Raw genomic sequence first — 72,089 nt, 5'->3', positions numbered from 1 at the left:
ATCACCCACTCTCCCCCTCTACCACACCACCCACTCTCCCCCTCTACACACCACCCACTCTCCACCTCTACACCACCCACTCTCCCCCTCTACACCACCCACTCTCCCCCTCTACACACCACCCACTCTCCACCTCTACACTCCACCCACTCTCCACCTCTACACCACCCACTCTCCACCTCTACACACCACCCACTCTCCACCTCTACACACCACCCACTCTCCACCTCTACACCACCCCCACTCTCCACCTCTACACCACCCACTCTCCCCTCTACACACCACCCACTCTCCACCTCTACACACCACCCACTCTCCCGCTCTACACACACCACCCACTCCCCTCTACACACCACCCACTCTCCACCTCTACACCACCCACTCTTCACCACTACACACCACCCACTCTCCACTCTACACCACCCACTCTCCCCCTCCACACACCAACCACTCTCCCCCTCTACACACCACCCACTCCCCTCTACACACCACCCACTCTCCCCCTCTACACACCACCCACTCTCCACCTCTACACTCCACCCACTCTCCACCTCTACACCACCCACTCTCTCCCCTCTACACACCACCCACTCTCCCCCCTCTACACACCACCCACTCTCCCCCTCTACACACCACCCACTCTCCACCTCTACACTCCACCCACTCTCCACCTCTACACCACCCACTCTCCACCTCTACACACCACCCACCTCTCCACCTCTACACACCACCCACTCTCCCCCTCTACACACCACCCACTCTCCACCTCTACACCACCCACTCTCCACCTCTACACCACCCACTCTCCCCCTCTACACACCACCCACTCTCCACCTCTACACCACCCACTCTCCACCTCTACACCACCCACTCTCCCCCTCTACACACCACCCACTCTCCACCTCTACACTCCACCCACTCTCCACCTCTACACCACCCACTCTCCACCTCTACACACCACCCACTCTCCACCTCTACACACCACCCACTCTCCCCCTCTACACACCACCCACTCTCCACCTCTACACCACCCACTCTCCACCTCTACACCACCCACTCTCCCCTCTACACACCACCCACTCTCCACCTCTACACACCACCACTCTCCCCTCTACACACCACCCACTCTCCCCTCTACACACCACCCACTCTCCCCCTCTACACACCACCACACTCGTCCCGCTCTACACACCACCCACTCCCCTCTACACACCACCCACTCTCCACCTCTACACCACCCACTCTCCCCTCTACACACCACCCCACTCCTCCCCCTCTACACACCACCCACCACTCTCCCCCTCTACACACCACCCACTCTCCACCTCTACACTCCACCCACTCTCCACCTCTACACCACCCACTCTCCACCTCTACACACCAGACACACACACACCCACTCTCCACCTCTACACACCACCCACTCTCCCCCTCTACACACCACCCACTCTCCACCTCTACATCACCCACTCTCCCCCTCTACACACCACCCACTCTCCCCCTCTACACACCACCCACTCTCCACCTCTACACCACCCACTCTCCCCCTCTACACCACCCAGCTCTCCCCCTCTACACACCACCCACCTCTCCACCTCTACACTCCACCCACTCTCCACCTCTACACCACCCACTCTCCACCTCTACACACCACCCACTCTCCACCTCTACACACCACCCACTCTCCACCTCTACACCACCCACTCTCCACCTCTACACCACCCACTCTCCCCTCTACACACCACCCACTCTCCACCTCTACACACCACCCACTCTCCCGCTCTACACACCACCCACTCCCCTCTACACACCACCCACTCTCCACCTCTACACCACCCACTCTTCACCACTACACACCACCCACTCTCCACTTCTACACCACCCACTCTCCCCCTCCACACACCAACCACTCTCCCCCTCTACACACCACCCACTCCCCTCTACACACCACCCACTCTCCACCTCTACACACCACCCACTCTCCACCTCTACACAACCACCCACTCCCCTCTACAAATTACCCACTCTCCACCTCTACACACCACCCACTCTCCACCTCTACACACCACCCACTCTCCACCTCTACACCCACCCCACCTCTCCACCTCTACACACCACCCACTCTCCCCTCTACACACCACCCACTCTCCACCTCTACACACCACCCACTCTCCACCTCTACACATCACCCCACTCTCCACCTCTACACACCACCCACTCTCCACCTCTACACACCACCCACTCTCCACCTCTACACACCACCCACTCTCCACCTCTACACCACCCATTCTCCACCTCTACACACCACCCACTTCCCATCACTCTGAGTTTGACCCTATAGGGCTGTATGAAGTGGGACGTGGGTCCTTGAGACTCCAGGCTAAGGGGCTTCCCACAATCCTCCATCAAGCCTCCATCCTATTAAGAGGAGTCGTAGTGTTCAGAGGAGTGTGGTTGTGAAGGTGGAGATCCTAGCAGTGCTGAGTCACAGATGGAGGTGGAGGAGGTTCTACACCCACACTGTTCCAGGAACAGGACACACCACTCCAAACACCCCAGACACATCTCCACCTCCCACAGCCCAGAGTCCAGCTGAGCCCAAGCAGACACCCCTGCTCCAGCCTCTATGGGTCGGCGCCCCCCCAGGGACCAGCAGGTTCCCTGCATGTCAGCCAGGACCCTCCCTTGTCTGTTTGTCTGTCCCTGTCGGTGTGTGTCCCTGTCACCATCTTAGTGTCTGTCCATGTCCCTGTCTGTGTCCCTGACATCATGTTTGTGTCAGTACCTGAGTTTTCCTTGGTGTTGTTGTCTCCACATCACTGTGTTTGTCTTTCTGTGTCACTGTGTCTGTCCTTGTTGTTGTGTGTGTCGCCCCCTGTTGTCCTGGTGAGGGTGTTGTAGTTGTGGCACGTCCAGGCATGAAAATCTGTCACCTTTTCGGCGAAATTCGCCGTTTTGAAGTCGAAAAGGGTGACCTACGTGAATCGTGTAGATCCGAGGAGTTTTTTTTTTGTGGGGGGGGGGGGGGTCGGGGGTCGGGAGTTTATATGTATATATTTTAATTATCATATTGACTTAATCAGGCCCGTTGACAGTCTTGCTGGGGCCCGGGACAAGAAAGTTTCATGTGCCCCCCCCCCCCACCCCCCCCGGCTTACGTCATTTGAATTTTCTCTGTAGCAGACAATCCTTGTGTTAGGTTATATAGTATATAATACAAGCCACACATCAGCTGTTTCTGACAGCTGACTGGGTTTATACTTGACGTGTCACGAGCGGCGCGAGGGTCCGCGCGGCGAAAATGAAGTAATCGAACCTGCGCGAGGGTCTCGATTCTTCGCGAGGTCGTGCACCTCTCGAATTTTGTAACTTCGCGCGCGCCGCGCTTCAGCGCAATGAACAAAGTCACGTTTGCACGGGTTCATACACCTTTATAAGGTGGAATTCAAGCACTTGTACGTCACTTTAAATGTCCATTTCAATATTTCCCTGAACGCTAAACATAATTAAGTTAAAGTATTTATACATATACTTTATTTTATAAATAATTTGCTTTTTATTTACATTATTTAATGGTTGTTTATTTTCAAAACGCCCAATCTTAACGTCTTCACGTTCTCTCATTTTTCGTCCTGGAATTACATTTGTTGTGAAACGAAGTAGTACTTTAGCCTAAATTCCAGCACTTTTCAAATACATTAAAATTCGACTTTCTTTTCTGCGCTCCAGATTTCTGTATTTACTTTAACTATCCACCACTGTATTTCCCGCTGTTGGACGGGTACCAGCCAGCTACGGTCGATGCTGGATCAAACCATTTTTCAGTGGGAGGCGGGGGTGTATGCACTTAATGGAAAATATGCAGATAGGTAAAAAAAACATATATTTTAGCCATTGAGCTTATGTTGAGTACAAAAATTTATATTAATGAAAGATTTCAAGATTATTTAAAATTATAGACTTTAAATAAAAAATAAATTGCTGGGCTCTTTGATGGGCCCCCCTGGCCCTGGGGCCCGGGACAACAGACCCGGTTGTCCCCCCCTGTCGACGGGGCTGGACTTAATAAGCAAACAGAGCACTTCCGAAATCGGCAATTCCAGCAGTTTCCGCCCAGAACCTTCATGGAGGCCAAATAGCGTTCAATCATACGAACGTTCATGTTATTCATTTACTGCTAAGCAGGACGAGAAGTAGGACCTAGTGCTACACCGCGGACAAGTCAGAAGAGCGTACATTTACCACTACATTTACCAGATTGTACATTTCCCAGTGGATTTAATTGGGTTATTAATGGTTTCAATCGTTTGCATATTTGCGGTAAAACAAAGTTACTGCCGTTCGCTACAGCGTTGAACACTGTCAGAAAAAGCCACAAGCTCTTGTGATAAATAGGTAGATGGGCATACTAAGTTCGCGTCAACCCCGTGTAGTTAACGGCGACATAAAATGAGAAACAAGATTTTTTTTCTAGTGTGTCTGTAGTTGTAACTGGTGAATCCAGGGACGTGTGAGGATAACATTCGCGCCAGGGCTGAAAAGGTTGAAGATGAAGTTGTAAACGCTTGTCGTTTGAGTCTACCCTGTGCTTTAGCCCATGTTAGAAAATAAAAACACGTGAACCGTGGTATTTTTACACTCATTTTCGCCGTATTTATTGGTTCATTAAGACGTAATGGTTTTGACTAAGCCATCCGGAATGGCAAAAACAGCTTCTCGCATTTACGGATCTGGCTCGTATATTGAATCCACTGACAAGACAGTCAAAACATTTTTTTAATGGATTTTACTATATTTTACGGAGCCCGTAAGGTGACATCATGTAAAAAATAATAACGCGTGGCCACGACTTATTAACGCGTGGGAACGAGATACTAATGTCGCCTTTCACACGCGGCAACAAAGTTTATTTTTCCCAGGGATGTTCGCGAACTGACTGCCCAATGAAGGTAAACCTGGCTTTATATAAAGTAATACTTAATTATCTTGTTCGCACGCGTTAATTATCTCGTTTGCACGCGTTAGTAAGTCGTGGCCACGCGTTATTATATTTTTTACATGATGTCACCTTACGGGCTCCGTAATATTTGGCATCACCTGTCGCTGTATCCCCGTACACCAGCAGCCACCCCCCCCCCCCCCCCCCCCCCCCCCCCGTCGCCGTATCCCCATGACGTCACATGTTAATGCCCCCCACGTCAACGCCCCGTCGCCGTATCCCCATGACGTCACATGCCCCGCCCCCCGGTCTTCTCACCTTTTTAACCCCTGACCCATTTTCATGCCTGCACGTCGGTGGACTCCTCCCTGGAGGATCTGCTCCTGGGGGGTCTGGACACTGTGGTCCTCGTCCTCTGGTCCCGTCCTTCAGTCTGGGGACAGTCCACTGGTGTTAGTCACTCTGGGAGTAGCGCCATTTAGTGGGGGAACTGTAACGGTATCCACCCACTAATGAGGACACACACACTTCAGTACACACACACTAATAATACACACATGCAGTGTGACACTCAGTGTAACAGTAACACTGCACTAGTTAAGTGTCACATGTGATACTCAAATAATGAATACAAGATATGTAGAAATATATTAATGAATAAAAGACACAATTTCAAGTGTCAAAACAACAAGCACACAAGTACTGCAGGGGTGTGTGGTGAACACACAACATCACCATCACTTCCCTCTTATCAACCTACTGCAGCATTTCACTCAGAGTAAAGGGCCTGCAGTCTGTAGATGTGACCTCATCACATAAACACATGAAGAACATGATGATTCATTCTGTTCTCTCTCCTCAGACCCTGTTACTCTGGACCCCAACACTGCACATCCAAAACTCCACCTGTCTGATGATCTCACTACTGTAGAAGAGAGACCACAGAAATCACTGCTTCCTGATAATCCAGAGAGATTTGATGAATATGAGTGTGTCCTGGGCTCTGAGGGCTTTAACTCAGGGACACACTGCTGGGATGTTGATGTTGGAGACAGTGAACACTGGGAACTGGGTGTAATTAGAGAGTCTGAATGGAGAAGGGGAGGGGGGGTCTGGGATTCAGTGCGGTGTCTGGGCTACTATAAAACCACTGGTAAATACTGGACATGCTGCCCAGGACAGACAGATCACCTCTTCACACCTACAGAGAAAGTGCAGAGGGTCAGAGTTCAGCTGGACTGGGACAGGGGGAAAGTGACATTCACTGATCTTCTAACCAGTTCACACCTGCACACTATAACACACACTTTTACTGACACCGTTTTCCCTTTATTCTGTAATAGGAGAGGAACTGTTATGAGGATCTTACCAGCAAAGATATCAGTAACTGTGGAACAGCAAAGTTAACGTTGCCTTGAATTAATCTGCATACATGTAATAATGAACATTATATTTATAAATATATATTTTGACTATATCTTAGAAAATTCAATACATGTTTTTCCTCAAAATATTAGAATCATGACTTTGATTATTAACTATTGACTTAGAAAGTATAATTTTTTAATTTCTCTTTGTCATTACATTTTTATAACCTGAATCATCAGAAAGTTTGAGTCCACTGAATGTGAATGTATTACATGTGAGAAATATGGATCTGATGTCCTGACTGGAATCTCTTACCATAATGATGCCATAATAAATAATATTCAGCAGTCCAAGTGTATAAGGGTGATGATCATTCTGCTGTATTGTCCCTGATTAAGTGTTTGATCTGTGTTTTCCTGATCTCTGTCACGTTACAGCCCCTGACCCCTCCCCTTTGGGCGTGTATTTATGTCGTCTACGTCTAGTCGTCTGCGTCTGTGGATCTTCGTGGATGTGGATGTGTCGGAATGTGTTCATTCGTCTCACCTGTGGCTCGTCTCGTGATCACTCTGGGCTTATGTGGTTTGTCTATTTAATGTGCGTTCGCGCAGTGTCCCGTGCTCGTCTTTGTCTAAGTCATACACGATAATGTGTCTATAGTTGTGTGTGCGCTATCCGCGCTAAAACTTATATGTTAATAAACGTGGCGTTCATCAAGCAAGGATTCTGTGCCTCGTCCTTCACCCTCCACCGAGCATCACAGAAAGACGAGCCGACCAATCGAATGCCAGGATACACGACCCGTGCCAAGAAGGGAAAGAGGTCCAGCAGGCACCACCATGCCTCTTCCCCTGCACAGCACCGTGAAGCCCCAGTGACCAGCGAGGAGATGCAGCAGGACCCGTTGTGCGCGCACCAGCTGCGTCAGGCTCGGGACACCAAGGTGGCTTCGATGGCGAAGCCGCGGTGAGGATGTGGAAGGAGCGACACGGCTCTCCCACTAGAGACTGCTCGCCTCTGGCGCTTGGCTCCCTAGAGCTCTGCTCAGCAGAGAAGACCCCCGAGAGCGAGTACGAGGGAGTAGAGTTGGAGGAGTACTCTGAAAAAGGAGGAAAGCCCTCCTCCGTCCGTATACTCGGTCCCCACCGGGTATTATGGTGAGGGCGAGGAAGAAGAACGCCCTCCTCCGTCCGAGTACTCGGACGGTGAGCCGTACACGGAGGACGAGAACGGTGAGCCGTGCACAGAGGAGGAAGACAGTGACCCGTGAACGGAGGAGGAGGACTTGAGTCCGCCCCCCTCGGAGTTCTCCGGGGAAACCGTGAGGGGGAAGAGAGGGTGCAAGGAGGAAGTCTGTCCCTATCCCTCTGAGGGGAGCACTATGGACTGGTCCTGTGGCGAAACCCCGGTGGAGACAATGATCTGGTGTTCAGGCGATGAAGAAGAGGAAATGGAGGAAGAGACCACCACTCAGGAGGCCAGATCAGGGGAGCGATCACCAGGGGGAGGTGGAGTTTCATGCTGGGGTCCTTGGCGAGGGGCCGTCCTGCGTCGCGCCCCACGGGGGCTGCCAGAAAGACTGGTCGCGTGCCCGTTGAGAGGGCTTTATGATTTACTCCTGGTACCATGTGTAACGACGGTGGTAGGGACGCACACACACCGCGTTAGAGAGAGCGAGGGAGAGGTGGAACCAAGTGCCACAAAAACAAAACAGAACTAAAAGGAGTGCCTGAATAACCGCGGACTACTCAACGCGTAAAAGAAACAAAGTGGAAACAAGGACGTCAGGGGAAGTAGCTGACTAATAGCAAAAAGGCTATATAAACAAAAACCCTTCCCAAACAAACGGCAATGGGATAGGAATGTAACAGGTTGAGGAAAACTTGAGGGAGGTCAGTAGCGACGCAGGAGAGAACTCGAAAAAGACAGAGAATATAGATACGAGAGAGAGATGACGAGATACCTAAAGAGGCACACGCTGTAACAGAGAAAGAGAGAGGCTGAGAGCGTAACGGCATAACCAAAACGAATCAGCAATGATCTGTCTCCAAACGCTTCCTTATGAAGCCATGGCAACAGGTGAGACAGATCATTGCTGATTGCGCTGCTGGAGTCTAGGACTGGCTCGGGTGCCCCTAGCGGACGTAGATGGCACGGCATCCGAGCCAGCCCTGACAGAGCCCCCCCCTCTAGGCCCGAGACCCCGCGGGCCCAGAGCGACAGCCCTGTCACGACGGAAGTCACGAATGAGAGAGCGGTCGACAACCCGAGAGGCGGGGACCCAGGACCGTTCCTCGGGCCCGTAACCCGCCCAGTCAACTAGGTACTGGTCCCGACCACGAACACGGCGGTGATCCAACAACCGAGAAACGGTGCACACCGGACCGCCGTCAACCACGCGGGGAGGCGGCGGGGCCGGAGCGCGGGGCATGTGACACAAAACAGGGCGGAGACGCGAGACGTGGAACACCGGATGGACCCTCATGGAAGGAGGGAGCAACAGCCGGTAAGAGACGGGATTGATCCGCCTGTCCACCTTGAAGGGACCCAGGAACCGAGGGGCCAGCTTCTTGGTTCCACCACGGACCGGCAGATCCTTGGCGGAAAGCCAGACCCGCTGCCCGGGGCGGAAAGACAAAGCCGGAAGACGGTGCTTGTCTGCGTGGCGACGGTAACCGGCTGAGGCAGACAGAAGGGCCCTACGGGCCTTACTCCACGCCAACCGGCACCGCCGCACCAAGGCACGGGCACCCGGAACCGCCGCCTCGTCCTCCTGGTCAGCAAACATAGGAGGGGCATAGCCATAGAGACACTCAAAAGGCGACATCCCGAGGGCAGAGTGCCATAGGGTGTTGTGGGCGTACTCGGCCCAGAGGAGCTGGTCAGCCCAGGAGGAGGGGTTGGAGGACGCCAGGCACCTGAGAGTTTGCTCCAGGTCCTGATTGGTCCTCTCGGTCTGACCGTTGGTTTGGGGATGGAAACCCGAGGACAGACTGGCCTTGGCGTTAAGCAGACCCAGAAAAGCCCCCCAAAACCGGCTAGTGAATTGCGGCCCACGATCAGAAACCACGTCGACGGGGAACCCAAAATGCCTGACAATATGGTGCAGGAAGAGCGAGGCGGTCTCTTTGGCAGACGGGAGCTTGGGGAGGGCTACGAACCTAGCTACCTTGGAGAACCTGTCCACGATGACTAATATGGTAGTATTGCCACGTGAGGGTGGCAACCCCGTAACGAAGTCCAAAGAGGCGTGAGTCCAGGGCCTGGATGGAATAGGCAGGGGGCGAAGAAGACCCGAGGGCTTGGAGTGGGTCGTTTTATTCTGAACGCACGTGACACAGGTCGACACGAAGTCGCTAACGTCCTTATCAATCCCCGGCCACCAAAACCGTCTACGGATAAGTTCCGCCGTACGACGAGACCCAGGGTGCGCAGCAAAGGGCGAGTTGTGACCCCAGTCCATGACCTTCTTTCGCAGGTTAGGGTGGACAAAGAGACGACCCGATGGCTCACCACCTGGGCCAGGGTCGGCCGCTAACGCCCGTTTAACGGCGGTCTCGACCTCCCATTGAATGGGCGCAACAATTTTGGAGATGGGAATGACCGTACCGGGCTCGGTGGAGTCGGGGGGTGTCTCCCATTGACGAGAGAGAGCATCGGGCTTAACGTTTTTAGTCCCTGGGCGATAGGAGAGGGTGAACTCGAAGCGCCCAAAGAAAAGTGACCACCTGGCCTGACGGGGATTGAGCCTTTTGGCTTGCTGGAGGTAGGCCAAGTTCTTGTGGTCGGTCCATACAAGAAACGGGTGTTTGGCCCCCTCCAGCCAATGCCGCCATTCTTCCAGGGCTAGCTTTACAGCCAAGAGTTCCTTATCACCCACATCGTAATTACGCTCGGCCGGAGACATACGATGTGAGTAATAAGCACAAGGGTGGAGCTTAAGCGGCGTACCTGTTCTCTGGGACAGGACGGCCCCAACCCCGTAGTCAGACGCATCGACTTCCACCACAAACGGTAGGTCGGGGTTAGGCATGCACAGCACAGGTGCCGAGGTAAACCGCTCCTTGAGTTTATCAAAAGCCTCCTGGGCCGCAGGAGACCAGACAAAGGGACCTGGGGTTTTCTTAGTAAGCGCAATGAGGGGACCAGCCAGAGTGCTGTAGTTCTTTATAAAGCGACGGTAGAAATTAGCGAACCCCAAGAACCGTTGGACCAAACGAAGTGACGTGAGAGTGGGCCATTCAGCGACCGCTCGGACTTTAGCAGGGTCCATGGCAAGAGCGTTTTGGGCTATTCTGTAGCCCAGAAAGGCTACTTCCTGGACGTGGAAAAGGGATTTTTCCAATTTAACGAACAGGTGGTTCTCCAACAGAAGTTGGAGAACCCTCCTGACGTGTTTGACGTGCTCCGACCGCGAACGGCTATAAATGAGGATGTCGTCAAGGTACACGAAGGCGTACCGGTCGAGAGCCTCACGCAAAACCTCATTGATAAGTCTCTGGAAGACAGCCGGAGCGTTCATCAGACCAAACGGCATCACAAGGTACTCGTAGTGACCCGATGGTGTGATGAAGGCCGTCTTCCACTCATCCCCCTCTCTGACCCTCACTAGATTGTAGGCACTCCGAAGGTCTAGTTTAGAGAAGATGGTGGCTTGTTGGAGTGCCTCAAAGGCCGTTGACATAAGCGGCAGGGGGTGACGGTCTTTGACTGTGATCTTATTGAGACCCCTGTAATCAATGCACGGCCTCAACCCACCATCTTTCTTGCCGACAAAGAAAAAACCAGCACCGGCTGGAGACGTGGAGGGCCGTATGAACCCAGCGGCCAACGCCTCCTGGATGTACGTCTCCATGGCTCTTCGCTCGGGGGCGGCCAAAGAGAAGAGACGACCCCTAGGAGGACTAGACCCGGGAAGTAGGTCAATGGCGATGTCGTAAGACCTGTGAGGCGGAAGAACACTGGCCTTCTTTTTGCTGAACACCGCCTGGAGGTTGTGGTAATCAGCAGGTACGGAGGACAGGTCAACGGTCTCGGCCGACTTTTCAGCAGACGAAGCACGGAGGTTCTTACGACATGTGTGTTTGCACATAGCACCCCAAGACCCGATACTGCGCGAGAGCCAGTCTATGTCAGGGTTGTGTCGTTGGAGCCATGGAAACCCTAGTATGAGCGGCATGTGTGGGGCGCTGATGACGTATAGGGTGACTAACTCAAAGTGCTCCCCGACGTGCATCTCCAGCGGTATAGTTTGGTGGTCGATACCGCCGGAGGTGAGGGCGCGGCCGTCCACCGCGGCGACAGCGAGGGGTTTGTCAAGGCGAACCAGAGGGATTTGTAGTTCCTGAGCTAAAGAGCTGTCGATAAAACTAGCCGCGGCACCAGAATCAACAAAAGCCATAAGGCGCTTTTCCTGTGATTTATGCCACGATAACGAAACGTGGATGGACAGACCGGTAGTGGGAGGACTTGTATTACGACCCGCCAGAGCCTTCCCGTCTACTGGTGGGTCGTGTCTTTTCCCTGCAGCTCGGGGCATTTGGTACGTTGGTGTCCCCCGCCCCCGCAGTACAGACACCGCCCCTCCTGTAAACGCGCCTGTCTTTCCTGCCGTGACAGGCGTGTATGACCGAGCTGCATGGGTTGCGGCTCACTACTGGGATTAAAGGTTTCATCGGGCTGCACGACGTCAGACATACGGGGTGTTTCGCGATGGTAATGCTTCTTGGTGTTTTTGCGCTCGCGTTGGCGGTTATCGAGCCGTACCGTCAGGCTGATCAGTGTTTCTAGATCAGACGGAGGGTCACGGAGAGCTAGTTCGTCCTTCAACTCCTCCGTTAGCCCTTCCTGAAACACGGACATGAGGGAGCCCGAACCCCAACCGCTTTCAGCCGCCAACGTGCGAAACTCTATGGAGTACTCTGCTACGGACCGCTTTCCCTGCTTGAGACGCAGAAGCCGCTGACCGACAACCCCGCCCGACGAGGGATGGTAGAAGGCTCCTTTCATGGCACGGGAGAAGCTATCGTAAGTAGCACATACTTCGCTCTGTTTTTCCCATACGGGGGTTGCCCAAGCCAGGGCTTTATCAGTGAGTAGGGCTATTACGTATGCTATCTTCGCGCGCTCGGTAGGGAAGCGTAGTGGTTGTTGTTCGAACACAAGCGAACACTGTAGTAAAAAACCCCTACACCCTTCGGGATCTCCTGAATAGCGAGCCGGGGCGGGGAGAGCAGGCTCGAGGTGCCGCGGAGCTGCTGCGGGTTCGGCTGGGCTTGCGGGAGGCGGATCCCGATGAGCGGGAGACGGGTTACTTAAAGCCTGTAGGGCAGTGGTCACGTTGTTGAGCTGATCCATGATCTGGCGGAGGACCTGGTCATGGCTGCCTAACAACTGACCCTGCTGGGAGAGGGCTGCCCTTAGTTCTGCTGCTTCGTTAGGAGCGGCTGGTTCCATGTTAAAGGCTGATTCGTTCTGTAACGACGGTGGTAGGGACGCACACACACCGCGTTAGAGAGAGCGAGGGAGAGGTGGAACCAAGTGCCACAAAAACAAAACAGAACTAAAAGGAGTGCCTGAATAACCGCGGACTACTCAACGCGTAAAAGAAACAAAGTGGAAACAAGGACGTCAGGGGAAGTAGCTGACTAATAGCAAAAAGGCTATATAAACAAAAACCCTTCCCAAACAAACGGCAATGGGATAGGAATGTAACAGGTTGAGGAAAACTTGAGGGAGGTCAGTAGCGACGCAGGAGAGAACTCGAAAAAGACAGAGAATATAGATACGAGAGAGAGATGACGAGATACCTAAAGAGGCACACGCTGTAACAGAGAAAGAGAGAGGCTGAGAGCGTAACGGCATAACCAAAACGAATCAGCAATGATCTGTCTCCAAACGCTTCCTTATGAAGCCATGGCAACAGGTGAGACAGATCATTGCTGATTGCGCTGCTGGAGTCTAGGACTGGCTCGGGTGCCCCTAGCGGACGTAGATGGCACGGCATCCGAGCCAGCCCTGACACCATGTAACGTTATTGTATTCGTTCTTAATACAATAGATAGACACTTTAAGAAACTTGTCTTGTTTTATTTCCCACTCGCTCAACGTGTGTTCTTCCTACTCCCTCTATTCATGTTCTGCTTAACTATCGTTATCTCACTAGTGACATCTAGTGTTACAATTAAATTACATCATTAACTGAATATCATTATAGTGGGGTCAGTGTGATCCCAGTGTGTCCTCATGTCCAGCACACTTTAACCCTCAGTCTGTCAGGCAGAGGACTTTGTTTCTCCTCTTTCTATGCTCCCTCTCTTCTTTCTTTTTCTTTCTTTCTCATTCCTCTCAAGCTGAACATTACTGTTTTTCTCAGCACATTTTTCTCTGATTCCTTCAGCTTTTCGTCCTTCTGTCTCTTCTTTTTTGTCTTCATCCTTTTCTCCCTTTTTATTTGACGTTGTTCCTCCTTGAACTCTTCCACCATTTCTGTATTCATGCTCCCATACAGGTCCTCTTCTCTCTTGCTCTCACTTTTTTTCTTCTCTCACTTTCTCTCCTTTCTCTCCTTCTCTCACTTTCTGTCCATCTCCTCTCCATCTGTAGCTTCTTTTCACATTCAGGTCTTTTCTTTTGTTTTCTGACCTTCCTTGGATGGATTTACATGTGGCCTTCTCTCTACTGAACACATCATCTTAAAGTTTTCATACTTTGTCTATTTTTCCTTAATATTTTCCTTCAATCCATCAATCATTGTTTCTTTTTCTTTCTCACCACGCATCTCCAAATATATTTGATGCCAATCATCTTCGTGTTTCTTCTGATTTTTTTTCTTGTTCTGTTTGATCCTCTCTATGCCTCCATCTCTCTCACTCTCTACATCTCTCTCTCTCTCCATCTCTCAGTCTATACATCTCCTTCAGTGTGTTCCTTCAGTGTAATCTCTCTGGTCATCACATCCTCCATCTCTCTCTTCTCTTCTTTTTCTTGCATTATGAATCTCTCCAAATAGGTCACTCTGTCCTTTATTTTCTGGAGATCTCGTTCCATTTCATTCTTCTCCCAGGTCAGGTCCACCTTTCTCTCTTCCTCTGTTCTCCTAAGTGAGAGTGATTATTCTCTTTCTGTTGTGGAGTGTATCTTCCTCTCAGTGTGACACTGCAGACGTCTCCATCACTCTTTTTAGTGAGGGCTCCTTCACTTGACCGTTCCATTCTTCTCCACTGCAAAGCTCTGCTATCATTGTTTGCAAATGGTGTAATATCATTACAATGGTGTCTAAGGACCTCCTGGTGTTTTCAAATCCTTCCTCTCTTCTCAGTACTGCACTGTTGAGCTGTAACAAACATGCACTAGTGTTAGTGTTAAGATCTGGTGTTTCTGTTCCTGATCTACTGAGGATTGGCCCCTCTTGGGTTCTGTCAAGAAGTAATGTCAGTGTGACAGAAATTATTGATTAGATCATGTTTAGTTATTATAAGAGATCATTATGAACTTTATGATTTAGTACATGTCATTTGATTAGACAATAATGGAGTGTTTCAGTGTAATGATGTACTTGTGTTTAGTTCATATTATGCATGTGTGCTATACTGTGACCCAGGTCAAGGAGAGTGCAGAGGGTAAGAGCACTCTGGTAACTGGTTGTCACTAGTCACTAGTTAGCTTTCTCTGCGTTCAACTGATACATCAGTTGCTTCCGCTAACTCTAGGGAAGTCCATATTAGGAGATACACACGTGAGACAAAGTAGCCTGCTGGGCGCCCGTGTTTTGGAACATGCTGTGCTAAAGATAACCTGCTTGTTAGAACTGCTGAATTGTGTTTAAGATTGTATATAAGCAGGGGGACTGCCCCCTTGTTCTCAGAGTTATCGTGCTTGAATGAGACTCCCATGTCTGTCTCTGTCTTGTGTTTGTCTTTGTCCATTCTATATATTTATATATTTTAATAAATTAACCATTTTAACCACGTCTGAGTCCTCATCTATTTTCAGAAAAGTTCACATTCTTTGCAATGAAGAAATGCTTTCGCTAACACATGCTGATACTGTTGATAATGACAGAATGCTTTGCAATGAAGCAAGTTCGGCAAAGTCAAGGCGGGGACTGACGGTCGGAGGGGTTCGACTGGTGACGATCGGGAAGGGTCTGGTAAGACAAACTGTTCCCATGCTTTTCAATGAAGAAATGCTTTCACCGACACATGATGATACTGTTGATAATGATAGAATGCTTTGCAATGAAGAAATGCTTTGCCTATGTACATAGATGTCACACAGATAAAGTGATTAAACCTGGTACTGAGTTTCTGAAAAAAATATATGTTCAAATCTCCACTCTTCCGGTTCACCAGATCCCCTAATCGTTTTCGCAGGGAAAATAGGGGTCCTGGTAGGTGAAGTAAAGCATGGTGTCCTGTATCCCTGCTCTCCCCTCCTGGGGAAGTGTCAACACCCCCCACAGGATGAGCAGGAGTATAGGGGTGCATGGTGGGTGATCGTTGACCTTTCTTGACAGTTGTTGTGCTTGGAGTGCGTGCACGCCCGATCTGCACTCCTCCCACTCACCTGAGGCACCCTGAACACCCTCCTTTCACCCTATAGGAGCTGGGGTGCAACCTACTCCATGCACTCTGCCTCTGTGCTCACCAGCTCCTCCTTCTTTAACCCTTCACGACCACCCAGTCCCCTGGTTTCAGGTTGTGCTGCAGACTTTCCCGTGGCTTAGGCAAGGCCTCTTACACCAACCTGTGAATTTGTGACAAGACAAAAGACAGATTTGCACAATAATTCAGCATGCATTTGGCAGCCTGCCAAATTTTTTAAATCAACAACTTTGATTGGTCCAGTGTCAGGAGTCTTGACTTTTAACAATATATGTATTCATGGCAACGTGTGTTTAATGTCATTTCATTAAACACAAAAAATATTAATGTTTTGAAATGAGATCTGATTCATCTTTTGACCTACTGAGTTTAGTCATTCTTCAATCACCACTTTATTTATTTGGCTGAGGTTACCGTGATTGAAACTCTTCCTCCACTCTCTGCTCTCCTGGTTTCTGCCCTTCTTACACACTGTGATCATTCTGTGAACAGTTACTCCAGGAACCAGTGTCAGGTGTCTTAGCTTTTTATGACATATTCATGATAACATGCGTTTATTGTAATTTCACATCTTTAAATTAAAAATATTAAGATTTTGAAATGAGACCTGATTAATATTTTGACCTACTGAGTTTAGTCATTTTTGTATGACCATTGAACACATCCTAACAGTGATCTGTTCTACAACTGCAGTACTCTACACTTTGCCAAGACAGAGTCAGCTGAGGGTCGCCTGATTCACTTAGTAGTAATGAACTGTCGCCATCTGGTGGAGAAATCATGTATGTTTTGCAGCTTATTAGCTCTTAAACAGAAGCTCCTCCTCCGTGTACACACCTGCCTGTTTGAGGAAGTAAATCTGGGAATTACACAGATTATTTTATTAATTATGCATTCAGGTGAGTTATAAATATTATGAGAACCTCTTAACTCTGTTGTTTACTTCTTTCTGTCTTATTTCTGAAAGGAGTCTAAACTCCCTCAGCTGGATAAAGGACTACAGTGACTGATTCTCTCCTGTGCTACTGTGTTTATTACAGAAGATCTAAAAGTGAAAGTGAAGTTTGTACAGAAGGAGACATTACAGAGAAACAGCACAGCAGCTGTTAGAGGAAATGGCTGCTACAAACAGAAGAGTTTTCATGTCAGAAGAAGAGTTTTCATGTCCTGTGTGCTATGACATCTTCAGGGATCCTGTTATACTGTCATGTAGCCACAGTGTGTGTAAAACCTGTCTGCAGCAGTTCTGGGAAACCAAGGGGTCTCAACAATGTCCAGTTTGTAGGAAAAGATCTTCAAGATACAAACCTCCCTGTAATCTTGTCCTAAAGAACCTGTGTGAGGCTTTTCTAGCTAGCAGGAGTCAGAGATCTTCAGTAGGGTCTGAGGTTCTCTGCAGTCTGCACAATGAGAAACTCAAAGTCTTCTGTCTGGAGGACCAGAAGCCTGTGTGTGTGGTGTGTCAGATTTCAAAGGCCCATAAAACTCACGACTGCTGTCCAGTAGAGGAAGCTGTGTGTGACTTTAAGGTATGAAATGTACACTTCCTATTTAATTGTTTTTAAATGTTTTTCCAGTGTTCACAATTATCTTGAAATTCTAGATAAAATTTCTCAGATGATGAGATTTGACAACTAAATCAGACCTTCATTCACATTGAAAAATAATAGAATTAAAACATTGATTATACAACCGGCTACAATATATCAAACATCTCCATTTGACGGTAAAAGGTTACAGTGCAACCATTTGTGTATTATTTTAATAAAAAACACCTCTATAAAATATAAAAATGTGTACGAAATAATAAAGAATAAACATCCTAACACTATGCTGCATTTTCACTAACCCGGTGACCATTTTTTACATTTCTTAAATAGTTCACTTTAAAACTAGATATCTCAAGTTGTACATATGGGAAAATTATCATTTATGGCTCAAACTGAAGTAGACAGTTGGGGGAACATATTGATACACTTCAAAATCATATTCACATAATTTGGTTTATTTTAGAGCCTCTATTACAGATGCCAATATGCCAGGAATGTCAAAATTGCTGACTTGAACTTGAACATGACTGGCATGTATATTCACATAGTTATTCCAATCTGTTATCAGAAATTACAATAAATTTCGCTAGGGTCTTTTCTAACAACACAGAAAAAATGGAGCAAATCCATGCAAACATTGCAAAGTTATTCCACTTTGTCCAAGGTGTGTCCAGTTCAACATTCCAATGTCCAACTATGTCAAGTATGAGACACACCCGGTACACACCCATAGCCAACTATGCTAACATTCTAACTAATTCCATACACGAAACCGAGGAGCTACGACAAACAACAACGAAGCACATATTACAGAAAGACCAGAAAATTACAACGAAGAAATTCCATGTCCAATTATAAACGTTACGTTATTTATGTCCAATATAGTCCGACAGGCTAAGCTAAGCTTACGTCGCCAACTCCGGTAGCATCCGACACGATACCGAGTACTCCAGCACTCAAAAGCTCCAATACTGTCTATAATCTAATGTTTAGTATTAGAATATATATTTTGTACAAAATCGCTTATGAAAAATTATCAATTTTTACTCAAGAGTACGTAGAATCCCGTCGTAGCGGCTGTACGGTCTCACTTCCGGGTTGGCAAAAATTCCGAAAATTGCTCATATATTCCATAAAAAGTAAACCTTTTATTTTCTGTGATGTTCAAAAGTATCCACGATCAGAATAAAAACGAACAAAATAATCCACGGCTGCTTCAGTTTCGCCGAACAGTGTGTTCTGGTGGAGCTTAGCTTAGGTTAGCAAAGGTTAGCTTATGTTGCTATGCTAGCGGACCCACATTGGAAATGAACCGCGACTTTGCGAAGCGTCGTTTAAAATAAATCATCTACCAATCATGGCAAACGAGGGCTGGTTAGCTTCAGAAGGAAGTAAACTATTGGTTAGAACAGCTTTCAATCACTTCTAAGGCGCCGGATTGTCTCAGTAGGCTGATTAGGAAGCCCACTTCCCCCTCCCCTTCGCACCTCGCCGGGGGAGAGGTTGTAAAACCTGTCATTCAAAGTCACTACCCCCCTTCTGACCAATAAAAAACACTCAAATCAAAGCAGAACCCCTGCAGCTTTGTAATGAGGGGTCAAATCAGCGTTAAGAATGCTTCGGTGACGCTTAGGGGGCAGATTTGTCGGAAGGTCTCATCCAGGAAGTGGATTACGCAAAATTTTGCAGTGAGGTGAGCAAGCTTTTTAAGGTATTTAACCACAACGGATCTACGATGTTAAGGTCTTAAATTAAAGCCTTATTAGTAAACGATTTTTATGTGACAAAAAATTAAGACATCTCACATCATAAATATGTTTTTTAAACGGATATGTCGGGAGACCCCCCGCGAGGTGCACTTTTGTCACCAACTTCAAAGCCGGATATCTCGCGATCGGCTGCACGTAGACGTCTGAAACTCGGTAGGCATGTAGATGGGATAGGAAATTTTGAATTTATCCCTTTTGTTCGGAGATTCATTAATGCTTAATGTGTTTTATAAGGCCCTAAAGGAGCTGGGCCCGCGGGCGGGCCCACTAGGGGGCGCTTCTGCTAATATTGAATTTAAAATAAAATGTAAAATAAGTAGGTATTGCACATAATATGTAATAAAATAAAATAAAATTAACAATAAAATAAAATACACTGATAATAAACAGCAGTGTCCTGTATTGTGTCATGTATTGAGGGAGGAGTTATAGAGCTTCATGGCCATAGCTAGGAATGAGCTCCTGTGTCGCTGTGGTACATTTTGGTGTGATCATAGTACACATGCCATTCTGTCCAGTTGTTATAATCTCTGTAATCTCCAGCACATCTATACAGACACAGTGATGAGTCCTGTAAGACTCACACTGTCCTCTACTAAACCCGTATTTTACAGAACAAACTCAAGACCTCACTGAAGTCTCTACAGCAGCATCTGAAGGTCTTAGAGGAACATAAACAAGTCTGTGAGAAAACAGCAGCACACATTAAGGTGAAAGGTCACTCTCAGTTCTGAATGGTGCTGTGATCACTGTCCACGTACACCATAATGAAACACACACATTTGGACAGTTAATATTTCCTCATCATCTCCCATTCCAGTATCAGGCCCAGCACACAGAGAGGCAGATAAAGGAGGAGTTTGAGAAGATCCACCAGTTTCTAAGAGATGAAAAAGCAGCAAGAATAGCTGCACTGAAGGAGGAAGAGGAGCAGAAGAGTCACATGATGAGGAGGAAGATTGAGGAGATGAGTGTAGAAATAGCATCTCTTTCAGATCAAATCAGAAACACAGAGAAGGAGATGGAAGCTGAGAACATCCCGTTCTTACTAGTAAGAATCACTCAGTCTGTATCTTTCTCCCTCTCTCTCTCTCTCTCTCTCTCTCACACACACACACACACACACACACGCATAAGTAAAATGTTTTGACAATTGTTTTAGTTTGTGTGTGTGTGTGTGTGTGTGTGTGTGTGTGTGTGTGTGTGTGTGTGTGTGTGTGTGTGTGTGTAAGGGTCTTTAGACACATTGATGTTATTATCATATAAGGAAGAAGCATGTTTGTCCCTCATATAAACAAAATGACTAAAATTTGATTTCACTTTCTGTGTTTGTCCCTCTGTTTCCTTCTCAGAACGTGTCGTCCACTATGAAACAGTAAGTGATTATTATTTCTGTTTGATATATTGTGTTACACATTGTGTTTGTTATTCTGATACATTCAGATCTTCCCTATGTGGTCTCTGTTATTTCAGAAACATGATATTGTCACGTTACGGTCCCCGAACCCTTCCTTTGGGGCGTGTGTTAACGTCTGCGTCTATTCGTCTGCGTCAGTGTATCTCCGTGGGTGCGGGTGTGTCTTGTAATTATCCGTGTCACCTGTGACTCGTATCGTCATCACGTGGGGTTTATGTGGTCTGTCTATTTAATGTGCATTCGTGCAGTGTCTTGTGCTCGTCGTTGTCTAATGTTTGAGTCTGCACGTTGTGTGTGCATGTTTTCTGTGCGCTAAACAAGCGCTATATACGTTATAATAAACGTGACGTTGGTCTGAGAGAAGGATTCTGTGTCTCGTCCGTCTGCCGCCTCCCGCGTCACAGATATATGAAGACGGTATTTAAAAAATAAAAATACATTGATACTGATGATGGGCAAAAAGTGGTTAGATACACTGATATGTTTAATGAAAGATAATAAAACAGCTTTATACATCTCCAGTGAAATATTTTTCACGTGTTAATTTAAATGTTAAATAATTTGAATATGATATATGATAATACAGCTTTATACACTTCCAGAGTTCATCACACCCCAAAACAACATAAGAAGGTGTCAGGAGCTCTGATCAATGTAGCAAAACATCTTTCCAACCTGAAGTTCAGAGTCTGGGAGAGAATGCAGAAGATTCTCCAGTACTGTGAGTTTTGGTGTTCTTTGATTAATTAGAGTAATTCTGTTCTCCTCACAATTAGAACTCTATAGAGAGAGAAACATGAATATTGTGTGTTTGGTACATGAACTATTCCAGTATTAAAGGCTGTATTAGTATAAACAGTGAGGGGGACGACCAGTTGGCTGCTGGTCTGAGGAGAGACAGTCAGTCCATGAGGAGATCTACACCACCCACTCTCCACCTCTACACCACCCACTCTCCACCTCTACACCACCAACTCTCTACCTCTACACACCACCCACTCTCCACCTCTACACACCACCCACTCTCCCCCTCTACACACCACCCACTCTCCCCTCTACACACCACCCACTCTCCACCTCTACACACCACCCACTCTCCCCCTCTCCACACCACCCACTCTCCCCTCTACACACCACCCACTCTCCACCTCTACACACCACCCACTCTCTCCACCTCTACACACCACCCACTCTCCACCTCTACACACCACCCACTCTCCACCTCTACACACCACCCACTCTCCACCTCTACACCACCCACTCTCCACCTCTACACTCCACCCACTCTCCACCTCTACACACCACCCACACTCCACCTCTACACATAACCCACACTCCACCTCTACACACCACCCACTCCCCATCACTCTGAGTCTGACCCTATAGGGCTGTATGTAGTGGGACGTGGGTCCTAGAGACTCCAGGCTAAGGGGCTTCCCACAATCCTCCATCAAGCCTCCATCCTATTAAGAGGAGTCGTAGTGCTCAGAGGAGTGTGGTTGTGAAGTTGGAGATCCTAGCAGTGCTGAGTCACAGATGGAGGTGGAGGAGGTTCTACACCCACACTGTTCCAGGAACAGGACACAGCACTCCAAACACCCAGACACATCTCCACCTCCCCACAGCCCAGAGTCCAGCTGAGCCCAAGCAGACACCCCCTGCTCCAGCCTCTGTGGGTCGGCGCCCCCCCAGGGACCAGCAGGTTCCCTGCATGTCAGCCAGGACCCTCCCTTGTCTGTTTGTCTGTCCCTGTCGGTGTGTGTCCCTGTCACCATCTTAGTGTCTGTCCATGTCCCTGTCTGTGTCCCTGACACCATCTTAGTGTCTGTCCATGTCCCTGTCTGTGTCCCTGACACCATGTTTGTGTCAGTACCTGAGTTTTCCTTGGTGTTGTTGTCTCCGCATCACTGTGTTTGTCTTTCTGTGTCACTGTGTCTGTCCTTGTTGTTGTGTGTGTCGCCCCCTGTTGTCCTGTGAAGGGTGTTGTAGTTGTGTCACGTCGGTGGACTCCTCCCTGGAGGATCTGCTCCTGGGGGGTCTGGACACTGTGGTCCTCGTCCTCTGGTCCCGTCCTTCAGTCTGGGGACTGTCCACTGGTGTTAGTCACTCTGGGAGTAGCGCCCTTTAGTGGGGGAACTGTAACAGTATCCACCCACTAATGAGGACACACACACTTCAGTACACAGACACTAATAATACACACATGCAGTGTGACACTCAGTGTAACAGTAACACTGCACTAGTTAAGTGTCACATGTGATACTCAAATAATGAATCCAAGATATGTAGAAATATATTAATAAATAAAACAGACACAATTTCAAGTGTCAAAACAACAAGCACACAAGTACTGCAGGGGTGTGTGGTGAACACACAACATCACCATCACTTCCCTCTTATCAACCTACTGCAGCATTTCACTCAGAGTAAAGGGCCTGCAGTCTGTAGATGTGACCTCATCACATAAACACATGAAGAACATGATGATTCATTCTGTTCTCTCTCCTCAGACCCTGTTACTCTGGACCCCAACACTGCACATCCACACCTCCACCTGTCTAATGATCTCACTACTGTAGAATGGAGACCACAGAAATTACTGCTTCCTGATAATCCAGAGAGATTTGATAGGTCTGTGTGTGTCCTGGGCTCTGAGAGCTTTAACTCAGGGACACACTGCTGGGATGTTGATGTTGGAGACAGTGAAATATGGGAACTGGGTGTAATTAGAGAGTCTGAATGGAGAAAGGGACAGAGGGTCTGGGATTCAGTGTGGGGTCTGGGCTACAGTAAAATCACTGGTAAATACTGGACATGCTGCCCAGGACAGACACCTCACTACTTCACACCTACAGAGAAAGTGCAGAGGGTCAGAGTTCAGCTGGACTGGGACAGGGGGAAAGTGACATTCACTGATCTTCTAACCAGTTTACACCTGTGCACTATAACACACACTTTTACTCACACTGTTTTCCCTTTATTCTGGAATTACAATTACTTCGATAATGAAAGTTCCTCTCCTATGAGGATCTTACCAGTAAAGATATCAGTAACAGTGGAACAGCAAAGTTAACGTTGCCTTGAATTAATCTGCATACATGTAATATTGGAACATTATATTTATAAATATATATTTTGACTATATCTTAGAAAATTCAATACATGTTTTTCCTCAAAATATTAGAATCATGACTTTGATTATTAACTATTGACTTAGAAAATATAATTTTTAATTGCTCTTTGTCATTACATTTTTATAAGCTGAATCATCAGAAAGATTGAGTCCACTGAATGTGAATGTATTACATGTGAGAAATATGGATCTGATGTCCTGACTCAGTGGCGCAAAAAGGGGGTATGCAGCGTATGCGATGCATAGGGGCACTGCCCTAGAGGGGGCGCCAAATCGATGAGATATAATACTTAATTTGTGTCCACCTTACGGTCGACACCCCTCCCCCCCCCCACCGTCAACAACTTATGTTCAACTATTTATGTTCGCAACCGGGGGCGCCGATAGTATGTTTGCATACACCTCTGAAAGTAAGTAGTTGCAACCCTGTCCTGACTGGAATCTCTTACCATAATGATACCATAATAATGTTCACCAGACCAAGTGTATAAGGGTGATGATCATTCTGCTGTATTGTCCCTGATTAAGTGTTTGATCTGTGTTTTCCTGATCTCTGTCACGTTACAGCCCCTGACCCCTCCCCTTTGGGCGTGTATTTATGTCGTCTACGTCTAGTCGTCTGCGTCTGTGGATCTTCGTGGGTGTGGATGTGTCGGAATGTGTTCATTCGTCTCCAGTGTTGCGAATAACGCCGTTAAAAATAACGGCGTTAGGTAACGTCGTCATTTTGTCAGTAACGGGATAATATAATTAGTTACTTTTCCTGTCGTTACAACGCCGTTTACGTTACTGGTCATTAAAAGCGGTGCGTTACTATATATTGATATACTAATGCGAGCGGACCGCTGCCCAGGCTAGTGAGGAGTAACAGATCCTGATAGGTCACAGTTCTCGGTGTAACGCCTGTTTAACTTAACAAGTCAGTAAGCGATTGGCTAAGGCAGCGTTATGATAGCCAATCAGAGCCAGTGTTTTTACACGCGCGCCGAAGCACGCGAGTGACATGACACAAATGGAGAAGAGGCCGAAATGGCGTCAGGTGCAAGCCGAAGAAAACTAGAATTTTCAAGGCGATATAAACATTATTTAAGAAAATACTTGAAGTTCCTGAATGTCTACCAGACTGGGTATTTGATTTATTTAATTAAGAATAGAGGTTTTATTGTTAAGTTTACTTCTGTTGTAAACAAACCAGTTGTCTCAGGTTGAGAGAATTTAATTTAATTTCATAGATGTAAATGCACTTTATATAGTGTAACTGTTTACTTTTGCTTTTTTTTCTCTCAAAGATTTGGGATTTTAAAGGATCCTTTTATCCTGAACTGGTCTGTGGATGTGCAATAAATATCAAAAGTTTTCAAAAATATCAAAAATATCAAAAGAACAATTTTCTGATCTACTCATTTCAACTGACTGTGAAAACTGCTTAAAAAAAAACTTAATTAATTGGCATATAACCTTTTTTTAACTGTAACGCAAATAGTTACTTTCCCTGGTAACGAGTTACTTTTATTATCCCGTGTCCCGTGCTCGTCTTTGTCTAAGTCATACACGATAATGTGTCTATAGTTGTGTGTGCGCTATCCGCGCTAAAACTTATATGTTAATAAACGTGGCGTTCATCAAGCAAGGATTCTGTGCCTCGTCCTTCGCCCTCCACCGAGCATCACAGAAAGACGAGCCGACCAATCAAATGCCAGGATACACGACCCGTGCCAAGAAGGGGAAGAGGTCCAGCAGGCACCACCATGCCTCTTCCCCTGCACAGCACCGCGAAGCCCCAGTGACCAGCGAGGAGATGCAGCAGGACCCGTTGTGCGCGCACCTGCTGCGTCAGGCTCGGGACACCAAGGTGGCTTCGATGGCGAAGCCGCGGTGAGGATGTGGAAGGAGCGACACGGCTCTCCCACTAGAGACTGCTCGCCTCTGGCGCTTGGCTCCCTAGAGCTCTGCTCAGCAGAGAAGACCCCCGAGAGCGAGTTCGAGGGAGTAGAGTCGGAGGAGGACTCCGAAAAGGAGGAAAGCCCTCCTCCGTCCGTATACTCGGTCCCCACTGAGTATTATGGTGAGGGCGAAGAAGAAGAATGCCCTCCTCCGTCCGAGTACTCGGATGGTGAGCCGTACACGGAGGACGAGAACGGTGAGCCGTGCACAGAGGAGGAAGACAGTGACCCGTGAACGGAGGAGGAGGACTTGAGTCCACCCCCCTCGGAGTTCTCCGGGGAAACCGTGAGGGGGAAGAGAGGGTGCAAGGAGGAAGTCTGTCCCTATCCCTCTGAGGGGAGCACTATGGACTGGTCCCGTGGCGAAACCCCGGTGGAGACAATGATCTGGTGTTCAGGCGGTGAAGAAGAGGAAATGGAGGAAGAGAGCACCACTCAGGAGGCCAGATCAGGGGAGCACCAGGGGGAGGTGGAGTTTCATGCTGGGGTCCTTGGCGAGGGGCCGTCCTGCGTCGCGCCCCACGGGGGCTGCCAGAAAGACTGGTCGCGTGCCCGTTGAGAGGGCTTTATGATTTACTCCTGGTACCATGTAACGTTATTGTATTCGTTCTTAATACTATAAAGATAGACACTTTAAGAAACTTGTCTTGTTTTATTTCCCACTCGCTCAACGTGTGTTCTTCCTACTCCCTCTATTCATGTTCTGCTTAACTATCGTTATCTCACTAGTGACATCTAGTGTTACAATTAAATTACATCATTAACTGAATATCATTATAGTGGGGTCAGTGTGATCCCAGTGTGTCCTCATGTCCAGCACACTTTAACTCCTCTCAGTCTGTCAGGCAGAGGACTTTGTTTCTCCTCTTTCTATGCTCCCTCTCTTCTTTCTTTTTCTTTCTTTCTCATTCCTCTCAAGCTGAACATTACTGTTTTTCTCAGCACATTTTTCTCTGATTCCTTCAGCTTTTTCTGTCTCTTCTTATTTGTCTTCATCCTTTTCTCCCTTTTTATTTGATGTTCCTTCTTGAACTCTTCCACCATTTCTGTATTCATGCTCCCATACAGGTCCTCTTCTCTCTTGCTCTCACTTTTTTTCTTCTCTCGCTTTCTCTCCTTCTCTCACTTTCTCTCCTTTCTCTCCTTCTCTCACTTTCTGTCCATCTTCTCTCCACCTGTAGCTTCTTTTCACATTCAGGTCTTTTCTTTCGTTTTCTGACCTTCCTTGGATGGATTTACATGTGGCCTTCTCTCTACTGAACACATCATCTTAAAGTTTTCATACTTTGTCTCTTTTTCCTTAATATTTTCCTTCAATCCATCAATCATTGTTTCTTTTTCTTTCTCACCACACATCTCCAAATATATTTGATGCCAATCATCTTCATGTTTCTTTAGATTTTTTTTTCTTGTTCTGTTTGATCCTCTCTATGCCTCCATCTCTCTCTTTCTCTCCATCTCTCAGTCTATACATCTCCTTCAGTGTGTTCCTTCAGTGTAATCTCTCTGGTCATCACATCCTCCATCTCTCTCTTCTCTTCTCTTTCTTGCATTATGAATCTCTCCAAATAGGTCACTCTGTCCTTTATTTTCTGGAGATCTCGTTCCATTTCATTCTTCTCCCAGGTCAGGTCCACCTTTCTCTCTTCCTCTGTTCTCCTAAGTGAGAGTGATCATTCTCTTTCTGTTGTGGAGTGTATCTTCCTCTCAGTGTGACACTGCAGACGTCTCCATCACTCTTTTTAGTGAGGGCTCCTTCACTTGACTGTTCCATTCTTCTCCACTGCAAAGCTCTGCTATTATTGTTTGCAAATGGTGTAATATCATTTCAATGGAGTCTAAGGACCTCCTGGTGTTTTCAAATCCTTCCTCTCTTTTCAGTACTGCACTGTCGAGCTGTAACAAACATGCACTAGTGTTAGTGTTAAGATCTGGTGTTTCTGTTCCTGATTTACTGAGTATTGGCCCCTCTTGGGCTCTGTCAAGAAGTAATGTCAGTGTGACAGAAATTATTGATTAGATCATGTTTAGTTATTATAAGAGATCATTATGAACTTTATGATTTAGTACATGTCATTTGATTAGACAATAATGGTGTGTTTCAGTGTAATCATGTACTTGTGTTTAGTTCATATTATGCATGTGTGCTATACTGTGACCCAGGTCAGGGAGAGTGCAGAGGGTAAGAGCACTCTGTTAACTGGTTGTCACTAGTCACTAGTTAGCTTTCTCTGCGTTCAACTGATACATCAGTTTCTTCCGCTAACTCTAGGGAAGTCCATATTAGGAGATACACACATGTGAGACAAAGTAGCCTGCTGGGCGCCTATGTTTTGGGACATGCTGTGCTAAAGATAACCTGCTGTTAGAACTGCTGAATTGTGTTTAAGATTGTATATAAGCAGGGGGACTGCCCCCTTGTTCTCAGAGTTGTCATGCTTGAATGCGACTCTCATGTCTGTCTCTGTCTTGTGTTTGTCTTTGTTCATTTTATATATTTATTTATTTTAATAAATTAATCATTTTAACCACGTCTGAGTCCTCATCTATTTTCAGAAAAGTTCCCATGCTTTGCAATGAAGAAATGCGTTGCCTACGGACGTAGATGACACATAGATAAAGCGATTAAACCTGCTACTGAGTTTTTGCAAAATAAATATGTTTTGCCATGCGATTTGCCATGTGAAGAGACATATTAACACATTCGAACACCATATGCACTCTGTGTGCTGATAACGACGGTGTTCCCCACAGCAGGGACAAGCGAGCTCCTGTCGACAGCAGACGATACCTACGAGTCACGTTCAACGTTATTTGTCGTTGGCTGGCTGACGTAAGGCCTTCAGGAGCTAACCGTTTAGATCTCCCCCTCAGGTGTGCCGTCCTGAGCCGCGTAGTCCCATCTGGGGTGCCAAGTAGGGGTGATGGGAGATGGGCGGGGTAAGGCAAACTGTTCCCATGCTTTGCAATGAAGAAATGCTTTCGCCGACACATGATGATACTGTTGATAATGATAGAATGTTTTGCAATGAAGAAATGCTTTGCCTATGTACATAGATGTCACGCAGATAAAGTGATTAAACCTGGTACTGAGTTTCTGAAAAAAATATATGTTCAAATCTCCACTCTTCCGGTTCACCAGATCCCCTAATCGTTTTCGCAGGGAAAATAGGGGTCCTGGTAGGTGAAGTAAAGCATGGTGTCCTGTATCCCTGTTCTCCGCTCCTGGGGAAGTGTCAACACCCCCCACAGGATGAGCAGGAGTATAGGGGTCATGGTGGGTGATCGTTGACCTTTCTTGACAGTTGTGCTTGGAGTGCGGACACACCCACTCTGCACTCCTCCCACTCACCTGAGGCACCCTGAACACCCTCCTTTCACCCTATAGGAGCTGGGGTGTAACCTACTCCATGCACTCTGCCTCTGTGCTCACCAGCTCCTCCTCCTTTAACTCTTCATGACCACCCAGTCCCCTGGTTTCAGGTTGTGTTGCAGACTTTCCCGTAGCTTAGGCAAGGCCTCTTACATCGACCTGTGAACTAGTGACAAGACAAAAGACAGATTTGCACAATAATTCAGCATGCATTTGGCGGTGTGCCAAATTTTTGAAATCAACAACTTTGATTTTGCTGGTCCAGTGTCAGGAGTCTTGGCTTTTAACAATATATGTATTCATGGCAACGTGTGTTTAATGTAATTTCATTTATTTCATGTAAAAATATTAACGTTTTGAAATGAGATTGATTCATCTTTTGACCTACTGAGTTTACTCATTCTTCAATGACCACTTTATTATTTATTTCTGCCTTAGAGGGAGAAAGTTAAGATCAGCTGTGAAGGAGCTGTCGGTGATAGCTGAAAGAGCTAGCCAATGGCTGTGGATTAAGAGGACACAGACTACTTGGGGTCATGTCCCATAAAGGTGGCTTGACTGGTCTTATGGGTGAGACGTTGGGAAGGTGAACTGTGTAACATAAAAGGTGTTTGAACAGCAAGCTTTGAGGGGGGTGAGGTTGGGACGCCAGCCCTCACCGTTAAGCCTCCTGGAGATGTTGTGGGCTCAAATCAATGAAACACCAACGAAGGGAGGTGCCCACCTGATGACCCCAGTGAAGAGCTTGCAAGTGGTTGTGGGCGTCGTTGTTACTTTGCTTGAAGGTCTGTCCAGGGTTGTGTTGTGGTCTGAGTACTTGGCAGTTGAGGCAAGTGACCATGAACATAGTACGCTGTGATTCTGGATCCTTGCCGAGCCAGTATCAGATTGTAGCTGTTGTTGTGTTCTGCTCAAACAACTGGTGTGTGTATAGGATGTGTCGTTGTTGCTTTGGTTGAAGGTCAGTCCAGGTTGATGTGGTGATCTGAGTACTTGGCAGTTGAAGCAAGTGACCATGAACATAGTACGCTGTGCTTCTGGATCCTTGCCGAGCCAGTATCAGTTCGTAGATGTTGCAGTGTTCTAATAGTGGTTGGTTGGGTAATAACATGCACTGATATGGTTGTTGGAGAGAAGATGGGCGGTAGGGCCTTGTGAGAGGTATGGGAGTGGCATAGGATATTTCACCATCTTATCCTGTGTTTAAAAGTATAATCAATTTGGCTGAGGTTACCGTGATTGAAACTCTTCCTCCACTCTCTGCTCTCCTGGTTTCTGCCCTTCTTACACACTGTGATCATTCTGTGAACAGTTACTCCAGGAACCAGTGTCACGTGTCTTAGCTTTTTATGACATATTCATGATAACATGCGTTTAATGTAATTTCACATCTTCAAATTATAAATATTAAGATTTTGAAATTAGATCTGATTAATCTGTTGACCTACTGAGTTTAATCATACTTGACCACTTAACACATCTTAACAATGATCTGTTCTACAGCTGCAGTACTCTACACTCTGCCAAGACCAGAGACCAAGACAGTCAGCTGAGAGTCGCCTGATTCACTTAGTTGTAGTGCTCTGTCGCCATCTGGTGGAGAAATCATGTATAACATTTATACCGAAGCCCCTCCTCCCTGTACACGGCTACGTGTTTGAGGAAGTAAATCTTGGAGCGCCACAGTGGTCTTTGTTAATTATACGTTAAAGTGAGTTATAAATATCATAAAAACCTCTTAAATCTGGTATTTACTTCTTTCTGCCTTATTTCTGAAAGGAGTCTAAACTCCCTCAGCTGGATAAAGGACTACAGTGACTGATTCTCTCCTGTGCTACTGTGTTTATTACAGAAGATCTAAAAGTGAAAGTGAAGTTTGTACAGAAGGAGACATTACAGAGAAACAGCACAGCAGCTGTTGGAGGAAATGGCTGCTACAAACACTCTGTCAGAAGAAGAGTTTTCATGTCCTGTGTGCTGTGACATCTTCAGGGATCCTGTTGTACTGTCATGTAGCCACAGTGTGTGTAAAACCTGTCTGCAGCAGTTCTGGGAAACCAAGGGATCTCAAGAATGTCCAGTTTGTAGGAGAAGATCTTCTAAATCTGTTCCTCCCTGTAATCTTGTCCTAAAGAACTTGTGTGAGGCTTTTCTAGCGAGCAGGAGTCAGAGATCTTCAGCAGGGTCTGAGGTTCTCTGCAGTCTGCACAATGAGAAACTCAAAGTCTTCTGTCTGGAGGACCAACAGCCTGTGTGTGTGGTGTGTCAGATTTCAAAGGCACATAAAACTCATGACTGCTGTCCAGTAGAGGAAGCTGTGTGTGAATTTAAGGTATGAAATATATACTATTTTTTTTACTGTAATGTTTTCCAGTTTACAATTATCTTGAAATATATGTTAGAGATATATATATAAACATCATCTGATATAAATTTATCAGATGATGAAATTTCAGACAGCTAAATCTGACCTTCATTCACCGTGAAACTTAATATAAATAAAATTATTGATATACAATCTGCTACAATATATCATACATCTCAATTTGATAGTAAAAGGATGAAAAGGAATCATAGTAATCACGCCATTGTGTTTAGTCGTTATAATCTCTGTAATCTCCAGCACATCTATACAGATACAGTGATGAGTCCTGTAAGACTCACACTGTCCTCTACTAAACCCATATTTTACAGATCAAACTCAAGACCTCACTGGAGTCTCTACAGCAGCATCTGAAATTTTTAGAGGAACATAAAGAAGTCTGTGAGAAAACAGCAGCACACATTAAGGTGAAAGGTCACTCTGAGTTCTGAATGGTGCTGTGATCACTGTCCACGTACACCATAATGAAACACACACATTTGGACAGTTTATATTTCCTCATCATCTCCCATTCCAGTATCAGGCCCAGCACACAGAGAGGCAGATAAAGGAGGAGTTTGAGAAGATCCACCAGTTTCTAAGAGATGAAGAAGCAGCAAGAATAGCTGCACTGAAGGAGGAAGAGGAGCAGAAGAGTCTCATGATGAGGAGGAAGATTGAGGAGATGAGTGGAGAAATAGCATCTCTTTCAGATCAAATCAGAAACACAGAGAAGGAGATGGAAGCTGAGAACATCCCGTTCTTACTAGTAAGAATCACTCAGTCTGTATCTCTCTCGCCCTCTCTCTCTCTCTCTCTCTCTCTCTCTCTCTCTCTCTCTCACTTAGACATACGCTCAAAACATGTGAAATACACCAATGTAGAAGAAAAAGAATCACTCACTAGCCATCTACCTCACACACACACACACACACACACACAAATGCACAAGTAAAATGTTTTGACATTTATTTTTGTACGCGCGTGTGTGTGTGTGTGTGATGTTATCATCATATAAGGAAGACGCATGTTTGACCCTCATATAAACAAAATGACTAAAATTTAATTTTATTTTTTGTGTTTGTCCCTCTGTTTCCTTCTCAGAATGTGTCGTCCACATTGAAACAGTAAGTGATTATTATTTCTGTTTGATATATTGTGTTACACATTGTGTTTGTGAAATTATTCTGATACATTCAGATCTTCAGTATGTGGTCTCTGTTATTTCAGAAACAAGATATATGAAGATGGTTTAAGAAAATAATTTAAGAAAATTTTCTTAAAATGATTTAAGAAAATAAAAATACATTGATACTGATGATGTGCAAAAACAGCTTTATACATTTCCAGTGAAATATTTTTCACATGTTAATTTAAATGTTAAATAATTTGAATACAACATATAATAATATATTATTCCAGAGTTCATCACACACCAAAACAACATGAGAAGGTGTCAGGAGCTCTGATCAATGTAGCAAAACATCTTTCCAACCTGAAGTTCAGAGTCTGGGAGAGAATGCAGAAGATTCTCCAGTACTGTGAGTTTTGGTGTTCTTTGATTAATTAGAGTAATTCTGTTCTCCTCACAATTAGAACTCTATAGAGAGAGAAACATTAACATTGTGTGTTTGGTACATTAACTATTCCAGTATTAAAGGCTGTATTAATATAAACAGTGAGGGGGACGACCAGTTGACTGCTGGTCTGAGGAGAGACAGTCAGTCCATGAGGAGATCTACACCACCCACTCTCCACCTCTACACACCACCCACTCTCCACCTCTACACCACCCACTCTCCACCTCTACACACCACCCACTCTCCACCTCTACACACCACCCACTCTCCCCCTCTACACACCACCCACTCTCCACCTCTACACACCACCCACTCTCCACCTCTACACATCACCCACTCTCCACCTCTACACACCACCCACTCTCTCCACCTCTACACACCACCCACTCTCTCCACCTCTACACACCACCCACTCTCTCCACCTCTACACCACCCACTCTCCACCTCTACACACCACCCACTCTCCACCTCTACACACCACCCACTCTCCACCTCTACACACCACCCACTCTCCCCTCCACACACCACCCACTCTCCACCTCTACACACCACCCACTCTCCACCTCTACACACCACCCACTCTCCCCTCTACACCACCCACTCTCCCCTCTACACCACCCACTCTCCACCTCTACACACCACCCACTCTCCACCTCTACACCACCCACTCTCCACCTCTACACACCACCCACTCTCCCCTCTACACACCACCCACTCTCCACCTCTACACACCACCCACTCTCCCCCTCTACACACCACCCACTCTCCACCTCTACACACCACCCACTCTCCACCTCTACACACCACCCACTCTCCCTGGGACATCCCCACCTCCACCTGCTCCCCCATCCTGTAAATAATGAAGATACTAGGGGTCTATAGGAAGTCTTTGTCTTTGTATCTGTCCCTGCCACCATCTTTGTTTCTGTTTTTCGGGCGTCAGCGGCAGCTTTGGGCATGCGCAGTTCATTTGCAGTGTGGACGTGGAGCGGTGAGGGTCTGCTCTGAGTGTGAGACTGCACTGAGTGTTGTGGGGCTCACAGCCCAGAGGACAGCAACTGAAGAGCGTGTGTGTTCAGAGTCTCCAAAAGTCTCCAATAACACCACAAAAAGTTGCTAGATTTGTCGCTAGTCGCTTTTTACTACAAAAAGTCTCTACAGAGTCTGAAAAGTCGCTAAATATAGCGACAAAGTCGCTAAGTTGGCAACACTGTTCTCAACTACTCGCTTCTCCCCCTAAACCAACATGAGCTTCACGCCCCGTCGCCACTTCGCTCTTAAAGAGACAGTGACCTAATTTCTTCACATAAACAAATGGTCCTGTAGACATTTATATTTACATAATCAGTACCAGTATCACCTCTGGCATCTTAATACTATATTAAACAGCAATATATACACATATGCACCTCTTCATAAAAAAGTAAATTAACTAAATACATTTACATACAATGCAAAGAAGGTCCTTATGTTTTGTCTCCTACACCACCGGTGTTAGTCACTCTGGGAGTAGCGCCCTTTAGTAGGGGAACTAATGGTATCTACCCACTAATGAGGACACACACACACTTCAGTACACAGACACTAATAATACACACATGCAGTGTGACACTCAGTGTAACAGTAACACTGCACTAGTTAAGTGTCACATGTGATACTCAAATAATGAATCCAAGATATGTAGAAATATATTAATGAATAAAACAGACACAATTTCAAGTGTCAAAACAACAAGCACACAAGTACTGCAGGGGTGTGTGATGAACACACAACATCACCATCACTTCCCTCTTATCAACCTACTGCAGCATTTCACTCAGAGTAAAGGGCCTGCAGTCTGTAGATGTGACCTCATCACATAAACACATGAAGAACATAATGATTCATTCTGTTCTCTCTCCTCAGACCCTGTTACTCTGGACCCCAACACTGCACATCCACACCTCCACCTGTCTGATGATCTCACTACTGTAGAACTCAGACCACAGGACTCACTGCTTCCTGATAATCCAGAGAGATTTGATAAGTATGTGTGTGTCCTGGGCTCTGAGGGCTTTAACTCAGGGACACACTGCTGGGATGTTGATGTTGGAGACAGTGATGACTGGGTACTGGGTGTAATTATAGAGTCTGAATGGAGAAAGGGACGGAGGGTCTGGGATTCAGTGTGGCGTCTGGGCTACAGTAAAATGGCTGGTAAATACTGGACACACTGCCCAGGACAGACAGATAACCTCCTCACACCTACAGAGAAAGTGCAGAGGGTCAGAGTTCAGCTGGACTGGGACAGGGGGAAAGTGACATTCACTGATCTTCTAACCAGTTCACACCTGCACACTATAACACACACTTTTACTGACACTGTTTCCCCATTATTCTGGAGTAACCGTATCTCTCCTATGAGGATCTTACCAGTAAAGATATCAGTAACAGTGGAACAGCAAAGTTAACGTTGCCTTGAATTAATCTGCATACATGTAATAATGAACATTATATTTATAAATATATATTTTGACTATATCTTAGAAAATTCAATACATGTTTTCCTCAAAATATTAGAATCATGACTTTGATTATTAACTATTGACTAAAATTGAAAGTTTGAGTCCACTGAATGTGAATGTATTACATGTGAGAAATATGGATCTGATGTCCTGACTGGAATCTTACCATAATGATACCATAATAAATAATGTTCAGCAGACCAAGTGTATAAGGGTGATGATCATTCTGCTGTATTGTCACTGATTAAGTGTTTGATCTGTGTTTTCCTGATCTCTGTCACGTTACAGCCCCTGACTCCTCCCCTTTGGGCGTGTGTTTATGTCGTCTACGTCTAGTCGTCTGCGTCTGTGGATCTTTGTGGGTGTGGATGTGTCGGAATGTGTTCATTCGTCTCACCTGTGGCTCGTCTCGTCATCACTCTGGGCTTATGTGGTTTGTTTATTTAATGTGCGTTCGCGCAGTGTCCCGTGCTCGTCTTTGTCTAAGTCATACACGATAATGTGTGTATAGTTGTGTGTGCGCTATCCGCGCTAAAACTTTTATGTTAATAAACGTGGCGTTCATCAAGCAAGGATTCTGTGCCTCGTCCTTCGCCCTCCACCGAGCATCACAGAAAGACGAGCCGACCAATTGAATGCCAGGATACACGACCCGTGCCAAGAAGGGGAAGAGGCCCAGCAGGCACCACCATGCCTCTTCCCCTGCACAGCACCGTGAAGCCCCAGTGACCAGCGAGGAGAGGCAGCAGGACCCGTTGTGCGCGCACCTACTGCGTCAGGCTCGGGACACCAAGGTGGCTTCGATGGCGAAGCGGCGGTGAGGATGTGGAAGGAGCGACACGGCTCTCCCACTAGAGACTGCTCGCCTCTGGCGCTTGGCTCCCTAGAGCTCTGCTCAGCAGAGAAGACCCCCGAGAGCGAGTTCGAGGGAGTAGAGTCGGAGGAGGACTCCGAAAAGGAGGAAAGCCCTCCTCCGTCCGTATACTCGGTCCCCACCGAGTATTATGGTGAGGGCGAAGAAGAAGAATGCCCTCCTCCGTCCGAGTACTCGGATGGTGAGCCGTACACGGAGGACGAGAACGGTGAGTCGTGCACAGAGGAGGAAGACAGTGACCCGTGAACGGAGGAAGAGGACTTGAGTCCGCCCCCCTCTGAGTTCTCCGGGGAAACCGTGAGGGGGAAGAGAGGGTGCAAGGAGGAAGTCTGTCCCTATCCCTCTGAGGGGAGCACTATGGACTGGTCCCGTGGCGAAACCACGGTGGAGTCAATGATCTGGTGTTCAGACGGTGAAGAAGAGGAAATGGAGGAAGAGAGCACCACTCAGGAGGCCAGATCAGGGGAGCGATCACCAGGGGGAGGTGGAGTTCCATGCTGGGGTCCTTGGCGAGGGGCCATCCTGCGTCGCACCCCACGGGGGCTGCCAGAAAGACTGGTCACGTGCCCGTTGAGAGGGCTTTATGATTTACTCCTGGTACCATGTAACGTTATTGTATTCGTTCTTAATACTATAAAGATAGACACTTTAAGAAACTTGTCTTGTTTTATTTCCCACTCGCTCAACGTGTGTTCTTCCTACTCCCTCTATTCATGTTCTGCTTAACTATCGTTATCTCACTAGTGACATCTAGTGTTACAATTAAATTACATCATTAACTGAATATCATTATAGTGGGGTCAGTGTGATCCCAGTGTGTCCTCATGTCCAGAGCCGGCCCTGACCAATGTGGTGCCCTAGGCGAGATTTTGGTTGGCGCCCCCTGCATCATCAATCATCGGGTTTTGACAGTCACACAGACACCGCAAAGCTTTATGTTTTTGATAAATATTTTTTTTTATTTTAGAACGAAAACAGTAAGATCAGTATTAAAGAAACAAATAAAAACCAAATGAATTATAAATATGACAGTATAACAATAAATCTATTGCTCAAAAAATATTTTAAAACTATTTTAGATAAAGTAGTGCAGAGAACAACTTTTAACGAAACGTAATTTGTTGACGGGGGAGGAGTCTTAGAGGGGAACCGGCTTGGTCTTAGAGGGGAACCAGCTCTCGTCGTTCACTTAAAAGAGCCGGCTCTTTGAACCGGTTCGTTCGCGACCGACACATCACTAATAATGACGACGAGTGCTAGTTATGAATCAAGCGAACTAGTTTCAAAGAAAAACACCACTGCTACAGATTGGCTGCATTTTGGATTTGTTTCAAATTAAAAGGGAGAGCCAGCAATCCCTATATGAGTCAGTGTGTAAGATCTGCTTATAAAAATTCTCCGCCAAAGATGGAAACACATCAACATACATTCTCATATTAAAACGAAGCACCCTTCAAGTTGTAACGGTTACAGCTACGCTGTGCCTTTAAGGGAGAGATAACTCTTGTTCATAGGGGGTGTGTCTTTGGGGGGGATCCTGAAGAGAGAGAGTGAGATATAGTAGAGGTCCCGGGGAAGAAGACGGTATGCTTGTACAACGGCTTTAGTCCGTACCTTCCTATTCTGTATTAGTGGACTCTCTATTACTACAGTAACACTGTTGTGAGGCTCAACGCTGTTTCATCCTTTTATGTGTAAATGGGTAACAGCCGTGTGACCTGGCTTCGTATGGTCCGTGTAGCCAATAAACCCTCATGCTGCCCACCTCCGAGTGTATGGTGTCCTGAATGCTGACGGCTAATGCTACACCACACGACTTCCAGGCCTGGAGTTTCATGTTTTCCCCGCACTGAGGGTGAGAGTGTTACAAGTGGCGCCCGAACATCTTGTTAGAAGAACCAAGAACCCTCGGTGAGTGAGTAACGCCGCCTAAAGACTACCGAGGCACCTCCGTGCAGCTAGCGGGAAGCTAACGGCTGGCGCGACGCGAGTTAGCCGGACGAGAGTGATCTGTTGCTGGGGACGAAGAGACTGGCGGCCGCGTGAGCATATCGTGGAGGTATCCGTGTGTGTGGTGAACTTCCTTCATACGAGACTGTCGGTTGAGTTGGAGTGGGAGAAAGGAGACCGTTTCACGGAGTTACGCTGACGGTGAATGGACATAATTTCTTTCCCGCGCAGTGTGCGAGTGAATCGGCGGGAACGCGCGAGACGAGCGGTTTTTCCTCCCGCACCTCCTTCTTATTGTGGGACTTTCTGACTTCGCGTATTATGATTGGAATGGATTTCGAGTGACTTTATAGAGAGAGTTTAGACAGAATTTTGCTGTCTCATTTCACCCTGGTGGAGCAACGTTTTTTTTTCTTTCTTTCTTTCTCGCTACTTCCCTCCAACTCTCCCAAGCTACAGCAAATTGAACTTTTCTCCACTATCTTTGCGCATGCGCTGTGTGCAGCACCGGAGTTCCTCCGTGTTGCTGACTTCTCAGAACTGACACATAAGAAGCTAAGTTCCTTATTGTGTTGTGCATCGGTGTCAAACGTAAACTCAGACTGTTGTAATGTCCTGTTTACAGGGCAAGTAATTAACCTAGTTTGCATTTTCAAAAAAAAAAAAGTACTATTTTATTTTTATTTTTTTTTCTACGTTGTTTAGCACTCCTTAACTATACAACATGTTTAGTGACCTCGACCCACAGACTGACCTTCCTGACCCTGAGACTGCCCCCAGACTGAGGTTACCACGGCAGTCCAGCAGAGGTCTAACTGAGCAAGTCCAATCACTGAGGTCTGAGGTAAGACTTTTACAACAATGTTTGACAGACTCGTTGGAGTTACAGAAAAGCATGCTTGAGCAGTGGGGCCACCCAAGTAGCAGAGTAGAGATTGATCATCATACTGGGTGTGTCACATCCTCAACACCTTATACAGTGCCTGTACCAACGCATTCCCCCACGGATAGATGTGCCGCCTAAGACCCCCAGTCTAGTGGTGCTTCTTACACTTCTCCAAAGTGTCTTGCAGAAATGAATAACACTTCTAGGATCCTGGCGTCTGTTCTACACCAGTCGAAGCTGAAGCCCACTGTGTTCGCAGCCGATGGTAAAGTCCAGCCAGACGACTGGCTTCAGTCCATGAACGCCTATCGGATGTCTTTCGACCTGACTGATACACAGGTTTTCCTGGAACTTCCACGCTTTCTGGCCAAAGAGCCACTAAAATGGTTCACTGTCCTTAGAGCACATATAGTCACTTGGACACAGTTCTGTGACCTATTTAAGAAGGTCTTTCTTCCAACTGACTTTCAAGAGCTAGTCATGAGAGGGATTCTTGACCGAATTCAGGCAACTGATGAGCCACTTCCCACGTTTGTAGCCCACATGCTGAGCGAGTTTAGCAAACTGCGAAGCCCCCCCCCCCAGAGCGGGAACAGATTGACCTTATATGTAAGCACACTCTGGAGAGATACAGAGTGGCACTTCACGGTACACCTATTGCATCGGTTATGGACCTTCTCTTGCAAGCCCATGAACTTCATTCTACTCTGGGATCCAGTGGACATCACTGCCGGCGTGCTCAGGAAAGGGTTAAACCCTCAGATGATACACATTGCTTCAAGTGCTCTCTGCCTAGCTTCACATCACGTACCTGTCCACGCTGTAATTCCTTCTCCAAGAGTCATAACAGCAGTCCCAGTATACCATCTGATGCTATAAACTGCCCCTCCAACTCGGCCAGGGCAAACGCTTCTACCACAGGTTTGTCATTATTCCCCACTTGTCCTCACCAATGATTTTGGGAATGGACTTCATGCAACGAGCCTCACTGAGTATCCACATCCCATCCAGGACTGTAACGTTCAGTGATGAACTTGACCCCACTCCTGATTCTGATGACACATGTACCTCAGCTGACCTAAATGACTACATAAAGGGCATTGAAGCCTCAGCTCCTGCTCTCAGTGACAAGGTGGAGGCGGCAGCACTGGGTCCAGAACAAAAAGTAAAGCTAAAAGAACTACTGGAGCAGTTCTATGATCTCTTTGATGGCCACCTTGGTCACACATCTTTGGCCGAGCATGTCATCGAAACAGGTGATTGTAGACCCATCAGTCTCCCGCCTTACTGCACATCACCTGCAAAAAAAATAATAATTGAGGACCAGATACGGAAGATGCTTGGGGAGGACATCATTGAGCCCTCTTTCAGTCCATGGGCCGCCCCAGTGGTCATTGTGAAAAAACCTTGTGGTGAACCAAGGTTCTGTGTTGACTACAGGGGACTTAACCAGCTCACAGTAAGAGACTCTTATCCTCTCCCAAGGATTGATGAATCTCTGGATTTCTTAGCCAGGGGGAAATTTCTTTCTACTATTGATCTGGCACGTGGATACTGGCAGGTGGCAGTTCAGGAGAGTTCAAGACCCAAGACTGCTTTCATTTCACATCAGGGTTTATACCAGTTCAAGGTGCTTCCTTTTGGCCTCAGTAACGCACCAGCAACATTCCAGAGGCTCATGAACACAGTTCTGGCTGGCCTCACTTACAAGATTTGCGCAGTATACCTGGATGACGTGGTTGTGGCTTCCCCAACCTTTGACCAGCACCTGAAAGACCTGAGCGAAGTTCTCTCCCGTCTCCAGTCAGCTGGCCTGTCTCTTAAACTAAACAAGTGTCAGTTTTGCCTCAGCGAACTTTCTTTCTTGGGCTACCGTGTCACACCGAGTGGCATTATGCCTGATCCTTCTAAGGTAAGCGCCGTGATGGAGTTCAAACCTCCGAAGAACGTGAAGGAGGTTAGACAGTTCCTAGGATTGACGAGCTACTACAGGCGGTTTATCTCCGGTTATGCCAAGCTTGCCGAACCACTGTTCAACCTCACAAAGAATGATGTGTCTTTCTCTTGGGGCAGCAGCTGCCAAACTGCCATGGATACCTTGAAGAACTGCCTAACATCCGCGCCTATCTTGAGATTTCCTGACTTCTCAACCCCTTTTTTCATACACACTGATGCTTGCGATGCGGGATTGGGTGCTGCGCTAATGTAGAGAGACCTGGACGGTCGAGACGTCGCTGTAGCGTTTGCAAGCCGTACACTGCACAAGGCAGAAAAGCCATATTCCACACCTGAAAAGGAATGCCTAGCAGTCATCTGGGCCCTGGAGCACTTCAGGCCCTACGTCGAAGGTCTCCACGTGACCGTTATCACTGACCAAAGTAGCCTGAGATGGCTGATGGTCACTGACCAAAGTAGCCTGAGATGGCAAGGTGGTCCCTCCGGCTCCAAGACTTCGATTTCAGCATCGTCCACAAGCCAGGAGTTCAGAATAGGGTTCCCGATGCGCTGTCCCGCAACCCCCTGCCTAGCGTTGATGCACCTTTAGACATCCTTCCAGACTATGCCACCATAGCGGGACTTGACCTTCGTTCCCTCCCTCCAGTGCTACTGCAAGACCGCTCCCACCTGAGACAACTACAGCTAAATGACCACGAGACTGGCACCCTGCTGCGCGACTTGGAGAACGCTCCTGGAGGCAGTACGAGTGAGTCGAGCACTCCATACATTGAGCAAGATGGGCTGTTATACTTCCTTGACCCTAAATTGCGCTGTGGCCTGCATCCTTTGAGACAGCTCAAGCTGAATGCGCCTACTGCTATTAGGGGCACATTGCTCAAGTACTATCACGACCATCCCACAGCGGGCCACCTGGGAGTCACCAAGACTCTAGCACGACTGAGGCTCAGGTTCTTTTGGCCTAAGATGGCCTCTGATGTGAAAAAGTATGTGGTATCCTGTGCCGTCTGCCAACTCACAAAGCCAAGTCAGAGGAAGCCTGCTGGTCTCATGGTACCCATTACACCTGGAAAACCTTGGGAGTATGTCGGAGTTGATTTTGTGGGACCTCTGCCACGTACGTCTTGTGGGAACGTGCACATCATTGTCTTCATAGACTATTTCTCAAAATGGGTGGAGATTAATGCAGTGAGGGAGGCAACATCTCAGGTTGCGGCCAGTAAGTTTGTGAGTGAAGTTTTTGCTCGGCATGGTACCCCCAAATACCTCATCTCCGATCGAGGTACACCCTTTATTAGTGATCTTTTTGAACGTGTGCTGGTCGCCCTTGGGTCTGAACACAGACTTACAACGGCATACCACCCACAAACAAACGCAACTGAGCGTGTTAATCGCACCCTGAAGACAGCCATTCATGCGTACGTGGGCGACAAACACTCTTCATGGGATAAGTATATCCCTCAGATCTGTTTTGCCCTGAGAACTGCCCCACATGAAAGTACTGGACTCAGCCCATCAGTGATGCTCTATGGAAGAGAACTGGAAACGCCGCTCGACCTCATCACACAGCCTTCCGGTGAGGGTGCAGAAGAACTTGAGGTCCCATACCCCGAGGGCCTAAGATCCTCGCTGAGGGAAGCACATGATCATGCTAGAGAAGCATTGGAGATGAGCCAGAAAAGGCGCAAACACTACTATGACCAGAAATGTAGACCTGTGTCATATCAGCTGGATGAGCTCGTCAGAGTCAAGACTCACCCTAGGTCAGACGCTGTCGCAAATTTAACAGCCAAGCTAGCCCCAGTGTACTGCGGACCATTTCGTGTAACCCAAAAACTTTCTGACGTGACATACAGGCTGGAAAAGGTGGATACAGGCCGAGACGCTGGTGTCTTCCATGTTGTCAACTTACAGCCCTTCCATACATGGGACACAGCTGCTCCTAACAAGCTTACACAGCCTCTCGTTGAGTGCCCAGATTTGGAGAGAGAAGAGGACTCGTCGGACCCTGACTGCAGTGAACCAGACCAAGCCTTTCCGGAAAACATGCCTACTGAGTCCTCTAGGGACATTTTTGACTCATTCTGCACTCAACCACAGGACATACCTGACTATGACTCTGCCAATACTGAGCTGACCTTAACTGACCCGGTCATGACAACTGAAAGCCCATACCTTGAACAAAACCCACTGACCGACTGTGAGGTTGACCCTGACGCCTTTAGTTCATACAACCTTAGGCCTAGAAGGGTTCCCAGGGTAACATCAGGTTGGTCATCGTCTAGGTGGACCAACCCTTACCATACTGACAGAAAGAACATTTAGTCAAGTGATGCTCTAGGTAGAGCTCAAGGGCTGTTGATATTGTTACCATTCATTAATGTTCACTTATCAAAAAAGCATGTTCTAATGTGGTTTACATCTGTTCTAACTGTTCGACATTTGATTGGGCATTACACGGAGAGGGTTTACTTGAGCGCTTGCATGTTTTTTGTTTAGTTTGTGGCATTTACTGACATGTATGCCAGTTGAGTATGTTTTAACGTGTATATTCTCTCAATATTGCTTTGACAATTCTCACCCTGTCCATGTATGAAAATTTTTGTTGGTCTGTTCCTCACTGTGTATGGCTGGGGTCAGCCTCTTTCTTGTCGGGGGAGAAATGTAACGGTTACAGCTACGCTGTGCCTTTAAGGGAGAGATAACTCTTGTTCATAGGGGGTGTGTCTTTGGGGGGGATCCTGAAGAGAGAGAGTGAGATATAGTAGAGGTCCCGGGGAAGAAGACGGTATGCTTGTACAACGGCTTTAGTCCGTACCTTCCTATTCTGTATTAGTGGACTCTCTATTACTACAGTAACACTGTTGTGAGGCTCAACGCTGTTTCATCCTTTTATGTGTAAATGGGTAACAGCCGTGTGACCTGGCTTCGTATGGTCCGTGTAGCCAATAAACCCTCATGCTGCCCACCTCCGAGTGTATGGTGTCCTGAATGCTGACGGCTAATGCTACACCACACGACTTCCAGGCCTGGAGTTTCATGTTTTCCCCGCACTGAGGGTGAGAGTGTTACAAAGTACAACATACAGTATAGTGTAATTCACCATATTATATTACCTTTGGTTTCTTCCTCCTCTTTTCTCATTTGTCTCCCCTGGGCACCAGAGAACTTCGGTCTTTTTGGCATCTTTCCGGAGAGATGTCACTCACTCTGTGGCGTTGTTTTTCCCCCACAGAGAAACAGTAACGAGGTGCGCAGAGCGAGCGGGGGGAGGGAGGGGAGCTGATGGGTATCGTGTGCTATTATAATTATTAATTTGACTAATATTATTAAACAATTGTCACGTCCAGCCCCTCCCTCCTCCCTAGTCCCGCCTAGCTCCCGCTCCCATTCGTCCCTTCGTCTGTCTGTCACGCCCTCGTCGTTAGTCTCGCACACCTGAGTCTTGTTTCACCGTCTTGTCTCTGTGTATAAAAACCCCCTAGTGTTGATCTCCGTTGTCGGTCATTCCTTGCACGGTACCCCTCGCCTCTCCTCTGTATCTCCTGGTATAGTCCTGTTCCTCTCGTTTGGTTTCTCCTAGTCTCCGTGTGTTAGTTTATCTTTCCCAGTGTCTAGCGGTTGTATTCCTCGTGTATGTTCCCCGTCCTCAGTGCTGTGTATGTTCGTTCTCTCGTTGTCTGTTTGTAGTTCGTATGCCTTAGCGTTTCTAGTACTCCGTTGCCCCTGTATTTCATTGCATCTCATGTGTATTGGTTGGTTAGTTATGTTCTCCTGTGTTCATGTCTCCCGGTTGTCTAGCCTACCCGTCACAGTTGTATCCTTCCCTAGCGTTTATAATTAACTTCCTTGTAGCGTTGTGTCGTTTGTATTTTAGTTCTCATTTAGTATTCTCCCTAAGTACGTTGTTAAGTAAGGCTTGTATGTTTCTTAGTTCTGTTTTCTCTGGATTCTGGTTGTTATCGTGGTGTTTTGTTATTTAATAAATTAGCTTATCTTGCATTTGTGTCACCCCCTTCCCTTGCAACGTTACAACAATGAAGTTGTGATTATGTGGACTTTGCTTGTTTTCATATTTATGATTTGTTCATTTGGAAAAAAAAAAAAATAGATAAAAATAAATAAATAAATAACGCATTCACGCAGGCGCCCCCCTGGACAGCCGGCGCCCCTAGCATTTGCCTATATCGCCTAATGGAAGGGCCGGCCCTGCTCATGTCCAGCACACTTTAACTCCTCTCAGTCTGTCAGGCAGAGGACTTTGTTTCTCCTCTTTCTATGCTCCCTCTCTTCTTTCTTTTTCTTTCTTTCTCATTCCTCTCAAGCTAGACATTACTGTTTTTCTCAGCACATTTTTCTCTGATTCCTTCAGCTTTTTCTTCTGTCTCTTCTTTTTTGTCTTCATCCTTTTCTCCCTTTTTATTTGATGTTGTTCCTCCTTGAACTCTTCCACCATTTCTGTATTCATGCTCCCATACAGGTCCTCTTCTCTCTTGCTCACTTTTTTTTCTTCTCTCGCTTTCTCTCCTTCTCTCACTTTCTCTCCTTCTCTCACTTTCTGTCCATCTCCTCTCCATCTGTAGCTTCTTTTCACATTCAGGTCTTTTCTTTCATTTTCTGACCTTCCTTGGATGGATTTACATGTGGCCTTCTCTCTACTGAACACATCATCTTAAAGTTTTCATACTTTGTCTCTTTTTCCTTAATATTTTCCTTCAATCCATCAATCATTGTTTCTTTTTCTTTCTCACCACACATCTCCAAATATATTTGATGCCAATCATCTTCGTGTTTCTTCAGATTTTTTTTTCTTGTTCTGTTTGATCCTCTCTATGCCTCCATCTCTCTCACTCTCTACATCTCTTTCTCCATCTCTCAGTCTATAGGGCCTACATCTCCTTCAGTGTGTTCCTTCAGTGTAATCTCTCTGGTCATCACATCCTCCATCTCTCTCTTCTCCTCTTTTTCTTGCATTATGAATCTCTCCAAATAGGTCACTCTGTCCTTTATTTTCTGGAGATCTCGTTCCATTTCATTCTTCTCCCAGGTCAGGTCCACCTTTCTCTCTTCCTCTGTTCTCCTAAGTGAGAGTGATCATTCTCTTTCTGTTGTGGAGTGTATCTTCCTCTCAGTGTAACACTGCAGACGTATCCATCACTCTTTTTAGTGAGGGCTCCTTCACTTGACCGTTCCATTCTTCTCCACTGCTCTTCTCTGCTATCATTGTTTGCAAATGGTGTAATATCATTTCAATGGAGTCTAAGGACCTCCTGGTGTTTTCAAATCCTTCCTCTCTTCTCAGTACTGCACTGTCAAGCTGAAACATGCACTAATGTTAGTGTTAAGATCTGGTGTTTCTGTTCCTGATCTACTGAGGATTGGCCCCTCTTGGGTTCTGTCAAGAAGTATTGTCAGTGTGACAGAAATTATTGATTAGATCATGTTTAGTTATTATAAGAGATCATTATGAACTTTATGATTTAGTACATGTCATTTGATTAGACAATAATGAAGTGTGTTTCAGTGTAATCATGTACTTGTGTTTAGTTCATATTATGCATGTGTGCTATACTGTGACCCAGGTCAGGGAGAGTACAAAGGGTAAGAGCACTCTGTTAACTGGTTGTCACTAGTTAGCTTTCTCTCCGTTCAACTGACATCAGTTGCTTCCGCTAACTCTAGGGAAGTCCATATTAGGAGATACACACGTGAGGCAAAGTAGCCTGCTGGGAGCCTATGTTTTGGAACATGCTGTGCTTAAGATAACTTGCTTGCTAGAACTGCTGAATTGTGTTTAGGATTGTATATAAGCAGGGGGACTGCCCCCTTGTTCTCAGAGTTGTCATGCTTGAATGAGACTCTCATGTCTGTCTCTGTCTTGTGTTTGTCTTTGTCCTTTTTATATATTTTAATAAATTAATCATTTTAACCACGTCTGAGTCCTCATCTATTTTCAGAAAAGTTCCCATTCTTTGCAATGAAGAAATGCTTTCGCTAACACATGCTGATACTGTTGATAATGATAGAATACTTTGCAATGAAGCAATGCTTTGCCTACGGACGTAGATGACACGTAGATAAAGCGATTAAACCTGCTACTGAGTTTTTGCAAAATAAATGTTTCGCCATGCGATTTGCCATGTGAAGAGACATATTAACACATTCGAACATCATATGCACTCTGTGTGCTGATAACAATGGCGTTCCCCACAGCAGGGACAAGCGAGCTCCTGTCGACAGCAGACGACACCTGCGAGTCCTGTTCAACGTTATTTGTCGTTGGCTGGCTGACGTAAGGCCTTCAGGAGCTAACCGCTTAGATCTCCCCCTCAGGTGTGCCGTCCTGAGCCGCGTAGTCCCATCTGGGGTGCCAAGTAGGGGTAATGGGAGATGGGCGGGGTAAGGCAAACTGTTCCCATGCTTTGCAATGAAGAAATGATTTCGCTGACACATGATACTGTTGATAATGATAGAATGCTTTGCAATGAAGAAATGCTTTGCCTATGTACATAGATGTCACGCAGATAAAGTGATTAAACCTGGTACTGAGTTTCTGAAAAAAATATATGTTCAAATCTCCACTCTTCCGGTTCACCAGGTCCCCTAATGGTTTTTGCAGGGAAAATAGGGGTCCTCGTATGTGAAGTAAAGCATGGTGTCCTGTATCCCTGCTCTCCACTCCTGGGAAAGTGTCAACACCCCCCACAGGATGAGCAGGAGTATAGGGGTCATGGTGGGTGATCGTTGACCTTTCTTGACAGTTGTTGTGCTTGGAGTGCGAGCACGCCCACTCTGCACTCCTCCCACTCACCTGAGGCACCCTGAACACCCTCCTTTCACCCTTTAGGAGCTGGGGTGTAACCTACTCCATGCACTCTGCCTCTGTGCTCACCAGCTCTTCCTCCTTTAACTCTTCATGACCACCCAGTCCCCTGGTTTCAGGTTGTGTTGCAGACTTTCCCGTAGCTTAGGCAAGGCCTCTTACACCGACCTGTGAACTAGTGACAAGACAAAAGACAGATTTGCACAATAATTCAGCATGCATTTGGCATTTGGCGGCCTGCCAAATTTTTTAAATTAACATTTTGCTGGTCCAGTGTCAGGAGTCTTGGCTTTTAACAATATATGTATTCATGGCAACGTGTGTCTAATGTCATTTAATTTATTTAATGTAAAAAATATTAAAGTTTTGAAATGAGATCTGATTCATCTTTTGACCTACTGAGTTTAGTCATTCTTCAATCACCACTTTATTTATTTGGCTGAGGTTAACGTGATTGAAACTCTTCCTCCACTCTCTGCTCTCCTGGTTTCTGCCCTTCTTACACACTGTGATCATTCTGTGAACAGTTACTCCAGGAACCAGTGTCACGTGTCTTAGCTTTTTATGACATATTCATGATAACATGCATTTAATGTAATTTCACATCTTCAAATTAAAAATATTAAGATTTTGAAATGAGAACTGATTCATATTTTGACCTACTGAGTTTAGTCATTCTTGTATGATCATTGAACACATCCTAACAGTGATCTGTTCTACAGCTGCAGTTCTCTACACTCTGACAAGACAGAGACAGCTGAGGCAGTTAGATTTGAGGTATAAAATGATGTTGGATCAGGCTAAAATCAGGTTCCTCTCTTAGGGAGTGACCTGTTCTTCATGATGCATTTGTTATTTCTCTGGTCCACCATCAATAAGGCCTTCAATAATCCTCTGAAACTGCCCATTTAAATGCGTTCACCTATCTGCCCACTGCTCAATATGCCATGTTGTGTGCTCGTATTTCTTCTTCCGAATTAATTTGTGTTCTAGATCAGCATTTCTGTGTTTTTAGTTTTCAAATGTAAGAATATGTTTCCTTACATTAGAAATGCTGACGAATTCAATAATCATGTACAAATTGCATACAATTGTAACGACTTGAAATAGAAACCATTTTACATAAGGAATGCTTTCATTATATTTTAATATTTTTTTTCTACATTCACAAAATCAGTATGGGAAACAATAACCTCTTAAATGTATGCTCCTCGTTTGTTTAATCTATCTCTTTTAAACAAAGTGCGCAGCAAACACGCATCGTGAACACAACCTTTTTGAATAAGGAACCAACTTCAGCTGCCGAATAAGGAGCTGCGAATAAGTAACCAAACGAATCTGAAAGTGCAAATAAGTAACCAAACGAATCTGAAAGTGCGAATAAGTAACCAACTTCAGCCTCGTCTCTTCGGCAACGTCCAACCTAGGCCGACCTCGCACTGGGCGGTTTTCCATGGTCCCCAATCCAGACCTTAAGCATTCTACCACTTCACATATATTCCGACATACAACAGTATTAACCTGCATGTTGGTGAAAGCTTGGATATCGCCAAGCCTGTCTAAGATTACTTCACATCTAAGCAATACATAATCTTCGTGCTGGCAATTCGCCAACCTCATAAACTCATTTGCCGTTTCTAGTAAAACGTCAGCCATGTTTCCTCCAAGTATGTCTCGCTGCAGCCTGCAGGAAGGCGGAGTTGGACATCCAACCCCGCCCACATCCAACTCCACCCTCTAATGCGCTCTCGTCTCGTCTCGTCTCGCCAACCCACTACTTCTTCATTCGAGAATAACTGTGTGGCACTTGAAAATATGCATAATAACTCACAAGTGTTCAAGAGACACGTCGTTGCGCTTAATTTACACATACCTCGTTTACTTTGTGTATCGTTCCCCGTATGTTATTCATTATTTTTACTTATTGGGTGGCGAACGTAAAATGTTGACGGGGGGATGTAAAATGGACACAAATTAAGTATTATATCGCGATCGATCGCCAGTGGTTGGCGCCAGAGCGAACTAGTAACTCATTGAATCATAGATGTAGATAAGAGGTAAATAAACTAGATTTTTTTCGGCGTGAGAAATCGGATGTGTGGCGTGAGAGCGTGTGAAGACGGTCAAATGCGTGTGTCTCACGCTCAATGCATGAGAGTTGGCAACTGCCGGAACAGGATCCGGAACTCTTTCATTTTGAAGGGTGAGTTCCGGGAACTGTCTGCCTCGATCCGGTACCTTTCAAGCCTACTAATTATAAGTTATGAAGAAATCTGTCTGCGTTGAACCAATTAATTGAACAAATAATTCTATAAAAGACATTTTTAAACACAATATCCACATTCCTAAATCACATAAGAGCTCTCCTTTTTAGCGATGCCTTTCTGTGTCTCCCCTATAAAGCTAGTACTTTCGTGAGTGACCAGCGTGCGACTCCGCACACCTCGTGCGCGTCACATTCTTTGCAGTGTCCTCCTGAAATGATATGTGGTAGTATAAAGAAACACCCCTCAAAAACAGGGGAATGAACATTTACCTGACGAAAATTAATGTTGCTTTGTGTTTCATATTTGAAAAGTGCTGGAATTTAGGCTAAAGTACTTGAAAATGCACTTAAAATGCACTTCTACACTTAAAACACTTATAAAACACACGTAAATAATTTAAAAGTAATTTATATATATACGAATTGGCTTGTTATTTTGACATTTGTGCGCCTAAGCGTTGCGTTTTGTGTGCGATCCGGTGACATTGTTGGCCTCAGTGACCCTGTGTCTCATGCTGCTGTTTGTGTTCCGGCATCGTTTGATTTACAAATTAAGCACTGGGTGTAATAATAATGTTGGTGTTTAGTGTACTCAAGCAGCCCAGCCCACTTTCGCAAATGGCGACACACCTGAGCAACTCTAGTGATATGGCAGTGTTGTAGAGACCAAGAGTGGCACGATGAACACTATTCTGACTAATGGCTAAGCACATTATAAAGTTGCCACCACGCACCTCAGGGACATTGACGACGGCTCAGTGTCTTATCATGTGCCTTTCCCTGTGCCTTGTTTTAGTAAAGTTGTAAAGGAACTTTACAACCACTGCTGCTACATTAATATTTATTTTATTGCTGTACCTTTGGGTAAGAGTAATGTAATTTCAATCATTTGTATGTCCTGTACATATTCAGAACTGACAATTAAACAAGAAAAATCTAAAAAGATTGTACTAAGACTTAAATTATTCATGTGGGATAATAAAGAAAAACTAATTTTGGTCAATAACGTGAGTGTTTTTCTTGGCATCTGTTAAACTAATTAAAATCTGGAAGTTCTGGAAGTTCTGTTTACTGGGAGCAAAAACAGTCCGAGTTTCGAACGTAACATGGGCGTGGCTTCAGACTTGAGAAGAGGGTGGAGTTGGATGTGGGTGGGGTTGGATGTCCAACTCCAGCAGGTAGCGCCAGTCCTCCTTTTTTATTTTAATTTTATTTTTGTCACATATGACCCGTGCTCGAGTGAAACATTAAATTGCAAATTAAGTGATTTCATTTTATTTTTAATTTTGTCATAATATTTTCACACATGTATGGAAAAAGAAATGGCAAAACGGTGTTTTCATTTCAGTTTTATTATTGGCAGGATTTACCTCCCATATATGATGAGGACAGGGAAGTAAAACAGGTTATTATTGTGAAGAGCGCCACAAATGTGGCTCTGACTGGGGATCACTGGACCTCTGTTAGCATCAAGAATTATCTTGGTGTGACAGCTCATATTATAGATGATGAATGGAAGATCCAGTCATTTGCTTTGAGCATGTAGAAGACCACTTCTAGGCACTATGGAGATGCCTGTGGCAGAGGCCTGGGAAATTAAAGAAATTCTACCATCTAAAATAGTATTAAAAAACATCTTCTGATTTACTTCAGTTCTTATTCTTCCAATTTCCTGAGCAAAACTCCCAAAATTAAACAACATTTTTGGTCAGAATTCCCAGTGTTATGAAAACTGTTTGCTCTGTTTTCTAAAATGCGATTAATTAATTAATTACAAAGCTTCTAATTAATTCGATTAATTTATTAAATATCATCCCACCCCTAATAAATATGAAACATTTTAAAGTAAATATTTACATAATTATGAGAACATGACGTTGATTTTCATTGCACTATACATTCCACACATTACGATACACAGCCACTCCCACACACTATTTTAGCCCACAGGTCCTGCAGGTCCATGTTAAACATTCCTTGAGCCTACAGTCATGGCCAAAAGTTTTGAGAATAATACAAATATTAATTTTTACAAAGTCTACTGCTTCAGTTTTCATAATGGCAATTTGCATATACTCCAGAATGTTATAAAAAGTGATCAGCTTAACAGCAATTAATTGAAAACGACCAATTTTAACAATTGTTTTGACAAAGCAGCAGTTTGTTTAAGAACAAACCTAAACATAATAAAAAGCACTAATAGAAAATAACAATAAGAAAATTAAAAAATACATTAAAAAAATTATAAAGCGATTATGTTGGTCTTTTTAGTGAAGAGTTCTGACCGAATCCCACTGGGCATTCGCTCAGGAAGTGCATCTCTCTCTCTCTCTCTCTCTCTCTCTCTCTCTCTCAACTCGCAAAACGTCAAATGTCTAATCTTTTTAGCGTTTGCTTTAATATACTGTACAGAGTAGATACTACGATCAGTTTGGACACCTACATATAGCCTAGGGAACGTTTTTGTCGGGAATCGGCGAGTATTTACATGTATTTGATAGCGGCGTAACATCTGTACGCAGCTCTCCGTGCCCATGAGTACGCATTCCAGTGTTTAGTTTTGCGTACAATTTCATACGCATAGGGATTGACACTGGGTTGGGCCAGATTACTTTTTTTTATTACATCCTGGTGTGTAAAACAATACAGTTAAAAGAGGGTGTTCTCTGTTTTTCACATGACTGTGTATATAAAATACTGACAATAGTTGCCAGCACCTTGTTTTACCTGTATTGCCAGTTATTGTTATAGTAACAATGAACTGAAACAGCAATAAACACTGCAATCTCATATTGCAGTGAAATTCAAATTAGAGGGCAGACGTATTATGAACTGTAACTTACATTACAGAACATACTACAAGATGACCATGTAAAGCTTGTGTGGAGATTTGTTTAGCAAAATGAAAAGCATCTACAAGTTCAAAGACTATGTGTCTTCATTTATCACAATAGGCACACTTTGCAAAGGCAGAATAGGGTAAACGTTCTCCCTATAGAGGGAGAAAGAATCTGTTTATAATACATAGGGAACAGTTCCTTTTGAGCATTTAAAAAGCCATTGAATGTATTTCAAAGCTTTGTGAGCCATACATCATAGTAATGACTTAAGAAATACTGAATAATACGATAACTACCATGTGATAAACCACAGTAACCAGAGTAACCTCCATCCCACCCGTTTCTCTGAATTGGAGCTCCTTGTGGATGGTAAATAGGAGACAGTGAAATTTTCTTTGTTATATAGGTTATATATGCTGTATATGTCTTTGATATGTATTTCTTATATATATTTGGATATACCACCTCTATGCCCATTAATTTGGGAGATATGAGTATAGCCAAAGCTAGAATGAAGATTCATTCAGGGTCAAATAATCATCTGGTCAGAATTTGGTTAAACAAACCATGAATATGGACATTAATGATTTTACTTTTACTGCTACTGTTTATGCTTCAGATGACAAAAATCTTGCTTAATACTTAGGCTAATCATTCTACTTTCAGATTGGAGTGGTTGTTGGTATTAGCCTAATGTAGTTTAACCTTATTTACATTGTTTACACTATTTTGGAAAATGTGAGGAACAGACAATCTTTAATAGGGTGGAACCAAGATGATGTTTACGCAGTGTTGTATAAAGTATTAGAGACCCATACTTGAGTAAAAGTAGAAGTACCCTATCAAAAAAGTGACTTAAGTAGAAGTGTTCTTTAAAAATTTTACTTAAGTAGAAGTACAGAAGTATTCAGCATTTTTTGTACTTATGTATTGCAAGTAGTTTATTCTCAAATTTTATTACTCAAGTATTCAATGTAAAAAGTACAAGTATTGTGTTTTGAATTAATTAAAGAAAGCCGTCATAGTTTGATTATCAATTGTTTTATATATCACTTACAAATCAAAGATGTCAAAGACCACAAATACAAGTGTTCTGTACGTACAAACAAGTAGCAACTTAAAAAACTGGCTTAACTGTGACGCCGGAGGAGGCAGCCGGAGACGTATGTGGAACTCACACTTCTCCAGCTTGCAATACAAATGATTGTGCTAGAGCGTGCCCAGGACAGCCCGTACATCATGCACATGTTGGTTTAAGAAGGGTGAATAGATCAGATTGTCGTCGATGTAGGTGACCACACATCTATTCAGATACTCCCTTAAGACCTCATTAATGAATGCCTGGAAGAATGACGGAGCAGAGGCCAAGCCATAAGGCAAGACGCGATACTCATAGTGCCCCGTAGAGGTACTAAACGCCGTCTTCCCTTCATCACCCTCGCGTACGCAAATAAGGTTGTAGGCGCTGCGTAGATCTAGTTTGGTGAAGACTTTAGCCGACCTTAACTGCTCCAGCACCGAAGGCACTAGCGGCAGCGGGTAGGCAAAGTTCACCAAGAGGGAATTGAGCCCTCGGTAATCCACGCATGGCCTCAGACCCACGTCTTTCTTCTTTACGAAGAAGACGCTGGCTGAGGCGGAAGAGGTGGAGGGAGTTATATAGCCCTGCGCGAGAGCACCCTTTATATACTGACTCATGACCCGTTCCTCTTCCTGAGACAGTGGATAGTCTCAGCCGCGCGGTGGCGTCGTGCCTGCCTTAAAGGTGATGTGACAGTCCCATGGCCGGTGTGGTGGTAGCTGGGTGGCCTTGGCAGCGCTAAACACCTCCGCTAGGTCCTGATACGGGGCCAGTATCACTGGAGTGGTGCTGATGTTGGGGCTCTCTACACTGGTGGATTGCGCAAACACACGGGGGGGGGGCCCTGGAGGGGCGCGACCCACTTCAGCAGCCTACCCGTGGACCAGTCAATGACAGGATTGTGTAGCTTAAACCAGGGGAGACCTAACATGAGGGGATGACGTGTGGAAGAGAGGACATAAAAACTTATCTGTTCCCTTTTACCCTGAACAAATAAGGTGACTGGTGCAGTGCGGTAATAAATAAAACCCCCACCCACAGGCCACCCGTCCAGTGCTTGCACCCGGCGAAGCTGCTCCAGTCTTCTCAGGGGCACCCTCAGTTCCTCAGCGATGCTCCTCCTCATGAGGTTCCCCGAGGCTCCCGAGTCCACTAGGGCGAACACATTCAAAGTCATCACCCCGTAAGACACCAAAACACTCTAAGTCAGCAACTGTCCCATTAAGGCGTTACTTACCCTAGCCCGCCCCCTCCTTGGACCGGCATTCCTCGTGAGGGGGGGGGGGGGGTGGTAGCACCCATCTCCATGGGTTCAGCAGGAGTGGTCTCACGAGGCGGTGTGAATACGGGAGCCTGCGGGGTACCGGAAGGCGCAGTTCCTCCTCTCCGCTCCTGCAGCAATCTGTCAAAGGTGATGGCCAGGTGTGCCACCTGGTTAAAGTCAAGCTCCTCGGGCCGACAGGTTAGTTGAGCTCTCAGCTCGGGCTTCAGTCGCACCAGGAACACGTTGATGAGAGCGGCGTCGTTCCACCCGATCCTGGCGGCCAGGGTCCGAAATTCCAGCACGTGATCGGCGGCGCTACGGTTTCCCTCCCGCAGCTGCAGCAGGCTCTGGCCGCAGGACCTCCCTCGGCGAGGGTGGTTGAAAACCGCCTTCAACTCGCGGATGAAGTTGTCATAGACCCGCGTACAGGGAGCTTCCCTGTTAATCTGGGCCGCTCCCCAATCCAGCGCCCTGCTATTCAGGCGGGACACAACAAAGGAGACCTTCTCTGTCTCCCCGAGATGAGGCAGGCTGTCGAAGTACAGCCAACACTGGACCAGGAATCCCTCACAGCGCTCGGGGTCCCCTCCATAATACTCGGGCAGAGAAATCGGTGTCCTGGCTGGCACGGTCCGTGCTGGCACCTGCACAGACAAAGCCTGCATACACATCGACAGATTCGTCATAAGCGCACGGAGCTCCTGGTGTTCCTGCTGTTGCTTGCCAAGGACGACTCCTTGGTGAGCAAGAACTTCCAGGGGCGAAGCTCCCTCTCCTCCGTGACGTGATTCTATGACGCCGGAGGCATCGGGACAGAGGCAGCCGGAGATGTAGGTGGAACCATTCTCCATCGTGCAACAACGAAAACAAGCAACGCAAACTAGAATGCTCTCAGTAAACAAAGGACGATAGCAGCGGGTAAAGCAGCGCTTGAGAGGACCAGTGAAGCTCCTAGAGGCAATGTGCAGCACTGGACTGAACGACCTGCGGGCTTAAAAAGACCAACGTAATTGTGTACAGGTGTATCAGTACTCAGGAGAATGCGATGGTGGGAGTGGTTGCGTGCTCGGGGGTGTGTGCTGGGATCGGCTGCTGGCTGGGATGCGCGCCCTCCTGTGGCGACCCGGCCCCCTCACCGTGACATTAACACTTCGTACACAAAAAACAGATACGTCGTAGGTTTGACCCAGAAGTACAAGTTCGACTTAATTTAGCTGAGAAAACAAGGTGTATTTTGGACGTAAAATCCGTCCATCGGATTCTAAGGGTGAGCCTACTGCCCTGTGTTTAATAATAAATGCCCTTACCCTATAAAAACACTACACTATAAAAATGGGCACATAAATAATCAGCACGAATAGACACAAGGCTTACTGTTGCTAAAAACACAACTTGGTGTGACGTCGCCTTTATTGCCAGCTAATGTTAAGTGAAAACTGCAGCACATCATGAACATAATTAGGTTAGTTAGCTAAGATATCTAACCTAACTAGCGCTTACTGCGCTCTTCTGCTGTTACCAAACACGGTACTATCTCTTTTAATGAGATAAAAAGTTAATTATTTTGAATAATTTGGAGTATATGGGTGAATACTGAAAATGGACCTTCAAAGTGCCGTACAAGTGCATGAATTCCACCTTGTAACTTCGCACGCACAAAAATCGAGAGGTGCGCGACCTCTCAACACGACCGCGCGCGTGGCCAATGCGCGTGGGCGGAGCCACCGCGTTTGCGTCATTTTTGCCGCGCGGACCCTTGCAGCAGTCACGACGTGTCAAGTGAACCTAGATTACGAAGCTCAAGTGTTCAATGAAGGCAGCAGCAGAGTAAACGAGACGCGACCGGAGCATGCGCAGTTTTCTCATAAACAGCCTGATCGCTTGACCCGGTGACAGCGCCAGCTAACATGTTTATAATTGTAACGAGTAACTATACAGCACGTAAAAAATGTATTGGAGTAAAAGTATTAAACTGATGGAAAATATGTAGTGAAGTAAAAGTGGAAGTAGGAGAAAAACATTATACTCCAGTAAAGTACAGATACAGCATTTTAGTACTTAAGTACAGTAGTGAAGTAGTTCTACTTTGTTACTATACAACTCTGAGTTTAAGTGCAACCAGAGGCACTTCAAAATGTGCCCAGTTATCAATTAAACATACTTTAGTTTCATACGCATAGGGAGTGACACCGGGTTGGGCCAGATGACTTTATTTTATTACATCCTGGTGTGTAAAACAATACAGTTAAAAGAGGGTGTTCTCTGTTTTCCACATGACTGTGTATATAAAATACTGACAATAGTTGCCAGCAGCTTGTTTTACCTGTACTGCCAGTTATTGTTATGGTAACAATAAACTGAGGAAACAAAGAAAAAGAACAGATCTACACTTAAAACAGTACATGTTTAAAGCCCATTCATTGTGTCCTAAACTTCTAAGTACACACGGTTTCCAGAGAAGCAGGATTTTTTTCTTGGTCATTCATCAGATGTTCAAATGCTTTTGAAGGAGATGAATCCAGTTTGTGTTTCAAAGAGTAGTTATTCATTCATTTATTTACAGTATACAGCAATAAAACACTGGAATCTCATATTGCAGTGCTTTTCTTGTGCAATGAAATTCGAATCAGAGTGCAGACATATTATGAACTGTAACTTACATTACAGAACAGACTACAAGATGACCATGTGAAGCTTGTGTGGAGATTTGTTTAGCAAAATGAAAAGCATCTAGAAGTTCAAAGACTATGTGTCTTCATTTATCACAATAGGCACACTTTGCAAAGGCAGAATAGGGTAAACGTTCTCCCTATAGAGGGAGAAAGAATCTGTTTATAATACATAGGGAACAGTTCCTTTTGAGCATTTAAAAAACCATTGAATGTATTTCAAAGCTTTGTGAGCCATACGTCATAGTAATGACCTAAGAAATACTGAATAATACGATAACTACCATGTAATAAACCACAGTAACCAGAGTAACCTCCATCCAACCCGTTTCTCTGAATTGGAGCTCCTGGGTGCTCCTGGAGCTCACTGGGTCAGAAACTCATGCATTAGCATACCTAGTAGGCTAGTCAATTTTACTATAGCTATGGTGAGCAGTATACTTTGGAAGGAGAAAGAGAAAACTCATGCTGATTAAGACTGATGTAAATTCTCAGTCTGAGCTGCATGCATGGGATTAAATGACACTAATTATATATAAGATTTAAATTTCTTTCTTTCCCCCTTGTAAGATTTGTCGTGTCATTTTTTTTTTTTAGAAATTAAGTTTAAAAAAAAAGGTCTCAAAAGTGAGTGTTTAATCAGATATTTTATCATGACATTTTGCCATGCTTGTCAACACTTGCTGAGTCTGTAATGGTGAGTGACTGAGTCATCTTAGCTCTTCAGCAACATGCACCAGCCCCACGAGAGAATGTGCTAGGAAGCCAACCAGACTGTTGAGGTGCCACTACACGGAGAGCATGGTCCTGAGAAAGTGCTGGAGGTACATACTGGAGATAAAAGTCTTTTGAAGCTGCACTCATGCTCATGTCACACTGTTCCATGGAAGTGGACACAACTCACATGTATCCCAGACCATCAAAGACCTGCAAGCATCCACACGTCACCATATTTTATAAACACACTGTACAGTGGTACCGTGCTTTTGTCTTTCGATCATTCCTCATCACACTTGTACACAACTGATTTACAAGATGGCATTCCTAAGACTATTTGATAATTATATTTTGGTTTTGCCATTGTAGTTTGATGATATTATATATACAGTATGATATGGAAGGGGGAAGGGTGACTGCACCTGAGTGTTTTACTTTCGATTCTGTGTGTATACAAAAGAACATACATGTTGAGGTTAGCTGAGAGTTCAAACCAATCTTGCTGAAGGTTGATCACTGTCCAACAACATATCTCCTTTTAACAATTACTTTTTTCATAGATTGTATAAGCTGAACAGACTTCTGCAAAATAACTGAAGAGAAATCCTCAGTGGTGCCTGTGAGATTGCTGTGACAGTATTGTTTCAACCAAAAAAATAAAAACAATTATTTTGAAGACATGAGTGATCAGGGTGAGTATGAAACATTTTGTAACATTCACCATTACCTTGTTGATATATGAAGCATAATGACACTGTCTAACAAGTCCAGCATCCAAGCTGAAAGTGGAAGGTTTTTCAGTTGATAGGCTTTGTTTAAATAGTTCTTAAACACACAAAAGAGCGTGGTGTGAGATTATAATAGTATACTGGTGCACTACAGTACATAATACAGTACACTATTACTATCTCACACCACGCTCTTTTGTGTTCGTTTAAAAATAGAAAATTCTGGATGAGCCGCTACTCTTTTGGTACAGTCAGGGAAAATATAACGTCTAGTTCATTTTAACTTACTTTAACGTTCACTTTCTGCTTAAAAGACTGTTATACTCAGTGATGTATAAAGTATTAGAGACCCATTGTAACGTGGCTCGCGCCACGGAGCGAGGTCGACACAAACGCTGAGAAGAGCGAGATTTATTCGAGGGAATACCATAATCGTCATCGCTTAGCCAGTCCGGGTCCATAACGGGAGGGCAGTCCGTAAAACATGAATACACGGGCATGACAAGGACAAGGGACACGAGTACATACAAAAAATCAAAGAAAGCAGGAACACACTACGGCCAAATACAAAGAATAAACAGTCAAAATACCCGACAAAGGACAAGGGAGACTCAGGGGCTTATATACATGGGACTGAAAACAAGGGACAGGTGTGAATGATAATACAGGGGCGTGGTAACAAACGAGGAATCACGAAGACAAACGAGCTGGGCGGGATGAACAGACACGGAACACAGACATGAGGGAGTTCGGAGTGACAGCTACGGGAGGGGGGCATGGTCATATGTGACACCCATACTTGAGTAAAAGTACAAGTACTCTATCAAAAAATTGACTTGAGTAGAAGTTGAAGTGTTCTTTAAAAACTTTACTTAAGTAGAAGTACAGAAGTATTCAGCATTTTTTTGTACTTAAATGAATCATTCAGATCAACATTTCCCCCATGTGTGGACACAAATATGGCCAGCAGAGCAAGTTTGGGGTTAGGTTAGATCTAAAAGATAGAACAACTACAAAGTGTGCCGACTATGTGCATTAAGGAAGGTTTAGGCAGGGATGGGAATGCATCAAAGCTGTAGTTCCATCATGCAGAAACAGGTGCAAGCAAAGTATGTGTTTACATGTTTCAAATATGTGGAACTTCAAGAACAAGGGTTTAAGAAGATAAAATGTTTATGAAGGTTTTTTAGCTTCATTAAATAGCCAAACAAAACAAAAAAAGATCCTGAGTAAACACGTTAACTTAAAAGGTTTTTGTTGAAGGAGCTGTAAAATTAAGAATCATTTACAGCAATTAGCAGAATGAGAAAGATAACTATTGGGAACAAAGCAGCACAGCTAAAAAACAATATGAACCAAGAAGAAACAGGCAGAATAGATTGGAATAGAGAACAGGTGATATGTTAAAATAGCCTAACGCACTGCCACACTGACAAAGTGATACATTGACACACTGATACACTGCCACACTGACACTCTGCCACAGATACACTTGCAGACTGATTAACTGCCACACAGATACACTGGCACACTCATACAACACCGGCACACTCATACATGGATATTCTGACACACTGTTACACTGACAATCATTGCCACACTGGCACACAGATGTACTGACACACGGATACACTAACACACTGATAGACTAACACACTGATACACAGACCCTCTAACACACTGACACAGTGATACACTACCACAGTGATACACTGATACACTGCTTGTGGGTTTCTTTCTCTCTTTCTGTCTGTCTTCTGAATTTTTGAAATTTTTGGTTTTCTTCCAGTACATTTGCTTCAAAATGATGAGAATTCAGACGACTGGTCTGGTGAGTATTCATTAAAATATGGATCAAATTACATATCAAATTAAGATGCCTGTGGCTATGGGAGGCTGTACAAATCAAGCTATGTTTAAAGAAAAGACTTTTGTTAATACAGAAGTAAAAGATGAAAACAGCAATCACTTAACATATTCACAAACATCAAAAGTCCATGAACGAAAGGGTTCACAAGCAACAACCCACAGGGCTAAAATGTACAGAGGAATATTTATACTGAGGAAGGAAGACACAGGTATCACAAGGAACACCACTCACAAGATGGTGACAAAGTGGCAAATAAATAAGTGGGATGTTTGATTTGTATTGGTTTCACGTCTGTATACTTCCTGTTAGAGTTGAGCGATATGGGAAAAAATCTTATCACTATAATGTTTTTCATATCAATCGATATCGATATATATCACGATATAAATCAAAACGCTATTTCCTTTAAACTTTAAGTGAGAAATTAACAACACGACTATAATACAACTCTTGTTTCTGGCTACAACCTGCAGATTGTTAATCATAAGAGTTGTTATACAGTGTAAAGGCTTTGATATCGTCTTCAGATTCACAACACACGGGTGTCAGGAAAGGGTTCCAAAGTTTAATAAGAACTGTAACTGAAGAAGAAAAGTTGAAACTGAGGGGCAGAAACACGGATAAGGGAATGAACAAAATTTTTGAGTCTGATTGAGCATCACAGACAGTAAATCATAAATCCCCTTACATATAGTCTCTCATTATGTTGAATGCCGCTGTTACGACTCCTCAGCAGAATCTGACTCCCCTCGTTTGCACACATATAAAGATGCAACATATGATATTTGCGATTTCCGTTGTTTGTATGCATAAATAAGGCGTAATCTTCAAGTGTTCATCATAGCAAAACAAAATGAGTGCTCAGTGAACTACATTATAATCACTGTAGCTCTCAGGACTGAAATGTCTGGTTAACATCTTTTTTTTAATTTTGGTGACTTATCCGCATGTGTATGCTATTCCACATAAAGCACGTCAAGTGTCTAATAATATAACCCTTTTTATATTAACCTTTTTAATGGAGGGTTTCATTTTAATCCAAATATCTGTAGTGTCTTTATGTGCACGCAAACGAGGGGAGTCGGATTCTGCGGAGGAATTGAAATTCAGCACAACTGGACTGGAATTTCGAATGCTCTTTAAATGTAGCTAGATAGATAACTAGCTATTTAGACAAAAACTAAGGGTAAAGGTCTTTTTACTAAGGGTAAAAGGACACCACTAGTTTTGAGACATTGCATCATTTGTCTTACACGTGATAAAATTGCTTATCACTTTATTTCAAGCTAAATGCTCTTTAAATATCTTGTTTTTGATCACTGATGATAATTATTTTCATTTGAACTTTAATACTTATTGAGCAAAAATAGTTTCTATAATAGTACATTGAATTTACACACATGGGTCAAAAATGACCCGCATTCATATCCAGTGTTATATAATGCTGGTGGGGTTTTTCTGTGTTCCTGTCTTTTGAATCTATTCCTTTTATGATTGAATATTTCAAGTATTCATTAAATATCTTGTTTTTGATCACTGCTGATCATTATTTACATTTGTACTTTAATACTTATTGAACAAAAATAGTTTCTATAATAGTACATTGAATTTACACACATGGGTCAAAATGACCCCTTCATCCAAATGTGATATAAAATAAAGTAACATAATCCAATAATAACTAGTTTTAAGTTGTTACTTTAGTAGTGAGTGGGGTCAAACATTTATTTGGTTTTTACCACATATTTTTCATTTTATCACACACACACAATGTCAGGTTTTCAAAGTGACCACCCAAATGCAGACATCAAAGGAAGAGGAAATTTAAACAAAGCATCTTCAAAATAACCAATAAAGGGTATAGGCAAGATCCAAAAACAGAACATGGAGGAACAAGACAAATAGGGAAAGCAGGACAGGACAACAAGACCTTAAGATTATGACTCTGACTATGATGACTATAAGATAAATACCGCAACACTTAGTGTGGAAGACTAATGATGCAACAAAGGCTGAACAGAAAACTGGACTTGAATACAAACACAGACAAGGGGACGAGGGACAGGTGAAAAGACGCTCGGGTGAGGACAGTGAGCAGAAAACAGGTGGGTGACTGGCAGATCGGTGCAGCCTCTGCAGTGTCGCGAACGCTGTAACGGACCGTTGTGGTGAAGGGTTTTTACTGGTCTACATTCCAAGTCTCACCTATGGTCATACTGTAAGCTTTGGCTAGTATGAGATCATGAATACAATGAGACAAAGAATGAGACTGCGAATACAAGCGGCTGAAATGAGTTTCCTCTGCTGGGTGTTCGGGTCTCCCTTAGAGATAAGGTGAGGAGTACGGTCATCCGGGAGAGACTCGGAGTAGTCTCGCTGCTCCATCTTGTAGAGAGGAGTCAGTTGAGGTGGTTCAGGCATCTGGTTCACCTGCCCCCTGGACTGGCTGGCCTTTCTGTCTCTGCACCTTTTCCTCTTTCTGTCTTTGGGAAGAGGGCAGCGAGCGCACCTCTTCCTCTTTCGTTGGCCCTCTTTGGGGATGTCTTTTTGAGGATGGGTGGTGGCTGTGGTTTGTTTTTGTAACCCACATCTTCCCACTGCCTCAAGCACATGCTGTTGGAGTTTGGGTGAGCCCTCCATGTACCTCTTCATATGTGTCATGACAAGATTTTTGTTCAGTTCCTTGATGAATAGCAGCCATGCAGCGTTCACACCACCCATATCACCAGGGTGTTGTGCAGGTGAATTCACACCACCCATATCACCAGGGTGTTGTGCAGGTGAATTCACACCACCCATATCACCAGGGTGTTGTGCAGGTGAAGTTGGTGTAGACATTGAGGATGGAAACACCCACCATGTTGTACTAGAGAACCACAGGCCTCTTCGAGGTTCAACAGTTAGCTAGTAAATAATAATTACTTGTGACCTTCTTACAAGTAATGTACTCACTCTCAAGGTAACCTAAACCTAATAAAATATTACAGTATGTACAATTGTCTTTCCCAAAGATCATCAAAATATTTTCTAAAGTAATGTTAGAACAATTGAAAAAACAATACTTGTGTGATGGGAGCTGTGGTGAGTTATGAAATGGTAAATGCATGTGGGTCGTTTGTGACCCATGTGTGTAAACTTGATGTATAAATACAAAAGATGTGTTTTTTCTGAAAGTAAAAAAGGAAAATAAGAATCAAGATTTGTATTAAACAAAAACAAGATATTTACTGCAAACTTGGGATATAAAATAATTAATGATTTATTAATTTAAAAGATGTACCATAGAAACACTCAGCCAAACATGAAGTAACATAGAAAATGAATGCGGGTCATTTTAGACCCATGTTGTGCATTAGAGGGGTAGTGATACAAAAAGGGTTTTTATTCAAAAAGTAAGAAATGAAAAAATAAATTAAGGATATATGATGATCAAAAACAAGTTAATTGAGGAATACCTTGAAGGCTGAATGATTAAATTAATTTATTGCAAAGATATAGAAAATAAAAACTCAGCTGGGTCACTTTTGACCCATGTTGCGCATCAAAAGGTTAATGAATATTTGGAATATTCAATCATAAAAAGAATAGATTCAAAAGACAGGAACACAGGAAAACCCTACCAGCATTATATGACACTGGATATGAATGCGGGTCATTTTTGACCCATGTTGTGCATTAGAGGGGGTATGCATATGTTGCGCATCAAAGGGTTAAATGTAGTGAACTAGGTATTTATGTAGTGAATGTAGGTATTTAGACAGAAACTAAGGCTTAAAATTCCATTTAATACAACATAGTTTCTATCTAAATAGCTAGCTAGTTCAGTTAATACAGCTGCTACATTTAAAGAGCTATAGGCCTACTACTTAAATCCCGTTTAACGTAATGAGAAACTGTGTAACACAATAGTTGTTTATGGCTAAAAACCTACAAAGTGCCTGCGTAAAAGCATTTGTTGAGAAAAACTTCCGTTGTGTTGTGGTCTAACGTTATAGACGGGCAGGCATGATGCAAACGCAGGATAATGCAATTAGAATTATTAGTTTAATATACAACGAGGGAAGACACGGCAACAGGGAAGCAAGAGTTTGTAAGGGGAACCACATTTAGGCCAACACAATGTTTATCAGTCTCAGGTCCATAGGCGGGCAATGCAGTCACTGTGGAGACTGGACAACGGGCCGTGGATAACCCCCTTGGAGTTTCAGGGCCAGGAGCCGTAGGTGACTCCCTCTGGGTTGCGGGGTCAAGAGCCAAGGGATTGTCTAGGGAAGGCGTCGTGGCCAGCGAGGAGATGTTCAGAGGGATTGAGGCCGGCGAGGAGATCCTTGGAGGCGACGGGGCCCGTGAGACAGCCACAAGGGGCATAGCCACTGGTGCAGTGTCGTCAGGAGGCAGGACCGCCGGCGTGACATCATTGGAAGGCGGGGACGCCGGGGCACCGTCGTCAGGGGCCGGGGACACTGGGGCAGCGTCATCAGGGGCTAGAGAGGCGTCATCGGGAGCAGCAGGCGCCGGGGCAACCTCATCGGGAGCTAGGGTCATATTACTAGGGACCTAGTGTCATATTACTAGGGTCGGTCATTCTGTAACTTTTTCGATGGGCGGGCATGACGCAAACGCAGAATAATGCAATTAGAATTATTAGTTTAATATACAACGAGGGAAGACACGGCAACAGGGAAGCGCTATAAACGGGAAACACACAGGAGCCAACACGATAGATAAACGGGGAAAGATAACTAAAGACAATAACTATACAATTACACATTTAAACTCACTGAACACAAAGGAATGAGGAAGCGACAAGGAGAACAACCATAAGTTACAACCTAAACATTTAAACACTACTAGGAGAATCACAGATAATAAATGGGAAGTAACTGAAACTGAAAGGGAAACATAAACAAAGGTAAACTGAGGCTGCTTTAATTGAGAACGGTGAAAAGGCACGGAGGGAATCAACGGGCGAGGCACATGCTACAAGACACAAAAGGGGAAACAAACTAATCGGAGGGAGAATCGGAGGCGGGCGGAGACAAGGCAACATGAGGGTACCAGAGGTGGGGACTCGAGTCACATGACTTGGACTCGAGTCAGACTCGAGTCATTAATATTAAGACTTTTGACTTGACTTGAAAAAATATTCAGAGACTTAGACTTGACTTGGACTTTTACACCAATAACTTGGGACTTGAATTGGACTTGAACCTGTTTACTTGCAAAGACTTGATTTTTTTTACCCCAAATCTAAATTTTAAAATGCATATTAATATTTATAAAGTGCGCCCCATTAATTTCATTTCCGTCCTTCTGACGCAGACCGGCGTTACACCAGATTCTGTGACCGTCGAGTTTAGTGACCACAGGGGGAGCTATTTCACAGTTTCTGTTCAGAGGCACAAACGCTTTACGAATGCTACGTAAACTACGCTGATGCACTTTCTTTACTCGTTTTGTTGGTGTCCACGAGCCAAAATATGACAGATGTTTATATTTACATTTATCGTATCTTAATTACATAAATGTACTTAAACAAGATTTACCATCCCCTCACCATTGCAGCCAACAAAGAAATCATGAATGGGATGTACAGGTGAGCCTTTTTAACTGGGGTCACCAATTCTGACGGCAGCCATCAGAATATGTGACCCCACTGAATCTCCAGGTAACAATAGTAGCCTACACCGTGACTCCACAATAACAGAAAACAATGAAAAAATAACCCTAACCTTTTATTAGTCTATATATATATATATATATATATATATATATATACATTTTATCCAAATGTTTAGAATAACCATTCGTAATGACAGCATCTTGCTTACGATGAAGCTTGCTATTTTCGTGTAAAATGATGTAACGAAACATTCTTGTTTAAGTACATTTATGTAATTAAGAGAAGATAAAATGTAAATGATCTGTCATCTTTTGGCTGGCGGACACCAACAAAACGAGTAAAGAAACACATCAGCGTAGCATTCGTAAAGCGTTGGTGCCTGTAAAAAAAAAAAAAAAAAAGACTTGAAAGTTCCAAGTTTCAGACTTGGGACTTGACTTGACGGTTGCTTGTCTTGACTCGAGACTTGACTTGAGTTGACTGTCTTTACTTGAGACTTGACTCGGGACTTGAGGATAAAGACTTGGACTTACTTGAGACTTGCAAAACACTGACTTGGTCCCACCTCTGTAGGGTACTTACGCTCAACGACCAACAACAATAGACTGGGCAGGGGAAACTAAATACACAGAAACAGGGAAATGAAACGAGACACAGGTTAAAACAGTGAGTGCAGGGGGCGTGACAGACAGAGGGAACTATGGAAATGGGGAGACAAGGCAGGACAAGGGAGGAGGGCAGAGTTGGGCATGACATGTGGCTGGATTTGCAGCGTTTCTGAATTTGTAGTGCGTTTCAGAAATGTAGTGCACACCTCATTTTGATGAACTTGCTTTGCGTATTTAATTATTAGCACGTGCGCTAAGCGGCCACTATTCCTACTTTCAGTGCTGTAGCCTATGCTTCAACCCTGAAATGGCTGTTTCAAATACTCTAGTTCATCCGCTTGATTGGTCTGGGCGGCGCTATTGTCATTGGCTATTCATATTGTCTGTCAAAACATGGCGGGAATTGAATTTTATCGATTTCAATCAAATGCGTCTTATATTTCTATTGAGACGTTATAATGACCTTATAGTTTTATCGCCCAGCCCTACTTCCTGTGGTTTCTTTAGTTTTGTTATTAATCTCCTTCAAAGTCCGCACTTGCGTCCAGCCTCCAACCGTTACAGTTAGAAGCATGCTAAGCATTTTCTATTGCATTGATCTTTATGGTTTGATCTGGTTTGACTGTTTTTCACATTTTGGATTTTGTACCTCTGCTTGACTTGGACTGCTTTTTCACATTGACATTGGATTATTATTTTTTCTCCCTTGATCTGGGTTTGATCCGTTCTTTCTTTGACTACACCATTCGTCACAGTGTAGCAAATCTGGAAATCACAATGTATGATTTTTTGAACATCAGCCAATCAGCAAAAATTTTGGCCCTCAAAGACCTGTTAGTTCACCTCTAAAAAGTCCACCTCCACTTATTCTAAATTAGAAGCACCTGTTTGCGGTCGTTAGCTGCATAAAGACACGTGTCCACCCTAGGGCTACAGGGAAATTGCCAAGCAGCTTGATCCAGGCTCGCTGATGAACATTTGCATCACCGAATTAAAATATAATATTTGTGAATGTAATAATAGAAACACTTAGAATATTGTACAGTAGCCAGTTGAAAATGTTGCCATATGTGCACATGTACACTTGAGCTTTCATTTTCCTTGTCAGCACCATTCACTTCTGTATTCAAATCTGATGTTGAAGGATTACACAGGCAAACAGGGCAGTGCAGGTTAGGCAGAGGAAATAAAGAAGTACACGGAAATATAGTGTAGTCAAGCAACAGCAACTGGGAACAGGCAGGAAATCAGTACACAAACTGAGCAATGTGGGGACAGAGAAACAGACCCAAGACAGTGAAACAAAAAAAATGAATCATTACTGAATCATAATTAAAGAATAAACCAAGCAGCACAGTTAAGAAACAGTGAAGAGGAAGGAACAGGTTGTCATTATTAGCACACTCTAATTGGAGAACAGGTAATCTGTTAAAACAGCCTGTAATGGGGAGCAGGTGGTGAGGATAACACACCAACACAAAAACACAGATATACTGACACATTGCTTTTAGGTTAGGATTAGGCTTGTGTGTCGTCTGAATCCAGAAAATAGAATTTTTGAAATACAGTTTTGTTTTTCTTACAGCATCTTATAACAATGATGAGATTTCTGGTGAGTATACATTCAAATATGAATCCAATTACAAATAAATGAACTTAAAACTACAAACTGAAGCTGCATTTCCTGGAGCATACTGTGATATTGACATCGGTGTAAGTAAATGCATATTTCTATGGCAGCAAATACAGCTTATAAAAACATGTATCATGCAGACATCCCAAGTTGCAAAAGTTGATTTCAGGGATTTCAGTGAAGACAATCACAACAGTTTGGAACATTAAATACATTATGCAGTTAGCAACTGGTATAGGTTTACAATACATTATCAGTGATCAAGTATTTAGAAATCACCTACTGCATGTTCACTTGAAATTTACTGGTTCACAGAATATTGTAAACTTTTTAGCTAAAAGGCCAGCTCAATGTTCTTCAGTCTCCCAGGGGGCTGGACTATTTGTGAAAAATTAAATATACAAAAAATAAAAATCAAGAATTCAGAATGTATGATTAAAAAAATAATTTCTTTGTATGTTACTGCTAGGGCTGCGAATCTTTGGGAATCCCACAATTCGATTCAGAATCGATTCTTGGGGTCACAATTCGATTCAAAAACGATTCTCGATTCAAAACGATTCTCAGGATCTCAGGAGCTACTCTGGTCTGGTGGCATGAAAGCAGAATACATTTATAAAGATATTATAATTGTAAATGTTTGATTAACATATTGCAATAACGTAAACACACAAAGGTAAATCCAAGACAATATGTCTGATTTATTTATTCTTGTACACAGGCATCCCAAGTTGCAAAAGTTGATTTCAGGGAGGTTACCCCCCGGAGGTTAAGTTGTTGAGCGTGGTGGGGGGGGAAGGCGGCGGCGAATATAAGTAAGTTGTTGAGCGGAGAACAGGCCAATCAGAACCCCCTCTCTCTCCTTCCCACTCACAATTAGAGAAAAAAAAGTCTGTCGCCTGTGTGCGCGTTTGTGTGGGTCACTCGTTCTGAATTCCGGGAGATTATATGTGACTCGCGGGTATCAGGGAGACACTACCGAAATGCGGGAGACTCCCGCAGCTTCCGGGAGACTTGGGATGTCTGTGCACATATGTTTTTAACTTGTACAAACACAACACAATATCTTTGAGGCTGACACTCAAGCTACTTGAACTGCTCACAGTTATCAGAACACTACATTAAACTAATAAAACTGTAATAAAATAAATAACATTGGTAGGCTTAGGCTAGCTGCCAGAACTCAAAAATTTAATTATACAAAAATACTGCTTAGGCAACTGGGAACAGGCAAGAAATCAGTACACAGACAAATTGAGCAATGTGGGGACAGAGAAACAGACCCAAGACAGAGAAACAGAAACATGAATCATTACTGAATCGTAATTAAAGAATAAACCAAGCAGCACAGTTAAGAAACAGTGAAGAGGAAGGAACATGTCCTTATTAGCATACTCTAATTGGAGAACATGTAATCTGTTAAAACAGCCTGTAATGGGGAGCAGGTTGTTGAGGACGACACAACACACCAACACAATGACAAACTGACACATGGGCACACTGACACAAAAACACACTGATACGTTGATATACTGACACATTGATTTTAGGTTAGAATTAGGCTTGTGTGTCATCTGAATCCAGAAAATAGAATTTTTTTAAATACAGTTTTGTTTTTCTTACAGCATCTTTTAACAATGATGAGAGTTCTGGTGAGTATACATTCAAATATGACTCCAATTACAAATAAATGAACTTAAAACTACAAACTGAAGCTGCATTTCCTGGAGCATACTGTGATATTGACATCGGTGTCAGTAAATGCATTGTTACGTTTGCTGAGGAGTAGGCGTGACGCAACTGCAAACTTGGAGAGGTTTAATAACGAAATGAAAACAAAACAACAGAGTGTAAACAGAAATGCTACACAACGAATGGAGAATCTACATAAACACAGTACAGACAATACACCAAGGCTAGTAAGAAACGCTACACAACTAATGGAGAATCTATATAAACAGAGTACAGACAATACACCAAGGCTAGCAAGAAACGCTACACAACTAATGGAGAAACTATATAATTAGAGTACAGACAATACACCAAGGCTAGTAAGAAATGCTACACAATGAATGGAGAAACTATATAAACAGAGTACAGACAATACACTAAGGCTAGTAAACACATCCAAGTAAAATACAAACATAAGTCGAGCAACAGAAACTCGAACTAAGATCACAGACCCTCAGGAAAACAACTAACACCAATCAAAGAGAAAACAAGACACACCAATACTTAACGATATGACGAAACAGCGAAGGGAAACGCGGAAGAGGAAAACACTTAACTGGGCTTGGGTAGACTAGACTAGGCGACTCGGAGAACAACGGAGAAATAGGTACGAATCCGAAACTAGAGACAACTACATAAATAAAACAAACAAGCGAGAGCAGAGACAACACGCACATAAGCTTAAACAGAAACTAGGAACAAACGAACAATGACCAGAAACACGGAATACTTAGGGACTACGAAGAACCACGGCAGACGAAGGAGCACAGCAAACGGTCGACGACGGTGAATGAGACAGGGGGAAACTAAATACACAAGGGGGGAAAACAAGACACAGGTGCAAACGTTGATGAAAGGGGTGTGACAACCAGAAGGGAACCATAACACCGGGGAACTAGCCAGGGCTAGGGCATACGACACAGGACTGGGGCGGAAGGCGGAGCTAGACGTGCATATTTCTATGGCAGCAAATACAGCTTTAAAAAAACATGCATCATGGTCAACACAAATCAGCTTTATAAACTAC

General features: G+C 44.6%; 4 protein-coding genes across 6 annotated transcripts in view; all 4 read left to right on the top strand.

Moving 5' to 3' along the window:
• The first annotated feature begins 16,781 nt into the window (after window positions 1-16,781).
• Window positions 16,782-20,635, top strand: LOC143504529 (E3 ubiquitin-protein ligase TRIM35-like). The gene is made up of 5 exons (XM_076995929.1): window positions 16,782-16,811; window positions 16,953-17,441; window positions 19,846-19,941; window positions 20,052-20,282; window positions 20,584-20,635. Exons 2-5 carry the CDS (start codon window positions 17,028-17,030, stop codon window positions 20,608-20,610), a joined length of 768 nt encoding a protein of 255 aa, XP_076852044.1. The 5' UTR covers window positions 16,782-16,811; window positions 16,953-17,027; the 3' UTR covers window positions 20,611-20,635.
• Window positions 20,636-21,215: 580 nt separating this feature from the next.
• Window positions 21,216-23,762, top strand: LOC143504533 (E3 ubiquitin-protein ligase TRIM69-like). The gene is made up of 2 exons (XM_076995934.1): window positions 21,216-21,369; window positions 23,159-23,762. The coding sequence occupies exons 1-2, from the start codon at window positions 21,216-21,218 to the stop codon at window positions 23,719-23,721; spliced, it is 717 nt and encodes a 238-aa protein (XP_076852049.1). The 3' UTR covers window positions 23,722-23,762.
• A 6,674-nt stretch (window positions 23,763-30,436) lies between these two features.
• LOC143504528 (E3 ubiquitin-protein ligase TRIM35-like) lies at window positions 30,437-35,723 on the top strand. The gene is made up of 7 exons (XM_076995928.1): window positions 30,437-30,808; window positions 30,950-31,429; window positions 31,792-31,887; window positions 31,998-32,228; window positions 32,564-32,586; window positions 32,882-33,000; window positions 34,945-35,723. The coding sequence occupies exons 2-7, from the start codon at window positions 31,025-31,027 to the stop codon at window positions 35,487-35,489; spliced, it is 1,419 nt and encodes a 472-aa protein (XP_076852043.1). The 5' UTR covers window positions 30,437-30,808; window positions 30,950-31,024; the 3' UTR covers window positions 35,490-35,723.
• A 23,621-nt stretch (window positions 35,724-59,344) lies between these two features.
• The window catches only part of LOC143504530 (GTPase IMAP family member 9-like), a 25,996-nt gene continuing 13,251 nt past the window's right edge, over window positions 59,345-72,089 (top strand). For all 3 annotated transcript variants that reach the window (XM_076995932.1, XM_076995931.1, XM_076995930.1), the window contains exons 1-4: window positions 59,345-59,561; window positions 61,387-61,428; window positions 69,284-69,310; window positions 70,957-70,983. In XM_076995932.1, the coding sequence (XP_076852047.1) occupies window positions 59,549-59,561; window positions 61,387-61,428; window positions 69,284-69,310; window positions 70,957-70,983 (109 nt within the window). In that variant the 5' untranslated portion in view covers window positions 59,345-59,548. The remainder of the gene's footprint in view (window positions 59,562-61,386; window positions 61,429-69,283; window positions 69,311-70,956; window positions 70,984-72,089) is intronic.

Source organism: Brachyhypopomus gauderio, unplaced genomic scaffold (genome assembly GCF_052324685.1).
Source record: "Brachyhypopomus gauderio isolate BG-103 unplaced genomic scaffold, BGAUD_0.2 sc285, whole genome shotgun sequence".
Taxonomy (NCBI): Eukaryota; Metazoa; Chordata; class Actinopteri; order Gymnotiformes; family Hypopomidae; genus Brachyhypopomus; species Brachyhypopomus gauderio.
The sequence above is the reverse complement of the archived record's forward strand: the minus strand, read 5'-3'. Positions and strand labels throughout refer to the sequence as shown.

Coding starts and splice junctions, on each gene's coding strand:
- LOC143504529 (XM_076995929.1), top strand. CDS start 17,028: ATGGCTGCTACAAACAGAAGAGTTTTCATGTCAGAAGAAGAGTTTTCA. Junction 19,942..20,051: donor AAACAGCAGCACACATTAAG/GTGAAAGGTCAC, acceptor CTCCCATTCCAG/TATCAGGCCCAGCACACAGA. Junction 20,283..20,583: donor AGAACATCCCGTTCTTACTA/GTAAGAATCACT, acceptor TTTCCTTCTCAG/AACGTGTCGTCCACTATGAA.
- LOC143504528 (XM_076995928.1), top strand. CDS start 31,025: ATGGCTGCTACAAACACTCTGTCAGAAGAAGAGTTTTCATGTCCTGTG. Junction 31,430..31,791: donor AAGCTGTGTGTGAATTTAAG/GTATGAAATATA, acceptor CATATTTTACAG/ATCAAACTCAAGACCTCACT. Junction 33,001..34,944: donor GCAGAAGATTCTCCAGTACT/GTGAGTTTTGGT, acceptor CTCTCTCCTCAG/ACCCTGTTACTCTGGACCCC.
- LOC143504533 (XM_076995934.1), top strand. CDS start 21,216: ATGATATATGATAATACAGCTTTATACACTTCCAGAGTTCATCACACC. Junction 21,370..23,158: donor GCAGAAGATTCTCCAGTACT/GTGAGTTTTGGT, acceptor CTCTCTCCTCAG/ACCCTGTTACTCTGGACCCC.